Below are 66,390 nucleotides of genomic sequence, written 5' to 3'. Positions count from 1 at the left end.
GTGATGGACAGGGAGGCCTGGCGTGCTGCGATTCATGGGGCCGCAAAGAGTCAGACACGACTGAGCGACTGAACTGAACTAAACTGATGGCATATAGGATCTTAGTACCCCCACCAGTGATCAAACTCACAGCCCCTATATTGGAAGCATGGACTCAACCACTGGACCCTCAGGGAAGTCCCTGTGGGGAGTTTTTAAGTTCCAGAGTCTACTTCTCTTCTAGTGATTGGTCTGTTCAAATTATCTGTTTCTCCTTGATTCAGTTTTGGTTGAGCTGTATGTTTCTAGAAAGTTGTCCATTTCTTCTAGGTTGTCAAATTTGTTGGCATATAATTGTTCTTTTTTTGTTTGTTTGTTTCAATTACTGTAGTACCAGTTGTAATTTCTCCTTTTTCACTTCTTATTTTATTTATTTTGGTTCTCTCTCCTTTCTCCTTGTTGAGTCTGCCCAGAGGTTTGTCAGTTTTGTTTACCCTTTCAAAGAACCAGCTCTTGATTTTATTGATTTTTTTCTATTGTTTTTTTAATCTCTGTTTTATTTATTTCCTCCCTGATTTTTATTATTTCCTTCCTTCTACTGACTTTAGGTCTTGTTTTTTCTTCTTTTTGTAATTCTTTTAGGTGGTAGGTTAGGTTGTTTACTTGAGATTTTTCTTGTTTTTGTTTTTGTTTTTTTAAGGAAGGCCTGTATCACTACCAATTTCCCTCTAAGAACTGCTTTTGCTGTATCTCATATATTTTATATGCATTTTGATTGTCATTTGTCTCAAGGTATTTTTTAATTTCCTTGTTAACCCTTTGGTTTTTTTGTTTGTTTGTTTGTTTTTTACTTTTTTAATTTTAAAATCTTTAATTCTTACATGCGTTCCCAAACACGAATGGTTTTTTAGTAGCATGTTGGTTTTTTAGTAGCATGTTGTTTAGTCTTCATGTAATTGGGCTTTTTTGTCCTTTCTCTTCTTGTGGTTGATTTCTAGTTTTAGTCCACCGTGGTCAGAGAAGATGCTTGAAATAGTTTCTATACTCTTAAATTTATTGAAGTTAGTTTTGTGCCCTAGTATGTGGTCAGTCCTAGAGAATGTTCCATGTGGACTTGAGAAGAGCGTGATTTGAGGGGGGTGGGCATGGGGGTGTAATGTCCTGAAAACATCAATTAAGTCTAAATGTTCTATTGTATCATTGAGGATCTCTGTTGCCTGATTGATTTTCTGTTTAGAAAATTTGTCCCTTGATGTTAAAATCTTCTACTACTGTATTCCTATCAATTTCTCCCTTTATGTCTGTCAGTATTTGTGTATGTACTTGGGTGCTTCTATATTGATGAGTGTATTAATAAAATCTTCTTGATTGGTCCTTTTATCGTTATATATTGTCCTTCTTTATCTTTCTTTATAGCTTTTGCTTTAAAGTCTATTTTGTCTCCTGTGAGTATTATAACTACTACTTTCCTGTCATTTTCATTTGCATGAAGTATCTTTTCCCATTCCCTCACTTCATCCTATGTGTGTCCTTTGCCCAAAGGTGTGCCTCTTGTAGGCAGCATATGGTAGGTTCGTGTTTTTTTAATTTTAATCCAGTCTGCCACTCCATGTCTTTTGATTGGAGCATTCGGTCCATTGAATTTAAGAAAATTGTTGATACATATGTATTTATTGCCATTTTAAACTTTGTTTTCCAGTTGATTCTTTGTTTCTTCTTTTGGTTCTTTCTTTTTCTTTTTGTAGTTTGATAATTGCCTTTTTCTGCTTTATTGACTATGCCAAAGCCTTTGACTGTGTGGATCACAATAAACTGTGGAAAATTCTAAAAGAGATGGGAATACCAGACCACCTGACCTGCCTCTTGAGAAATCTGTATGCAGCTCAGGAAGCAACAGTTAGAACTGGACATGGAACAACAGACTGGTTCCAAATAGGAAAAGGAGTACGTCAAGGCTGTATATTGTCACCCTGCTTATTTAACTTCTATGCAGAGTACATCATGAGAAACGCTGGACTGGAAGAAACACTAGGTGGAATCAAGATTGCCGGGAGAAATATCAATAACCTCAGATATGCAAATGACACCACCCTTATGGCAGAAAGTGAAGAGGAGCTAAAAAGCCTCTTGATGAAAGTGAAAGAGGAGAGTGAAAAAGTTGGCTTAAAGCTCAACATTCAGAAAACGAAGATCATGGCATCTGGTCCCATCACTTCATGGGAAATAGATGGGGAAACAGTGGAAACAGTGTCAGACTTTATTTTCGGGGGCTCCAAAATCACTGCAGATGGTGACTCCAGCCATGAAATTAAAAGACGCTTACTCCTTGGAAGAAAAGTTATGACCAACCTCGATAGTATATTCAAAAGCAGAGACATTACTTTGCCGACTAAGGTCGGTCTAGTCAAGGCTATGGTTTTTCCTGTGGTCATGTATGGATGTGAGAGTTGGACTGTGAAGAAGGCTGAGCGCCGAAGAATTGATGCTTTTGAACTGTGGTGTTGGAGAAGACTCTTGAGAGTCCCTTGGACTGCAAGGAGATCCAACCAGTCCATTCTGAAGGAGATCAGCCCTGGGATTTCTTTGGAAGGAATGATGCTAAAGCTGAAACTCCAGTACTTTGGCCACCTCATGTGAAGAGTTGACTCATTGGAAAAGCCTCTGATGCTGGGAGGGATTGGGGGCAGGAGGAGAAGGGGACGACAGAGGATGAGATGGCTGGATGACATCACTGACTTGATGGACGTGAGTCTGAGTGAACTCCGGGAGTTGGTGATGGACAGGGAGGCCTGGCGTGCTGCGATTCATGGGGTCGCAAAGAGTCGGACACGACTTGAGCAACTGAACTGAATTTCCTTTTATTTCATGCTTGTTTTCTCTTCTTTTTGGCATTTGTGAATCTATTGTATGTTTTTTATTTGTGGCTGCTCTGTTTTTCAAGTGTGTTAACCCCTTCCTATATCTGTTTACTTTAGGCTGATACAGCCTTTAGTATTGCTGTATTTTTTAGTTTTTGCTTGTTTGAGGCTCAAACACATTCTGCAAAAGAAAAGAAGAATCTGCATGTTCTTACTCTCTTTTCCCACATTTTATGGTTTTGATGTCCTTTTTTTTTTTCACATTTTCCCTTTAATCTTTTGCTGTTCCTTTTTTTTATTATCACTTTCACAAATAGGTATTTTTTCCCTTTGATCTCTATACTGGCTAATTTAAGTGATTTACTTTCCAATTATGATTTATTTCTTCCTATATCTTCTTGCTTCTTTTCTATATAGAAAAGACCTTTCGATACGTCTTTTAGGATAAGTTTAGTATTGCTGTATTCTTTTAGTTTTTGCTCATCTGAGAAGTTACTTATTTCTCCTATTATAAATGATAATCTTACTGGGTAGTGTATTCTAGGATGTAGATTTTTCCCTCTTAAGACTTTTGAATATATTTTGCCACTCCCTTCTGCCCTGCAGTGTTTCTGTAGAGAAATCAGCTGATAGTCTTATGAGGATTATCTTGTTATTAAACCTTTTTCTTTTTCTTGCTCCCTTTAGGATCTTCTCTTTACTCTTAATTTTTGCAACTTTTATTATAATATGTCTTGGTGTAGGTCTGTTTGGGACTCTCTGCGGTGGACAATCCCCTGTGAGCGCAGGCTCACTCATCAGTGGTAGGAGTGTAAAATGGTACAACCACACTGACAAGATGTTTAGAAGTTTCTTCAAAAGTTAAATATCCCTATCATGTGACTGAACATTCCACCCCTAGATATTCACCTGAGAGAACTGGAAACATAGGCCTATACGAAGACTTGTACATGACATGTGCATTTGTAAGAGCCGAAAATTATTGTCCGTGAACAGATAAACTGATGAAGAAATTGTGGTACAACAGAATACTACTCAGCAATAAGCAGGAGTAAACTATGCATGCATGCTGTCACTTCAGTCATGCCCAGTCCTTTGTGACCCTTTGGACTGTAGCCTGCCATGCTCCTCAATCCATGGGATTCTCCAAGCAAGAAAGCTGGAGTGGGTTACCATGCCCGCCTCTAGGGGATCTTCCCAATGTAGGGATCAAACCGGCGTCTCTTATGTCTCCTGCATTGGCAGGTGAGTTCTTTACCACTAGTGCCACCTGGGAAGCCCTAACCTGTTTATACACGCAGCAACATAGGTGAATCTCAAAATAGTCACATTAAGTGAAAGAAATCAGATAAAAAAAGAACACATACTATGTGATTCCATTTATAGTAAAATAAAATAAAAAAGGCGAACCAATCTAAAGTGACAGAAAGCAGATTAGTGGTTGCCTAGAAAGGGAAAATAGCATAGAAAGGCAGAGGGAGATTAAAAGGGGGTACAGGGAAGTCTCAGATGTGATATATACGTTCACTGTCTTCACTGTGCTGATGGTTTCACTGGCACATAAGTATGTCAAAACTCATTACATTGTGCACCTTAAATATGGGCAATGTACTGAATGTCAACTCTACTTAAAGAATGCTGTTAAAATATTTAACTTAAAAAGTTGATAGGAACTTCCCTGATGGTCCAGTGGTTAAGACTCTGAGCTTCCAGTGCAGGAGTTCAATCCTTGGTCAGGAAACTAAGATCCCACATGCCACAGGATGAAGTTAAAAAAAAAAGAAAAACTGATAAACTTTTACTTGATTGATTCAAAGTCCTGCTTCCAGAATACGCTTTCAGAGGACCTCACCCATAAAAGAAAGCAGCTAAAAGAGCATCAGTTCAGTTCAGTTGCTCAGTGTCTGATTCTTTTCGACCCCATGGATGAAAGAGCATAGACCTGGTTTTTTAAAGTTTTTGTATGACCTTAGACTGGTTACTTAAACTCTCACAGCATCTCATTTTCTTCATCCATAAAATGGGGCTAATAATAATCTGCCTCACAGGTTTGTTGCTAAAATTTGAGTGAGATAACAGATGAGAAAGCTGTAGGTACATAAATACATGATTTCCCATCTCTGAAGGAGTTAGATTCATTTCTGTTCCCACTTTTGCCCTCTTTCCTTCCAGACAGGGAGGGATCCTAGACACAAAGACATCCAGAGGATAAACAATGAGGAGGAAACGTGGCAGAGGGCTTGGATTGTGTTCCCCTGAAAACACCGTCTGGGGACAGAACATGAGACGTCCGGAGGGTGGTCCCAAGGGTCAGAAGGGATGCAGCAGAAAATGTGAGTCAGGGGAGGAGACGGTGTCCCCAAAAGGCATCTGTTGAGCTGGCTACTGTTGTGGAGCTCAGTCCTGTCAGAGGCCCTCTGAAGAGTAATAGGACAGAGCTCAGAAGTGACCCTTTGAGGCTATCCTGGTGATTCAGTGGTGGAGGGTCCGCCTGCCAAAGCAGGAGACACAGGTCGATCCCTGATCCAGGAAGATCCCACATGCCACAGAGTAACTAAGCCCTGAGCCACAACTACTGGGCCCATGCTTGAGAGCCTGAAGCCTCACCTACTGCACCCTCGTCTGCCACTGCTGAACCTGTGCACCCGGAGCCCATGCTCTGCAACAAGAGAAGCCCCACATCAAGAAGCCCACAGACCGCAACTAGAGGGAAGCCGGAGCAGCAGCAAAGACCCAGCACAGTAAAAAAAAAAAATTATTTATTAATTTTTTAGACCATAAGGGCCTTTCCCAGTGGCTCCGTGGTAAAAGATTTTGCCTGCAGTGCAGGAGACACACGAGACCCGGGTTCAATCCCTGGGTCGGGAAGATCCCCTGGAGAAGGAAATGGCCACCCACTCCAGCATTCTTGCCTGGGAATTTCCATGGACAGAGGAGCCTGGCGGGCTACAGTCAATAGATCCATAAAGAGAAAAGAAAAAATAGAACTGACCCTTTGAAAGACAGGAGACTGGGGCACTGACCCATGTCCTCCACCACGAGGGTTGCCCCCAAGACATTAACTCTCCTCCCCTCTCACCACAGTTCTGTCAACTGAAGGAGAAAGACTGAGACAGGCCTTTTGGAGGGGGCGCTGGCAGGATGGAGGCAGGTTGGGGTGGGGGGAGCGGGGGGCAGAGCCACCGTGGGTGCAGCTCAAATCAAAGGGGGCCTGAGAATGTGTGGCGGGGGGCACCAAAAGCAGCTGCTTGGGGCCCAAAGCCCATCTTTGGGTCAACCACGTGACCTCCTCAACCTTAGGCAACTTGACAGTTGAGAAGCTTGCCACCCGGGGTTCAAGTCCTCCTCTAGACCACAGGCAGGGACACAACTGACTTCCTCAACTGCTCCCTCTGGACACTTGTCTGGGAGAGAAGAGTGAGAATACCTGAGGGGTGAGTCATTAAAGGGGCCCTGGGAGGAAAGGGTGGGGCTGGGAATTTACCAGAAGGAAAAGCTAGCTATTTCACTGAGCAGCCGTGAAATCATTTTTCTCTGCTCTACAAATAGTGAATTAGCAACGTTCCTCAGACTGGAAACACAATAATACTGATTGTATTAGTGTCCATTATTAAGCACACAACATGTACCTGGAAATGGGCTGTATTCTTTCCTGTGTTATTTCTTTTCATCCTCTCAGTCACCCAGTCCAGTCGGTAGTATAGTTAATTGAAGTGCAGAGAAACTGAGTAACTTGTTAAATATCAAACAGCTAGTAACTTGCAGAGGCAGAATTAAGTTCCTGGTAGCCCAACCTCAGAGCCTGTACCTTTGACCACTAGATTATAGTTAACTCCCTATGAGCGAGAGAGAGCAGAACATTCAGCTGGGAAAGCTGCCTTACTGGGATGAGAGAGGCTAGGAGAGCACAGAAATTATATCATCAACATTAACTAGACACAGAAAGAAAAGAGAGAAGGGCTCCACACTGATACTAGAAGGCGAATTACGGCTCTCTGCGTATGGACAGGCTCCCCTGGTGCCTCGGTGGTAAAGAATCCCCCTGCCAGTGCAGCAGATGCAGGTTCAAGCCCTGGGTGGGGAAGGTCCCCTGGAGAAGCACATGGCCACCCACTCCAGTCTTCTTGCCGTGGACAGAGGAGCCTAGTAGGTGGCAGTCCATGGGGTCGCAAAGAGTCACACGTGGCTTAGCAACTAAAGAACAGCATGTATGGACACTTGTCATTGATGGTTGTTCAAAATCTTTTTAGTCTCTTTATGCTAAGGTAGAACAGAAAGAAGCTACCCTTCCAATTTCCCTCGCCTTGAAGGTGCAGACAGGCAGCTTAGGTTCTGCCAAACCTGCTCTGTGAAGAGCCAATGGTGAGCAGAGATTCCATTTGCCGAGGCAGGTGGCCCTAGACAGAGCAGTTCTTTGTGAAAGCATCAGTCTCTCCACTTTGCTGAGGAAAACAAGTGAAAAGGGGCTTTTATCCTCCTTGGAACACTAAAGGAGAAGAGCATACCCCGGGCACTGAAAAGGTTTCCCTCCAAAATGAATCCAAAAGCAGAGGGAAGCAGGGGCCACCTCAGTAGGGATCCTAAAGGTTCTGGACCCAATTCCAATGTGTGTCAGGAAGGGCCAGGTGTCCCCCAGCACCAAGCAATTCTGGGACACCAGCAGGGTGTCCTACAATTCAGCTCAACCCTGACACTACCTGGAGAGAGCATCAGATCCCACAAGGTAGAGAAGGGCTCTGTCCTACAAGTCTGCCCCTCCCCCAGCTTCAGATAGTAGTCTCAATTCCAGGTTATCACCTGGGTTTCTAGCCAACAGGCAATAGACTGGAGTTTCCATCAAACCTTGCCTTGGTATCAATTAATTTACTAGAGAATGCAGAACACAAAGAAAGATTGTGCTTACTAGATCTCTGGTTTATTAGAAAAGGATTTAACTCAGGAACAGACCGATGGAAGAGATGCACATGGTGAGGTATGGGGGAAAGGGCACAGAGCCTCCATGCCCTCTCCAGGTGCCACTCTCCCAGAAAATCAATGTGTTCGCCAACCCGGAAGCTCTCCAAATTCATCCTTTCGGGGTTTGTGGAGGCTTCATTACATAGGCATGATTGATTAACTCATTGCCATTGATTCAATCTTCAGCCCCTCTCTCTGATCCAGAGTTTGAAGATGGATCAGGTACCAAAGGTTCCAGCCCTCTAATCACAAGGTTGGTCCCTCTAGCAACCAGCCCGCATCCCTTTCGTACCTAAGGGCTTCCCAAAAGTCACTTCATCAATGTAGCAACATTCCTCTCTCAACACTGGAAATTCCAAGTGTTTTAGGAGCTCTGTGCCAAGAATGGGGCCAAAGAGCAACTATTTCTTGTTAAATCACAATACCATAGATTCCTCTCCAAGCAGAACGTTTTCTCCATAACTCTTCTCTGCTCCCTGGAGTAGGGGATGCGGGTGGGTTGGTTTGTGACTTTTCTAAGTAGAATGCAGCCCAGTCTCCCAAAATGACAGTTAATTTGCCCATAGTTATACCCTTTCCCTCTCTGGGGAGGTATTTTTCAGCAGCTGGGAGCAGAGATAAGATTTCCCCTGATAAGCAGAAGCAGCCATGTGCCAGTGAGGGGAGGACCTGCCCTGCCACAGTAACAGAGGTTCTTGTTTTATGGTTGTTCTTCACATCCAGACCAAAAAAATAAATAAAAAAAGAGAGAGAGAGGGAAATAAAAAATTTCTTCATCTACAAAATTTGACGATAGATCTGACCTCTCAGAATTGTGATGACGTTCTGTGAAAGGACTTTGTAAACCACCAAGTGTAAAAAGGACTAGCTTTTTATCACTGTTGATGATAATGATGATAATAATGACTTATGGTGGGGAAAGGCAACTTAACCAGCCTGGACCCCTTGTCTTTCCCAAAGTTCACACTGTAAAGTTTACAGTTTTGCTCATGACATCCTCTCTGCTGGAATCACTTCTCCCAGGTTTTGTCTGTCAAAACCCTATTCCTCACTGGAACACCAAGGGCCAACTTCAGTCTGGTAATAAATGTGACGCCAGCAGATGGATAGCTGCAAAAGCCAAGAGGAAGCAGCAGAATGGATTTCCAGGTCAGGGTAGTGATAGGTGGGAGAGGGAAGCTGCTGCACCTCCAGTCCTGGGGGAAAGGGGAGGCTGAGATGGAGCCCTACCAAATAACTCTCATAAATTCACTTCTGTGTTGTTCAGTCGCTCAGTTTGCAACCCCATGAACTGCAGCACATCAGGCTTCCCTGTCCTTTACCAGCCCCCAGGGATTGCTCAAATTCATGCCCAATGAGTCAGTGATGTCATCCAACCATCTCGTCCTCTGTCGTCCCCTTCTCCTCCTGCCTTCATTCTTTCCCAACATCGGGGTCTTTTCTAATGAGTGGGCTCTTCACATCAGGTGGCCAAAGTATTGGAGCTTCAGTCTCAGCATCAGTCCTTCCAATGAATATTCAGGGTTGATTTCAATATTAGGATTCAATATTAGGATTGACTGGTTTGATCTCCTTGCAGTCCATCAAATTCACTTTAGGAGAGTTAGAAAATACACATAAATGGGACTTTCCTGGTAGTCCAGTGGTTAAGAATCTGCCTTGCAGTGCAAGGGATTAAGGTTCAATACCTGGTCAGGGAACTAAGATCCCACGTGTCTTGGAGCAACTAAGCCCACAGGCCACAACTACTGAGCCCACATGACTCAATGAAGATCCTGTGTGCCACCAATTAAGACCCGGGACAGCCAAATAAATGTAAAAAAATTTTAAAATACATAGAAAAATATAAATATAAAATATAAGAAAATAAAAGCACCTGAAAACCTACCATCCATCACTTTAAACATTTTTCTATTTGTACATTTAGATATTTATATATATCTAAAGTTTAATGTTTTTTCCCAGTAAAATTTAATGTGTGAATTAACTCAGATGACCATTATATCTACTACTGCAGGCAGGAATCCCTTAGAAGAAATGGAGTAGCTATCATGGTCAACAAAAGAATCTGAAATGCAGTGCTTGGATGCAGTCTCAAAAATGACAGAATGATCTCTGTTCATTTCCAAGGCAAACCATTCAATACCACAGTGATCCAAGCCTATGCCCCAACCAGAAACGCTGAAGAAGCTGAAGTTGAACGGTTCTATGAAGACCTACAAGACCTTTTAGAACTAACACCCCAAAAAGATGTCCTTTTCATTATAGGGGACTGGAACGCAAAAGTAGGAAGTCAAGAAACACCTGCAGTAACAGGCAAATTTGGCCTTGGAATACAGAATGAAGCAGGGCAAAGGCTAATAGAGTTTTTCCAAGAGAACGCACTGGTCATAGCAAACACCCTCTTCCAACAACACAAGAGAAGACTCTACACATGGACATCACCAGATGGTCAACACTGAAATCAGACTGATTACATTCTTTGCAGCCAAAGGTGGAGAAGCTCTATGCAGTCAGCAAAAATAAGACCGGGAGCTGACTATGGCTCAGATCATGAACTCCTTATTGCCAAATTCAGAATTGAAGAAAGTAGGGAAAACCGCTAGACCATTCAGGTGTGACCTAAATCAAAGCCCTTATGATTATACAGTGGAAGTGAGAAATAGATTTAAGGGACTAGATCTGATAGACAGAGTACCTGATGAACTATGGACGGAGGTTCGTGACATTGTACAGGAGCCAGGGATCAAGACCATCACCATGGAAAAGAAATGCAAAAAAGCAAAATGGCTGTCTGAGGAGGCCTTACAAATAGCTGTGAAAAGAAGAAAAGCGAAAAGCAAAGTAGAAAAGGAAAGATATAAGCATCTGAATGCAGAGTTCCAAAGAATAGCAAGGAGAGATAAGAAAGCCTTCCTCAGTGATCAATGCAAAGAAATAGAAGAAAACAATGGGAAAGACTAGAGATCTCTTCAAGAATATTAGAGATACCAAGGGAACATTTCATGCAAAGATGGGCTCGATAAAGGACAGAAATGGTATGGACCTAACAGAAGCAGAAGATATTAAGAAGAGGTGGCAAGAATACACAGAAGAACTGTACAAAAAAGATCTTCATGACCCAAATAATCACGATGGTGTGATCATTCACCTAGAGCCAGATATTCTGGAATGTGAAGTCAAGTGGGCCTTAGAAAGCATCACTACGAACAAAGCTAGTGGAGGTGATAGAATTCTAGTTGAGCTATTTCAAATCCTGAAAGATGATGCTGTGAAAGTGCTACACTCAGTATCCCAACAAATCTGGAAAACTCAGCAGTGGCCACAGGACTGGAAAAGGTCAGTTTTCATTCCAATCCCAAAGAAAGGCAATGCCAAAGAATGCTCAAACTACCGCACAATTGCACTCATCTCACACGCTAGTAAAGTAATGCTCAAAATTCTCCAAGCCAGGCGTCAGCAATACATGAACCGTGAACTTTCAGCTGTTCAAGTTCATTTTAGAAAAGGCAGAGGAATCCAAGATCAAATTGCCAACATCCTCTGGATCATCAAAAAAGCAAGAGAGTTCCAGAAAAACATTTACTTCTGCTTTATTGGCTATGCCAAAGCCTTTGACTGTATAGATCACAATAAACTGTGGAAAATTCTGAAAGAGATGGGAATACCAGACCACCTGACCTGCCTCTTGAGAAACCTATATGCAGGTCAGGAAGCAGCTGTTAGAACTGGACATGGAACAACAGACTGGTTCCAAATAGGAAAAGGAGTACGTCAAGGCTGTATATTGTCACCCTGCTTATTTAACTTCTATGGAGAGTACATCATGAGAAATGCTGGGCTGGAGGAAACACAAGCTGAAATCAAGATTTCTGGGAGAAATATCAATAACCTCAGATATGCAGATGGCACCAGCCTTATGGCAGAAAGTGAAAAGGAACTAAATTATGACCAACCTAGATAGCATATTAAAAAGCAGAGATATTACTTTGCCAACAAAGGTCTGTCTAGTCAAGGCTATGGTTTTTCCTGTGGTCATGTATGGATGTGAGAGTTGGACTGTGAAGAAGGCTGAGCGCTGAAGAATTGATGCTTTTAAACTGTGGTGTTGGAGAAGACTCTTGAAAGTCCCTTGGACTGCAAGGAGATCCAACCAGTCCATTCTGAAGGAGATCAGCCCTGGGATTTCTTTGGAAGGAATGATGCTAAAGCTGGAACTCCAGTACTTTGGCCACCTCATGCGAAGAGTGGACTCATTAGAAAAGACTCTGATGCTGGGAGGAATTGGGGGCAGGAGGAGAAGGGGACGACAGAGAATGAGATGGCTGGATGGCATCACCGACTCGATGGACATGAGTCTGAGTGAACTCTGGGAGTTGGTGATGGACAGGGAGGCCTGGCGTGCTTCGATTCATGGGGTCGCAAAGAGTCGGACACGACTGAGCGACTGAACTGAACTGAAAGTTTAATGTTTCTTCCTAGTAAAATTTAATGTTCAAACCAAATAACTAAATATTAATAGAAATCTTCATATCTCCCTAGCTAATATATGGAATCACATTTTTAGCAGGTCTTTTTGTGGTGAAACAAACATAACATAAAATCTACCACTTCAATCATTTTTAAGTGTACAGTTCAGTGGCATTAAGTACATTCACGTTGTTGTATAACCACCACCACTATCCTTCAGAAATTTTCATCTTCCTAAACTGAAACTCTGTACCACTCGAACAGTAACTCCTCATGGCCTTCTCCCCTTAGCCCCTGGCAACCACCATTCTCCTTTCTGTCTCTATGAACTGATTATTCTAGGTAGGTCATGACAGTATAATCATACAATATTTGTCTTTTTTGTGACTGGCTTATTTCACTTAGCATAATAGCTTCCAGGTTCATCCACATTATAGCATGTGTCAGAATCTTATTCCTTCCTAAGGATGAATAGTATTCCATTGTATGGCACAGACCACATTTTGTATTCATTCACTGATGAACATTTGGGTTGTTTCCACGTTTTGGCTATTACAAATAATGCTGCATTTACAAATAATATTGTAAATAATGCTTGCATTTCACCAATACATACATTGGTGTATAAATATCAGTTTGAGCCACTACTTTCAATTCCTTTGAGTGGAATTTCAGTTCCAGAAGTGGAATTGCTGGTAACAGATCCTTTTTGCTTTTTTCTTTTTTTCTTGGCCATGTGGCACGTGAGGTCTTTGTTTCCCAACCAAGGGTGGAACCCATGACCCCTAAAATGGAAACTCGGTTTTTAATCGCTGGACAGACAGGAAAGTCCCAGCAGATCCTTTATAAAATCTCATTTCTATGAGTCTGATATGATGCTAAATGATTTTGTGGTTGAACTTATGAGGAAACTGATATTCCTTCTTGCATCTTACATGTTCCATCTGGGGCAGGTTTTCTTCATATTCCTGGTACACATCCACTGGAAATTTCTTTAGGTGACACTTTAGAAATTTCTTTAGAAGACTCTGTTGGTGTTAAACTCAGTTTTCACTTATTTGAAAGTATCTTAAAAAAAAAAAAACTTTGTCTCAAAAATAACTTTACTGAGGATACAATTCAATGTTTATAGATTCCAACCCCCCCCTTTATTTTAGCACTTTGAGTCATTCCAACGTCTTCTGGTTCCCAGTGGCCGTCGAGAACTGTGCCACGGGTTTAGCTGTGTTTCTTCATAGATGGTCTGTGTTTTCTCTCTAGCCTTTAGTTTGTTGTTCTTAATTGTTCTGCAGTTTTATTGAATTGTGTCTATGGACTTCTTCAAATTTATCCTTCTTGGCATAAATCGTGCTTCCTATATTTCTGAATTCCTGTCTTTCATCAATTCTGGAAAATTTTCAGTCATTTGCTCCTCTGATATTGCCTTGCCCCATTTTTCTTTCTCTCCTCCTCATGGAGAAGCCAATTTGATGACTGAAAGATCACCTCGCTTTTTTTGCCTCAATTTTTTTTTTTATCAGCTTGTCTCTGTTGCTGCATTCTGATTAATTTTCTCAGATCCATCTTTTAGTGGACTTTCTTCGGCTATATCGTCTGTATGGCTGTTTTAATTTTAATGGTTACATAAAATTTTGTATTTCTTGATAATTTATTTTTTTCTACATCTCTCCAGGTATTATTATAATCTCTTATTCCTGGTTTATGTTCTCTATTCCATCTTCTGTTTCTTTAAACACTTCCCAATAGCTTCAGATTCTTCATCTGATTGTTCCAAATTCTGGACCCCTTAAAGATTTAAGCCTGTTGATTATCATTCCTGCTGATACTCATCTGTGGTGACTTGAATCCTTATATATTTATATTCAGTAATTTTTTGATGAGTTTATATTTGGCTGAATTTAATCCAGAAGTTTGAATTGAAGATGCTTTTCTCTAGGGAGAATTCCATTTGCTTCTGTTGGACTTCAAGGAGCATTAATAACATGGGGCCATTTAACGTTTTAAGCTTATGGTTTACTTAAAAAAAGGAAAATTTAAAATTCCAACCGCAAATCCCTATGTTAGCAGATCTCACATGGAAGCTAACCTTTTATTAATGGTAACTTCTAGTGCTGCACTCTGGATAGGTTTGCTTGTAGGTTCGCTCTGCAAGCAGGTGGACTTCTTCCTTTCTGTTAAGAATGTAACCCCTTGAGGATCCAAGCTTTGGGGGGAGTAGAGTTGTCTCACATTTAGCTCTTTACTCTCTGGTTCTGCCCCAAACTGTCTTACCCCTACTCAGTTCCCAAAGCTCTAAGTTTCTACTTAGTTGACCTCTCTGTTTACTTACTATTTCCTTTTTGCTTTGTATTATTTTGTTTGCTTCAGGGGGACGCACGTGGGAGATTATCCTTATTTCTGCGGGACCTCACCAAGTTACTTTTAAAATATGTTTGTTGTACTTTATATAGCATTTAGGTATTCTGCCATGGGAGGCTTCTATGAGCTCTGTCACACTACTGGAAGAGGATTTTTGAAGCAAACCAAAACAAATGTGATTATATGGTATATGTTGTTTTATAACCTGATTTTTTTCCTTTGATATATGATAAACCCCTGTTGTACAATAAATACAGGTCTAGAACAGCATTTTAATGGCTGCATAGTCTTCCACCGTATAATGTATTCAATCTTTGTCCTATTATTGGGTATTTAAGTTTCTATTTTTTCACTATTTTAAACAACATTTCAGTGAATATCCTGAAACTTTGGCTAAATCTTTGCATACATCATAACCCTTTTCTTTCTTTATCTGTTTATAAAAGTGATACCTGTTAATATAAAATATTCAAATACTAAGGAAAACAAAAATTCTCCATAATCTTTTTTACTGTCACCTCAATTAATACAATTTATTCTATAACTGAAATCTCTTAATCAAACAGCAGAGGAGAATTAGGGCTAGAATATGCAAGAAGAGAGACCACAATCTCTGCCCCTCACTTGCATCCCAGCAACTAGAAATAGGGAATCAGAGCAGGTACAAAGGATGGGCTGAAGGTCACTGAAGACAATCAGCTATAGAGAACTGAAGGAGTGAGAGACACCCAAATAGACTCCAAAGGCCTGGGACAACCGGGGTCAGGTGTCCCTGGCCTCAGAAAAGGCCAGAGCTTCAAAATCCAGGAATCAACTCTGCCTTGCCAGTTCCCCACTGCTGGAAGAAGAAAGCAGAGGTCTTCTCAGGCTCTCACTCCAGGCTCCTCTTCCTACCCCTCCTTCTCTTAAAGATGCTTGGCTTGTTTTTTATATTTTTTTGAAATTTCTTGATGATGTGCCTGAGTATGGACTTTTTTCTTCATACATTTGCTGGAAACTCAGCGGGCACTTTTATTTATTTTTGGCTGAGCTAGGTCTTTGTAGCTGTGTGGGCTTTTACTCTAGTGGCGGCGAGCAGGGAAGACTCTAGCTGTGATGCGAGGGCTTCTCACTGCAGTGGCATTTCTTATTGTGAAGCATGGGCTCAAATGCGCATAAGCTCCAGCAGCTGCAGCTCAGGGGCTCTAGAGCACAGCCCCAGTAGTTGTGGCACACGGGCTTGGTTGACCCACAGCATGTGGGATCTTCCTGGACGAAAAATCGAATCTGTGTCTTCTATATGGACAGGCAGATTCTTTACCACTGAGCCATCAGGGAAGCCCAAGTTGGTTTATTTTGAGTCAAAAACTATTATAGGTTCTGACACCATCCCCAGTCTTACACTTTACAGTAACTTCTTCCAGTTCTCAGGTTCGTATGTCAGTCTAAAGAAATCTAGCTGTAAAAGGTTTTTAAATGTAGCTCTAACTCCTTTCTGACTACTCTCCTCAAACGGAGGCCAGGTGTTGAGACCATGAGCTCAGAAAGAATCATGGAAGGAATGACTGTCCTCTCTGATGGTTCTTAGGTCCTGAACTAGACGTTTTTGAGGAACTTCCAGACTTGCCTTTATATTCCCTGAGATACCACCGTATCACCATAAGACTTCAGATGAATTCTGTCGACTGCGCAGGTACGTGGAGACCACAAACCAGCAATAAACCCAACCTCCTAGCTCCTCTCGGTTGAGTATGGAGCACCACCTGGGATGGTTAGCATCTCAGTGAAGCCTCAAAAAGTTTGGGTTGTTCATTTATTAATCCAATTCAACAAATATTTATTGGATACCTACCTTGTACCAGCTTTTAAAGAGACTACAATTTAAGAAATCCCTAAATAGGTCAAAAATAGCATGCACTGACTCCATCAGAATTCAAGATGTGTATCCTGGAGTTCCAGTTTCTGGAGGAACCACAGTTAACTGCTGGCCACTTTTGCTCCAGCTAGAGGAGTCCATGGACCACTGGACAGGATGGAAAGTTCCACAAGGTGAGCACCTTTCAGGGAGTCTTGCCCCATGACCCACAGGGTTGAGTCTCCCCATGAAGGACTGAGTGCCTAAGGCTGGTTGTATCTAATTCCATAACCTTCAGCTATGGTCAGGCCTTAGGCAGGTAAAATATGAACACCTTTTGTCAACCCTGAATCCTTAAGTCTCCCCAAGCTCCTGAGTTCTCCAAGACCCTTGTCCAGAGCATGTTTGTCAGGAAGATTTATGAATATTAACCAGAGAATTTGCAATGGAGGAGTGGCCGTGGGGAGAGAGGGCAGAGAGGCTCTGCGGTGTCTCCACTGCCGTGTACACCACAGTATCAGCAACTCTCTGGTGGGCCAATTCACCTAGCTGACCACAGCACCCTGGGAGAGGTCTGTATTCGGAAGGAATAGAGCCCAGTGGACAAGCCACACCTTCCCCAGTCACCTTCCCCACCAGCTGACGTCTTTGTGAAAACGGCAAAGCTTCACGGTTCAGAGCCAGGCTCTGACGTCAGTTCCATGTCAGCTTGGGCCAGGTGCTTATAGGCTCAGTGGTTTCTCACCTATAAAGAAGTAACAAAAGCAGTACCTATCCCCTTGGGTTGATGTGAGGATTAAATGAACTAATGGCATGTGGTGCGCTTTAGAGAAGTGTTAACTATGATCTTAGGGTAGCTGTGGGAGAACAGAGTCCTAGGACCATGACATCCTACTCAGCGCCACCGCCCGCACTCCCCCCGCCCCCCCGCCCCCCCCCCCCCCCCGCCAACCCTCCGCTCCCCCGAACCCCGCCGCGGTATCCCAAGCTTGGCGCTGGAGCTGGGAATCCTGTGGAAGAAGGGAGAGAGGCCAGCGGCAGGAGGTGGTTGTGGGTTCCTGGAGGGTGAGGATACCCAGCGACAGCCAGACCTGACCTGACACCTTAGGAGCAGCGCTAGTTTCTGTTCCGCACCCTGCCCTGTGCCCTTGCCCGCCCCCGGGGCGGGACTGTAGAGGCATCAATTAAAGAAGGAAGTGGTTCGGGCAGAGAGCACAACCCCGCGAAGCGGGAAGCGGAACCGTGAAGGAGCCTGGAGGTCGACTCCTCTCCCAGCCCCCAACCCCTCTTTCATCCGTGGGGGCTCGCAACTTCCAGAAGCTTCTCTCATCTTCCAGCCTGATGTCTGGCTCTGCGTTATGGTGAGTGGAGACTGAGATATATGGATGCACCTCGTGCCAAGACCAGGGCACAGTGGGTCTCACGGGAGGGGCTGGGGCTCGAACTAACAGCGCTGAGCCGAGTCACGGAGGTGGGCGCGGGGGGCGGTTAGAGGGGTGGGCCTGGGAGGGGAGCGGGGAGGCCTTGGGCCCGCGGCCGGCTGGTTACGTGGCCCCCCTCTCTCAGGCCCAGCGGTGCCTCAGCCCCGCTGGTGCCCATCGAGGAACTGGAGAACCCGGAGTTAATAGGCAAGGGCGGATTTGGCTCTGTCTTCCGGGCACATCACAGGAGTTGGGGCGTAGAAGTGGCGGTCAAGATCGTGAACTCGTGAGTGACCCGAGGTGGGGTCTGGTCCAGGAGGCTGGGCCGGGGAGGAGGGGCCGCTGTGCGGGGCGGGGCCTGGGCGGCGGGGAGGATCTCTCAGGCGCAGAGCTGACGGCACCTCTCTCCTGAGAGCAGGAGGGCCATATCCAGGGAGGTGAAGGCCATGTCCAGTCTGCATAACAAGCATGTGCTGCTCCTGCTGGGGGTCACCGAGAAGCTGGAGTGGGAGTACGTGTCTGGGCCGGCTCTGGTGACTCCATTCATGGAGAACGGCTCCCTGGCGGAGCTGCTACAGCCCCATTGCCCTCGGCCCTGGCCGCTCCTCTGCCGCCTGCTGCAGGAGCTGGTGCTCGGGATGTGCTACCTGCACAGCCAGAACCCAGTGCTTCTCCACCGGGACCTCAAGCCCTCCAACGTCCTACTAGACTCAGAGCTGCACGCCAAGGTCAGCCCACCCTCACCCAGCCCATCTTCTGGACCAAGTCCTGCCCCAGAGCTGCTCCAACCCCATCCACGGGACATAGGACCCGAATCTGCTGCAGCCCTGTCTCCTGAATACCCTCAGCATGTCCCTCTGGACACAGGGCTGCCCAAGTGTCAAGGCCTAGCCTGGAGCTCTGGCCCCTGCCACACCAGGTGATGGAGGCTTTGACCAACATGGTCAGTTCCACAGGCCCACCCCACGGGCCTCCAAAGACCCGTGGCTGATCTAGCCCAGGAGACTCAGACCTCAACCTGGTGCCATGGAGAGGGGACCCAGGCCTCCAGCCAGGGGCCCCACTGGTCCTACCCTTCCCCTAACCCTCCATACAGTCTTTGCAAGGCTGGGCCTGCACTTTTGGGGGGAGGGGAGTAAGGAAAGGGTTCTGGGAGTTTCTTGGACCTGCCCATTCCCTATCTCCTTCTTATCTCCCTTTTGTTCCATCCCCTATCTCCTCGTTCTTATCTCCCTTTTGCAGGTGGCAGATTTTGGCCTGTCCACATTTCAGGGAGGCTCACAGTCAGGGGCAGGATCTTGGGAGTCAGGGTGCACCCCAGCCTACCTGGCCCCAGAACTGTTGGCTAATATAAACCAGAAGGCCTCCAGGGCCAGTGATGTCTACAGGTAAGGCACCCACTCCAAACATATATCCAAACATATATCCCCAATTTCTACACCTGCCTGGGTCCTTCAAAGGGATGCTGTATGGAAAGGAATCTTGCCAGCAGTTGAGTCAGGCCTCAGCTTTGTGTCTACTGCAGCTTTGGGATCCTAACATGGGCAGTACTAGCCGGAAGAGAAGCTGAGAGTAAGACAGACTCTGGGATCCTTCACCTCAGGTGCCCCCCTCCTCTAAGCCCCCAGTCTCCCAACCCCAAGCCCTCCTCCTCCTGTTTACCTGCTCAGACTGCCCCACTCCCTCCTCACATCTCCTACACTCCCCAGCCCTTTCCGTGATGGGGTAGCCTTCATACTCTGAATGCCTTCTCTTCACACCCCCACCCCCACCCTAGTAGTGCCCCAGACGTTGTTGGTGCGGGAAGCAGTGTGTGAGAGGCGGATCCGGCCCCCGCTGACTGACCTGCCCCCGTCTGGGCCTGAGACTCCTGGCTTGGAAGAGCTGGCAGATCTGATGCAGAGGTGCTGGAGCCATGAGCCCCAGAAGAGGCCTTCCTTCCAAGGTGTGCTGGCCACCCGGCTGGCAGCCGAGACAGGCCTGAATTTGTCAGCAGGGGCTTCTCCCCCAGAAAAGAAATTTTGTTGACCTGCCACCCACTCTGCCTTCTCTCTAGAATGCCGAATAAACACCCAGAAAGCCCTTGATCTGGTAAATAAAGGAGATGCGCCTGGTAGAAAGATGAATGCCGCAGTCTACATGGTGAGTGCTCAACACCCCCACCCAGGAGCTGGGCAGGATGGCAAACGTGGCCCCCTTGGCCACTCAGTGACCCTCCACTGACCACCCTTCTCTAAGCTTTGACCATGGTCCCCTCTCTCCTCACCCCATCCCTGAGTTCCCAGGCAACAGATATGGACCCAACTCCCTTGGGTTTACTCCGGCTCTCCCACCTCCATGCCCAGCCAGCTCCCCATCCCTACAGGTGAAGGAGTTCCTTTCTGAGTACAGGGGCAGCAACAGCCCAGGCCTGGAAAGGACAGAAATAGACAGTCCTAAGGAAACCACAGGAAGCCATGATTCCCTGGTCTCTGAAATGATGAAGCTGAATCTGGAGGGGCGCCCCAGCTCTGTTCCTGAAAAATGTACAAACCTTCTTGAGAACATCAGGGTCCAGAGAGAGCAGGTTCCGCCTGCCTGGACAGCAGAGACATCTTCAGATTCAACAGCCCGACCTCCTCAGACTCCAGAGACTTTACCTTTCAGAACCCAGAATCCCAGGCCCAACTCTGCTTGGATCCCAGGTCCTGGACCCCAAGGGAGTCAGGTGAGACATTGGCAGTATTACAGGATGCGCTAGGACTCCTGTGAATCCTGTCCCCTTGCCAGGGGACACTTGGGGCTGAGGGTGTCTGCCATAAGGGATCAGGCCCCAGGACAGGGAGCCTGAGAGCCCTGTGTTGTTTGCAGGGGGCTGAGAGACGTGACACCAACTGCCCTCCCAGAGGGCCGGCACCAAATCTAGTACCAGGTACCCATTCCCCACTCCTGCCTTTCCCTGCTCAATTCTACTAGCTTCTTCCTCAAGACCAAATACAGATCCAGGGTACTTGGGGAGGGGGAATGAGAAAGCGCTAGAGCCCACCTACCCCAGCCTTCTCATTTTGTAAATGAAGAAACTGACAGCCACTGAGGTCACACAGCAAAGCCAACTTGGCTCCTGAGCATTTGGACTTGCCCCAGCACCAGCACTGTGAACCTCTAAATTCCATTCCACTGTCACTGTGTCGGTTCAGAGGGTCGCCCATCAGAAAAGACCCAGATATCATCGATTCAATGGACTTGAGTTTGAGCAGACTCCCGGAGATAGTGAAAGACAGGGAAGCCTGGCATAATGCAGTTCATTGGGTCACAAAGAGTCTGGCACGACTGAGTGATTGAACAACATCAAAGTCTCAGATGTTAGTTGCCACTCCTCTTTAGTTTCTGCAAACCAAATTCTGAAGGTGTAGCCCGAAGGGAAAGGCTGAAGGCAGGCTGAGACCCCACACTTGCATTTCCCCAGGGTGAACACGAGGTGTCGCTGCCCCTCCATCCTGATGTTCCTCCTTGCTATAAATCTCCAGCCACTTAATCCTCCCAACAGCCTCACTCTTTCTCTTAAAGGGCCATGGCTTCCTACCATCTTTAACTGCCAAGGAGTACAGATTGGAAACAACAACCGCATAATTATGCAAGGAAGAACAGCCTTCTCCACAAAGGGTGTGGCACCTGGGGCCGTGGATAGGGTCCCTCAGTGCACCCCTCAAAGAAAAAGTTCAAAAGAACGACCGAAAGAACCTGAAGCCTAATAGCAAGAATTGAAGCAGCTTCTCAACTGCCTCCTGGACTTGAGGCTGCTAGCCTAGACTTTCTCTGAGGGCCATCAGGCCTTCACCTGAACTGTCTTTGTGGCCCCAGGAGACAATAAATGTGGCCTTTTAACCAAAGCACCATGAAGGAGGCTAAAGCTTCAGCCAGGGGCGGGAAGAGACATGGATGAGAGATGGGGGAGCTGACATCGAGGGGATGGGAGGCACTGTGGCTTCTCTGTGTGGCCAGAAGTGGGATGCTGAGGGCTGTGGGTGGGCAATGTTGTGGCACACAAGGTCAGGGCCCTGCTGGCGGTGGGGGCTGGAAGGAATCATGGCTCCTGGGGCAGCTCTAATCTCAGGGCAGAGCACTTCCTGTAGAGCAGGCAAGACCCCACCCTAAACCAAACCCTGAGGATACAGGCTGGTCCTGCCACCACCTTGTCTTCTGGGCTGTAGACACTTGGCAGTGGAGTCCTGGGGAGGGGCTCTCCCTGGGAATTCTCAGACCCCAGCACATCTTTGCCCTGCATGATGCCCCTAGTCTCTCTCGTAGGTCAGCCCCCATACTACCACCTCCCTCCCCCACGTATATTCACGCACACATTGCTTCCATGGACACACTGGAAACCTTTGATTCTCAGCTGGTATTTGCGAGTGGACAGCAATGGCTCCATGAAGCTAAACGCAGATGTGCCCCTCCCATGGAGCTGGACACCACTGGAGTATAGACCGCTCAGACGTGGCTACAGCACTGCCATCCAGGCTGGAGGGGCAGGGAAGGATCGCCTCTCATCTGGACCTAGACCCTGGTCCCCATACGCCACCATGCTCCTCTTCCCCACGTCCCTGCCAGCTTTTGCTCTAGCCCACCGTCAGTCTCCCCACACCCAAGGTTTGGGGCCCATTTTGACATTTGACACTTGGTGCAGCCCACACCACCCCTTGCATCTCTCCTGTGGTCTGCATTCCCCTTCCTTGAGGGGAACAGATGTGGGGAGGCTGTGGTGTCAGGAGAGACAATCAGAGTGGGGGAGGGGGTGGGAGTGCCGGGCCTGGCTAGGGCACAGGAAGGGCCGGGCTATCCCATCGGGGAAGTGGGAGGGGGCCGAGGCGCCTGGAGGGAAGTGCCTGTTGCCCTGGGCTTAGAGCTACTAGCCTAGCAGCACGCTGACTCCATAACCTGCCCCAGAGTTACTTGGTTCAGCTGCAGCAGCATCGCGGCCGTGAGTTGGGGGGAAAGGGGAGGGCTGGGGTTCCTTTGCTTTAACCCTAAATCCTGTGCCCCTGGCTTTTGCCTGAGCACCTCTGCAGTCTGGGTTTGAGGGGCGACATCAAACGAGTGGGGAGTCCCCTCACCGCCAGCTGGAAGAAGGCTGGGAGGCCCAGAGAGTACCTGGAAGGAGACGGGATTGCCGTGAGCTTGGGAGGTCTGGGAGCTAGTGGCTTGGTCCTGGTGAGAAGGGCACAGTTGGGGCTGGTCGGGGCATCAGACAGTAACTCACCCTGGCCCTCCTCAGCCCCAGGGGTCCAACCCCAGGCGGTGTGGCACAGGGCCCTGCGAGACCATGGCCCGCCTCTTCAGTCCCCGGCAGCCCCCCAGCGAAGACCTCTTCTACGAGACCTACTACAGCCTGAGCCAGCAGTACCCACTGCTGCTGCTGCTGCTGCTGATCGTGCTCTTGGGGCTCCTGGCGCTGTTCCCTGTGGCCTGGGCAAGTGGCAGGGTGAGCAGGGGAGCGAAGAGGGGCTCTGGTGCAGGCGTCCTTGAGGACTGCGGGACAGGCACTGCCTCCAGGGCATTTTCAGGATTGGGATTCGTGGGTCTTCTTTTCAATGTGTTTTCTTTGCTGGGACCTGGGAAACAAGTGCTAGACCTTGCTAGGAGCAGCAGTGACCCTGCACAAGTCACTGCCTCTCAGGGCACAGTCCTGGGTCTATGCAAGGAGACAGCTGGGCCCTCGATGCTTCTCATTTCACTGTGGGGCTGACCAGTCTCACCAGCGCCTGTGATCTGCTGGTCCTAGGATTAATCCGACGCCAGGTTTTCCGATTTTCCAGGGGGGAAATTACACTGGGCCCCATGGGAATCTGTTTCCTGGTTTTCTTTCCCTCTTCGGGGGCTGTGCCGCAGTTGTACCCACAGACTCCCAGAAAGCACTTTCCATCCTGCTCTCATTTAGACCGCAGATAACCTATTTCTAGTTTCTTTTGTGGGGGAAAAGGGCTCTTCAATTCCATTTCTGGAAATATCCTGCTCCATGTTTTCTTTCCACATTTCGGAGGCAAGGTGGGAACCCCACTGGATGAGACCAATGGTCCTCCTCCAAGTCCAGGAAGAGGTGGGGACAAACGGTGGAGACTGGGAATGGGGTGGTGCTTCTATGCCTTGAGGAATGGGGAGATCCAGCTCCTAGGCAGGCAAAGGAGTTTCTCAGTGTCCCCCTGCCAAAGCACAGGGAGGTGGGGACAGGGCCTGAAACTCCAAGCCTCGAATTTCCCAAGCCAGTTGACCAAATTGGATACACTCATGCTAAGTCCCTCTGTGAGCTAGAATTTTTTACTTCCTTTGGGATTGCAGGGGTGGGGTAGGGATGGGAGGGGTGCTACAGTTCCTATCTGACAGGTGAAAAACCTGAGGCTCAGAAAGGTCCTAGATTCACAAGCGGCCAATATGAGGTTGGAGCAAGGTCTTCTGGGTCAGTTGCCCTTCAGTATGCAAGTGAGATAGTGAGTTGAATCATAGGAGACTGCTGGCTCTGTTGATTAAAAACAGATTATTAGCATTTTCATGTATTTCAATCTAATGTGAAAGACAAGTGGAGGTGCTTTGCTCACTGCTGTCTGCTCCTCCTCTTCTTGGATAAGCTCCCCAAACCCCACATTGCCATCTTGCCTCATGTTTCCCCTCCCCACCAGGAGCTGGCCGCAGACCCAGCCTTCCTGACCACTGTGCTCTGCGCTCTGGGCGGCTTCTCACTGCTGCTGGTCCTGGCTTCCCGGGAGCAGCGACTGCAGCGCTGGACGCGTCCCCTGTCAGGCCTCGTGTGGGCAGCACTGCTCGCACTGGGCCACAGCTTCCTGTTCACTGGGGGCGTGGTGAGCGCCTGGGACCAGGTGAGGCAGGTGGGGCGGGGGAATGGGGATTCCTAGGCCTCAAGCATGCACCCAGGCTGGAGGAACAGCGTAAGCTTGCAACTTCCAGTGCCCCTCTGCCCTAGGTGTCCTTTTTCCTTTTTGTCATCTTCACTGTGTATGCCATGTTGCCCTTGGACATGAGGGACGCCATCACCGCGGGGGTCACCACCTCATTCTTGCACCTGCTGGTCCTTGGGCTGTATCTTGGGCCTCAGCCCGACTCTCGGCCGGCGCTGCTGCCACAGGTGAGCACGCAGGAAGCACAGGCTTCGTCCGGGCTGGCTCTGTTGGGCGCTGCTTGCTTTCTCTGGGGATTCACCAGCTGTTTTGTTGAGCTGACTCCTTGGCAGGGCTCAGGGTTCAAACACAGACCTGGTGGAGCTGGTCCACAGTGCCAGCTGATGCCTGCAAACGCCAGAGGAGGGCTCTGGCCCCCAGGGAAGGGAGTTCGCCAGGGGACCAGGATGATGGGGACAGATGTGGATAACAGAACCTTCACAGAGAACGTAAAAATTAGAGCTTGAGTAGTTTCCTACTGCCGCGTGGGCGGGGATGGTGGAGAGGTATTCCGGCAGGTTTCTCGACCTAAGAGGCTATGTTGGTGCAGCAACCAAAGGTCTGGATGGGGTGATGGGATGAGGGAGAAGAGCCCCCTACAGACTCCACAATGCGGCACCCGTTGCCTCGAAATACTCTTGACTGTAGAGTCCTCCCTGTCATCTCGGTTAGCCCCCCGCCACCACCCCGGGGTGCAGCGTCCCCTGAGACTGACGCTCCCCGCAGCTGGCTGCAAACGCGGTGCTGTTCCTGTGCGGGAACGCGGCCGGAGCCTATCACAAGGCGCTGATGGAGCGCGCGCTGCGCGCCACGTTCCGGGAGGCGCTTAGCTCCCTGCACTCGCGGCGGAGACTGGACACCGAGAAGAAGCATCAGGTCCTCCGGGCCAGGAGGCCCAGCGGGGCTGGGGCTCGGAGAGGGGAGTTGTTTGGGTCACACCACCGGGCTCCGGAGACTGAATGACTTTAGGCGGGTCACTTGACCTGTTTCCTCCTTTATAAAATATAGCTATTGCCCACCTTGGAAGGCTGCTGTGAGGTTCCAAAAAACCTGAATCTTGTGAAAGCACTTCAGAGCCTTATGATACTAAACGAAGGGCTCTAATTCCTGTGTCGGTGCTGGAAGTTTAATCCCTAACATCGATCAGGGCAGAGCTGGAGCTGGGCTGTGGGCGGTGGGAAGGACCTGGACCATCTCTCTGGTGAACAGCTCTGGGGCTGGGGGAGTCTGTGGGCTCCTAGGGGTTTGAGGGTGGGGCTTCTGGCTTTAGGGAGTGGGGGTGAGGGTTGGTGCTCATAGTTGCCTCCCTCAGGAACACCTTCTCTTGTCCATCCTTCCTGCCTACCTGGCCCGAGAGATGAAGGAGGAGATCATGGCCCGACTGCAGGCTGGACAGGGGTCACGGCCAGAGAGCACCAACAACTTCCACAGCCTCTATGTCAAGAGGCACCAGGGAGTCAGGTATGAAGGATGGGCAGAGGGGAGGGAGTGTGGGCTGAGACCCCAGCCCCACTGATGCCCTCTGCCCTGTCCAGCGTGCTGTATGCTGACATCGTGGGCTTCACGCGACTGGCCAGTGAGTGCTCCCCTAAGGAGTTGGTGCTTATGCTCAACGAGCTCTTTGGCAAGTTCGACCAAATCGCCAAGGTCAGAGGGGGCTTCCTTCCCCACCTTCAAACTCCCCACCCTGGAGAGATCCTGCCAGGGAAAGTCCTGCCTTATAAGATCCCTGTCCCACTTCCAAGCTCATGGGGGCTCCCAGATACTCCATTGCCGTAGGAAACTCTCTCAAACATCCCCAGGTATGGAACTGCTCACTGCACACCTCAGACTTGGAGGGATCTTTTCAACATCCTCACAGATGCCCTAACTACAACACCCCTGAATAGGCTCTGAGTCCCAGCACAGGTGTCTCTGGACACCACAACCAAATCTAGATGGATTTTTCTGATGCACTAATGTTAGGAGGCCCTTCCAAGGGAAATCTCTGCCCTCTGCATCCTCAGCTTAGCTACCTTCTTAGTCCCCAGGGATGCCCCCAAGAAATTTAATCTTGGGTATCCTCCAAAAAGAACCCCTCAATCCTGAGATGACTTTCATATGCTCAAATCTGGATACACCCTACATGTGCCAAAGCTGGAGAGATTCACAAACATCCCAACCCTTCAGATGATCTTCTGAGAAAGACACCCACATAGAAAACCTCAGCCAGCCCCATATCAAGTTGAGGGAGGCCCTAGATCTGATCTCGACACTCCCAACCTCAGAAGTTCTTCAGGGATACCACATTTGCTCCCACTTGTCCCAGCCCCTTCCTGCTTCCTCTGGCTGCTCACCAGGTGCCCCTGCCCCCTGCACACCCTTCCCTAGGAGCACGAATGCATGCGGATCAAGATCCTGGGAGACTGTTACTACTGTGTCTCTGGGCTGCCGCTCTCCCTGCCAGACCACGCCATCAATTGTGTGCGCATGGGGCTGGACATGTGCCGGGCCATCAGGTCAGCTGGGGTGGGCAGGACGGATGTGCGGAGGAGCAGGCAGGATGGTGGAAGTCCTCCTGGAAAGAGGGCGGGGTACAGCACAGCATGGGTAGGGCTGAAGTCAGCACTCAGATTGTTCTCTACACATCTTGCTCAGGAAACTTCGGGCAGCCACGGGCGTGGATATCAACATGCGTGTGGGCGTGCACTCAGGCAGCGTGCTCTGCGGGGTTATCGGGCTACAGAAATGGCAGTATGATGTCTGGTCCCATGACGTCACTCTAGCCAACCACATGGAGGCGAGTGGAGTGCCAGGGTGAGAGCTGGGGCTCCAGGAGGCTATAGCAAAAGACCCATCAGGCCTCCCACATGCCTGGGTTTCATAGTTCTTTAAAATGAGCATGTTCTCAAGTGGGTCTCAGGGAGATCCTAGGGATGGCGGGGGAGAGCTGGGAGACACCTCCTGTAGCACAGGCTCTTGCTGGAAGTCAGACCTCCAGGAATCAGCCTCGAAAGAAATGCGAGGTGTGGAATCCCTACCTCCTGACTCCCCCTGCCCTCTTCTTCCAGGCGAGTACATATCACAGGGGCCACGCTGGCCCTGCTGGCCGGGGCTTATGCTGTGGAGGATGCAGCCATGGAGCACCGGGACCCATACCTTCGGGAGCTAGGGGAGCCGACCTACCTGGTCATCGACCCCTGGGTGAGAACCCAGCCTGGACCCCGTGACCTGGCCCACCCCGACATCCACAGCCAATGAGCCTGATCTCGTCCATGCCAGAGATTGAACTCCTGGGTCCTGATGTGTAAATCATGAGGGAGGGGACACAGCCTTAAAGGAGTGTGGGGAGAATGGGGAAGTCAAGTCAACGTGATCTTGACTCTCAGCCCTCATATGGCCCAGGCTGCAGAGGAGGACGAGAAGGGCACTGCAGGAGGGTTGCTGTCCTCTCTGGAGGGCCCCAAGATGCGTCCGTCCCTGCTGATGACCCGCTACCTGGAGTCCTGGGGTGCAGCCAAGCCTTTCGCCCACCTGAGCCATGTAGAGAGCCCTGTGTCCACGTCTACCCCTCTCCCGGTATGTGCACCTCCTTCATGAGCCCAGCACTTAACGTCAACCCACCCCCGTGGCCCACTGCCAGCCCTTCCTGCCCCTCCACCAGTGAGTCACCTGATGGCATCCCAAGGTCCTGAACTGTCTGGTCACCCCAGTCACTGGTTCAGGACCTTTCTTGCCCTTCTTTCCAGAGAAAGGACGAAGATGAGTTCCCTCTGAGCTCAGTTCAGAGAAGACTCAAGACCTTATAGACACTGTGTCCATTGCTCCCCAGCCTCCATTCAGGAAGCCCCTTCCCCCGGAACCATACTCCCTCCTAACTCTGAGGCCAGTGCTGCATAGCCATTCCCACCAGGAAATGGGTCTGTTTAGCTCAGACCGCACGCTCTCTTTTTCAGTCCCTACTGGGACCAGGACAGTGGGGGCCAATCACTTGTTGCCCCCACTCTCCAGCACTTGTACACAGATAAGATGAAGTGAAAGTGAAAATCTCTCGTGACTTTGAAGAAGAAAGTAACCATGAGTGGGCAGTCGGGGAGAGGGCAGGGAGGCCGGCTAGCCCCTTGTCTGGGAAAAGCTAGGGCAGGATGTTACTAGCTGATCTATGCAAAGCACTTCGAAGTAATGAGTGATTCATCACCTGCCGGGAAAGCCTGCATCTCCCCCACAGGCTCTTGGTACTTGATGACAAGTGGCCTGAACCCCCTCATGCAGGGACCCAGGCCATGTCCCTAAAGGCTTGCCCTGGGATTTGATTCCTCAGCCTGTTCTCCTCCATTGTACCCCATCTTCCCCAAAACTGTTCAGCATTCCTAGCCACTTGTCCACAGATCTTCCCAGAATCTTCTCAGCCAGGTAAACCTGCTTGGATTTATGGGACAACTCCAGAATACCCTTTCTGTGTCCCATCCCCCCTCCTCTCCCATCCAGCAGGAAAGCAGGCCAGAGATCAGTGAGCACTGGGGTGCGGGGAGGGGTGGAGGACCTTGGCAGCAGTGGCTCAGTGGCTGAGTGCCTCAGCGTGGGGAAGGAGAGAGGTCAGAATGCTATGCTGGCAGGATGGAGAGGAAGGAAGGACCCAAGACCCAGTGACTAGTGCAGGATGAGGCCGCCCGGTGTGGGTAGGGGAGAAGGGGGCTTGCCCAGGGGCTGTAGGACAGTGTTGAGTGCAGTCCTCATCCATCATGGTGGGGATGCCTCCTCAGAACCCTGCCAGACCTCGCTAAATCCTTCACTGTCATGCAGGCTAATAAGTGTCAGGGCAGAGTGGGAACCCCTTGTTCTAAGGTATCTTTCAATGCGGGACCACACCAGCCCAGAAACTCCCTTCTCAGTCCCTGACGTTCCAGGGTCTCATTTAAATGTTAGGGATCCTGGGAATCACACTTGGATTATTATTAAACAATGTGGAACCACGGGGTGACTGGGCAGTGTTTGTGTGGTGGCTACCATCCATCCATCCATATTTATCCCTTCTGCAGCCTTTCAGTACCTACTGTGTGGCATGCACTAGGGTAGTGCTTGAAAAGACAGAAATGAATGAGACAGCTCCCTGCCTTTAAATAATTTATAGCCATAGGGGAGGGCAGGAGGTAGTTTGATAAAAGTTAGACTCAGGTGTAGATGTATAGATGGTTCCATGCCTGAAACATACCTCTCAATCACTCTGTCTCTCCCTCTCTGCTCCTCTCACGTACACAGGGTTTTGGTTTGTGGGCCAAACCCACAGGGTGGCCCCCCTGTGACCTGTTTTCTTCACGTGAGCCAGGGGAGTGGGGAAGGATGGTCACCCTACATCTTGCCCTAGGTAGTGGCTGCGGCACTTCACTTCCTTCCTTGGCGCTCATCCTCAGTTGCATGCTCCTTCTCACATCTCTGCACGCATTGCATATTCCTTTTGGTGCAGAAGAGAATGACTCCAACCAGGTTTCTCTTCCTCTTCCCCCTTCTTCTCCACTTTGGGTTCTCTCCCCTACCACCTCCCAGCTCAGCCTGATCATCATGAAAAGGCAGAGGAGATTCAAAGTGTTCTGCATTGCCATTCCAGTTTCAACCAACAGGGGTTTTTTTGGCATGGGGTGACGGGCAAGTCACTGCCTTTGGAATCTGTTGCAGCCCTTAGGGAAGATGAGACACAAGAAATCACAGCCATCAAGCCTAAAGAAGATCCAGGGTTGCCTCTTAAGTGATAGAAACTATGAGGAAATCAGAGGGCATAGAGATTCTTGGAGTCTGAAAGGTCAGAAAGAAGCTTGAAGAAATAAATGTGGTTTGTGGGCAGGTGGAATTTGGTAAAGAGGGAAATGGAGATAGAAATGGCGATGTGTATATAGAGAGATAGAGATAAAGATAGAACGGGAGAGAGAGAGAGGTGGGTCAGATGCTCAAGTCAAGGCCCGTGCAAATTTGAAATGCCTCGCTGCAGAGAGGCTCCACCATGGTGGAGGATGCTCACCATCCTTCATCTTCCTCCATCCCTGTGTTCTCCTTGCAGGAGAAGTCCCTGTCTTCCTTCAGCCCCCAGTGGAGCCTGGACCGGTGAGGTGGCCTGAGCAAATTTGAGTGGGGTTGTCCCTGTGACCCACCTCCATCCTTCCTGGGGGGGCTGCTTTGCGCTCCTGCTTTGCTCAGATGCTTTTGAGGGTCTTCCTGGTGACAGGCTGGGCTCTCACTGTACAGGAGCCGTACCATGCGGGCACTTGACGAGGAACTAGACACTGGGGATGCCAAGTTCTTCCAGGTCATCGAACAGCTCAATTCTCAGAAGTACGGAGATCTGAAGAGGGCTGGGAGGGCTGGAGGCCAGGGCTCGGGTGGTAGAGGAAGGACAGTGCTTCCTCTGCCCAGAAAGGAAGGGAAAACCTTCCCAGCTCTAGCCTTTCCGCTCACCTGACCACACCTCCCCTCCCTGCCCCTTCCTCTTCTGGACTTACTGCCCCCCACCTCCCATCAGACAGTGGAAACAGTCAAAGGACTTCAATCCACTGACACTGTACTTCAGAGAGAAGGAGATGGAGAAAGAGGTAGGCTGGGGAGATGGCACCAGAGGGTTTCCCAACCTCAGTTTCTCTGCCTTGGGGAGGCACAGGCCCTGTGGTCCCACCTCCCTTTCCCAGTTCTGGTCAGTTTGTGACCTTGGAGGGTTTGAAGGGCTCGTACTAGTCCTTTGAATTACTGGGTGGTGATGAGAGGAAGGAGGACAGCTCCTTGGAGAACCGGGAGGGGCTTCCTGGGTCAGAACTGGAGGGTAGGACAGTGAGGCTGGGGGCCACTTCTTGCTTGGGATTGACACCTTCAAGGTGATGGGCAGCACTGGTGCCGACCCCACCCCAACCCTTGCAGTATCGGCTCTCTGCACTCCCCGCCTTCAAATACTATGCAGCCTGCACCTTCCTGGTTTTTCTCTCCAACTTCATTATCCAGATGCTGGTGACCAACAGGTGAGAGACCCCTAGAAAAAGAAAGCCCTGATTCTCCAAAAGAGATCCCCTGGCTCTTCCAGACCCCTAACCCACACTTTCTTCCCTTACTCACTTCCCCTCGGCTCAGGGCACTGAACCACAGAGGAAATGGAAATACTTGTTCTGGGGAACCAGTAATGTAGCCCTCATCTCACTGTCTTCCACCCTGTGCACTTTCTGCATACCCCCCGAGCATTTTCACGTGCCTATCTCCCTGTTCTAACAACAGTCCCGTGAGATTTGGATTTCTTTTGTTTCCATTAAGAAATCCAAATCTCACAGCAAATGAGCTTAGAGAGTAGGTCCTCACTCCTAGTTCACTGCTAGGAAGGGTGAGGACTCATTCAGAACTCAGCCAGGTGAAAGAACTTTGGCCCAAAAGCCCGGAGACCAGTCTGATGCAGCCTCGGCCATTCTCATGAGCCCCCATCCCTTCAGAAATTGTCCCTGCGTTATCCCAGTACTGTCCAAGACCCTGCAGCTTTCCCAGGTCAGCAGTATGTGATGTCTTTCATCTTCAGCAGCAGCCAGTTCAGATCCCCAGGACCACTTTTCCCTGTGTCTCCCACCCAGACTGCAGGATGTCTTCCCAGCGCACAGAAAGCCTCTTCTGGCTCCTCAAGGCCTCATTCTTGTCTCTCTGTAGGCCTCCAGCTCTGACCATCACCTATAGCATCACCTTCCTCCTCTTCTTCCTCCTCCTCTTCGTCTGCTTCTCAGAGCACCTGATGGTGAGGTGGGCTTAGGGGCAGAGTGGTGAGCTGGGGCCCTGACCACGACCTGGCCCCTCGTGGGTGCTCCGGCTGCAGGGCTAAGACTCCCGTGCTCCTTCCACAGAAGTGTGTCTTGAAAGGCCCCAAGATGCTGCACTGGCTACCCACCCTGTCTGTCCTGGTGGCCACACGGCCAGGACTGCGAGTGGCTCTGGGCACCGCTACCATCCTGCTCGTCTTCGTCATGGCCATTACCAGTCTGGTGAGAGAGAAGGGGCCCTATGCATCCCCATCAGGCCAAGCTGGACCTTCCAGAGGCTGAAAGAGGACCCTTGGATTTGGGAGAACAGCTGGACTAAGGCCAGGGGATACTGGAAATGTTCCTGCTGCTGCTGCTAAGTCGCTTCAGTCGTGTCTGACTCTGTGCGACCCCACAGACGGCAGCCCACCAGGCTCCCCCGCGAGTATAAATGAAAATTACAGTCATGCACAGCCTACCACCTGGGCATAATCATCATTAATAACACTTTGGTGGACAGCCTTCCTATCGTTTTTTCTATGTAGGCAGCTTTTCCTTACTTACCTCGAAAATGAAGGTAGTATTAGTCGCTCAGTTGTATCTGACTCTCTGTGACCCCACGGACTATAGCCTGCTAGGCTCCTCTGTCCAGGCAAGAATACTGAAGTGGGTTGCCATTCCCTTCTCTAGGGGATCTTCCCAACCCAGGGATTGAACCTGGGTCTCCCAAATTGCAGGCAATTTCTTTACTGTCTGAGCTACCGGGGAAGCCCTGCCTTACACAATTATGATTTTGAAAGCTGAGTTTGGCAGGTTGTTTAGAACTTAGAATCATTCCTAGAATTCTATCCCTGAAAAACACTTTAGGAATCATCCCCCAACCAAGTTACAAAAGCGGAAGCTGAGGCCCAGAGAGATTACGTGGTTGGCAAAAGATCACACAGTGATCTTGGATCATGGATCTTTTGATCCATGACAGACTAGTGCTCATGACACCCACTCCCCCAATCCCTGCTCACTCCCAGCAAGGACCCCAGCACCGAGACTCCCTCACCAACCAGGGAGGACAGCAGGGTCCGCCATTTTGGCAGAGTCTGGCCCTGACTCACCCTGGGTCAACTGATACCCAGCTAAAGTCACCATCGTGCCCAAGCAGCTGCCTGCCGCCTCAGCTCCTTGTCTCCCACAGGTCTTCTTACCAGCAGCATCAGCCTGCCCTTTCCAGGCTCCCAATGTATCCTCCATGGCTTCCAACCTCTCCTGGGAGATCCCTGGGTCCCTGCCTCTCATCAGCGTGCCCGTGAGTGTCCCCCACAGCCCTGACTGTCCCTCCCCCACTCCATCCTGCGGACAGGGACAGACACAAGTCCCAGTCGGTATGAGTTTGTGTGGCTGTCACCTCTGCCCCCCCCCAATGGGACGGGAGCCCTGGGGTGTCCCCTGCCCCTGCCCGCGGGACAGGCCCCACCTCCTGACTGCCCTGCCTGGCCCTCAGTACTCCATGCATTGCTGCGTGTTGGGGTTCCTCTCCTGCTCCCTCTTCCTGCACATGAGCTTTGAGCTGAAGCTGCTGCTGCTTCTGCTGTGGCTGACGGCCTCCTGCTCCATCTTCCTGCACTCCCATGCCTGGTTGTCCGACTGCCTCATCGCCCGCCTCTACCTGGGCACCTTGGACTCCAGGTGCGCACGGCCGCTGCACAGATGGGCCCAGGCTGGGATGGGACAGAGCAGAACTGTCCGCATCTCTCTGCCTGAACCACCCACAGGGCAAAGAGAGAGGGAGGCAGAGGGCTATATGGGTCCCGGTGCGGGAAGTGATGGGGAGGCCATGGGACAACGCTGATCTGTGGCCTCCTCAGGCCAGGGGTGCTGAAGGAGCCCAAACTGATGGGAGCAGCCTCCTTCTTCATCTTCTTCTTCACCCTCCTAGTCCTGGCTCGGCAGGTAAGTCTCCCAGCTCACCACTCCAGGGCCACCCTAGAAAGGGTGAGGCGGGGTCCCCATATATGTAACTTAGTCCCTCTCATCCTTTCCCTTAATCTCACATTTCCAGGGGTGAACCCAAATGGTCTGTCCATTGGCAGCTTCTAAGTGAAATTTCCTGCTCCCTTTCTTCTTCTTTGCTCCCCAAGGGGTGTGCCCCTAAATCCTCCCCTCCGCCCCTCCCTCCCACACCAATCTAGGAAAATCATGTTTAAGAAAAAAATCTTCTGCCCCCACTGCCCTCCCTCATTTGAATCTAGATTCGAGGCAGTCTCCCTGGGCAGAGTTGCACCTTAAGCTTTTCTCTAAACTGGGGGAATAGTGTGTTTTAAGCATCACGGAGTGAGGGGTGAATGCTCAGAAGCCGGGCCCCCCTGTACCGTATCTCCCCACGGCCCCCTGTGACCCTCCACAGAACGAATATTACTGCCGCCTGGACTTTCTGTGGAAGAAGAAGCTGAGGCAAGAGCAGGAGGAGACAGAGACGATGGAGAACCTGACTCGGCTGCTCTTGGAGAACGTGCTCCCTGCCCACGTGGCCCCCCAGTTTATTGGTCAGAATCGGCGCAATGAGGTGACTCCCCAGCCCCAACTCCTCAGCCCCAGATTACGGAAGCCTTGGCTTGGCCCATCTTGTCTGCACTCCTGCCTGACGGGCTGGGCAGCCGCCCAAGCCCCCACGCCTGTCAGGGGCCTCCATCTTCACAAGTCCTTAGGCTCTCTTTGGTGGGCACAGTCTCTGCCTCCCAAGGTCTTCCTGAGAAGGAGTGTCCTCTCCGATGGCTGCTCCCTACCCTTCAAAAGCCTCGTGGAGTGTCAATGGGAACTGTGTGAAGGACACAGTCCTCCCATCTCTCTACCCCTTCACTGTCCAGTTCGGTAGCCATTAGCCCCAGTGTGGCCATTAATTAAAATAGAAGATTCAGTTCCTCGGTCACGCTGGCCCCATTTCAAGTGTTCCACCGCTGCTTTGGCTAGTGGCCACCGTATGTAACAGTGCAGCCAACAGAACATTTCCATCACCGCAGAAACTTCTGCTGGATGCTGCTGCTCTAGACTCTTCTTTTCCCTACTATTGCTTTTTTTTTTTTTTTTTTTTTCAGTTTGAATAGCAAAATTTATTTCTCAGAGTTCTGGAGGCTATTACTGCTTCATTTTATCTTCCAAAATGTAGCTATCTTTGTAAGCTGACTTAACACTTTTCAGCAATAAGATATAAAGATAATTCCCATGGATATGATCCCAGTTCCAAAAGAGACTCCCTTCACGCTGCTGTGAGGTGATCTTGACTCCGAACCTCTCTCTTTCCTGGAATCACAGTGACACCCAATCTTTAACTCCTGGAGTAAGCTGACCCTACCCCTCTCCTTCCTTCCTGATCTTTCTTAAACTGAGGGGGAGGAGTGTGGACACAGGGAGGAGGACCCATACAGACCCAGAGAGGGAAGAACATGGCATGACCCCTCACCCTGGCCCTCTGCCCTCCCAGGACCTCTACCACCAGTCCTATGAGTGTGTGTGTGTCCTCTTCGCCTCGGTCCCAGACTTTAAGGAGTTCTACTCTGAGTCCAGCATCAACCATGAGGGGCTAGAGTGTCTGCGGCTGCTCAATGAAATAATCGCTGATTTTGATGAGGTGACAGCTCCAAGGATCACCCCCAGACCCTATGTCCTGGATTCTAGAATTTCCCACCAGGCCCTCCTTCCATTGCACTCTCCTGGCCAGGAGGACCATCCTCCCCTCCCCAGTCCTCCTGCTCCTCCTCTGATCCCCACAGCTCTGCCTTCCCCAGCAACTCTGCTCACTGCTGACGGGCCCTGCCACCACCCCTGACCCCACAACTGGTCCTTTAGCTTCCAAAAGCCTGGGGCTGGGCTTCTGGGAGAGAGCCAGAGAGACTGGGGACACAGCCTCCTTTCTGTACAGCTGCTCTCCAAGCCCAAGTTCAGTGGGGTGGAGAAGATCAAAACCATCTGCAGCACCTACATGGCAGCTACCGGCTTGAACGCCGCCTCGGGACAGGATGCACAGCAGGTGCCGCATGTCCCTTCCTTACCTACTGACCCTCTTCTGGGCTCTCCTTGGTGGGCCCATAAGTGGGCCTTATCCCTGTGCCTTCATTGACCCGTCCTGGTGGGCTGGCCCTTTGCCAGGATGCTGAGCAGAGCTGCGGCCACCTTGGCACCATGGTAGAGTTTGCTGTGGCCCTTGGGTCTAAGCTGGATGTCATCAACAAGCACTCATTCAACAACTTCCGCCTGCGTGTAGGTGAGGACCCTCCCTTCCTGGGGCAGTTTGGGACCTCCTTCTCAGCTTCCCAAGCTCTCCTCCCCCAAGTCCTTTGTTAGCTGCTCCCCAACTCATCCCGGAAAACCCCTGCAGATTCACCCCTTGGGATGGAGCATGGAGCTAGGAGGCCCATCCACTTCCTTCCCTAAGCAGCGCTCCTCTGGCCCGTCCTTTCCTCCAAGGCCCCCAGCCCCTTCAGTCTAGTTCCCTGAGCATTCTTCCCCCCTCTCCTTCTTCAAAATTCCCCCTCAGGGCCCCTCTTTACCACACTTCTTGCCAGGGTTAAACCACGGACCTGTAGTGGCTGGAGTGATTGGGGCCCAGAAACCACAATATGATATCTGGGGCAACACGGTGAACGTGGCCAGCCGCATGGAGAGCACAGGCGTCCTGGGAAAAATTCAGGTGAGGGAGCCACTCAGAAGCATGGGGGCAGGGGGATAGTGTTAAGGACACCCCCGCATTCCTTCACCCCTTTCCAATCGCAGGTAACAGAAGAGACAGCCCGGGCCCTGCAGTCCTTAGGCTACACCTGCTACAGCCGGGGCATCATCAAGGTCAAAGGCAAAGGGCAGCTCTGCACCTACTTCTTGAACACAGACTTAACACGAACTGGACCTCCCTCAGCCACCCTAGGCTGAGAACCCAACCCTGTCCTCTTCATCTGTAAGATCCTCAGTAAAGAGACTCTGGTATGTCTGGGTTAGAATTGATGTCAGAAGCTGCTAGTTTAGCTGAGGAGCATCTTCTCCTTGCCTCTCAGTAGGACTGCTTCTTCCCAGGCCACACTGAATGTGTGTGTGCAAGTGTGCACATGAGTATGTTAAAAAGGAGTGATTTTTTTCTCACAAGCTCAGCAAAAGAACTGCCTCTGCCTCTCTGCCTGCATGTCAACCTGATTCCAGTATTGGGCACCTTTGGAAGTAGGAAGAATTTTATCCACGTGACTCAAAACAAAGACTTGTCCTCTCCTGCTTCCCACCCACAGATACTGGAAAGAGTCTCCAGGAAAACGTCATTTGATTTTTATTTACACAACAAACACTAAATAAGCACCTGTTATGTGCTCGCTATGTAGCATGGGTGGGAGGCCTGGGGTATAATCTGTTAGGTCCCTCCTCATTTCCGCTGCTGTTCTCAAGCTGACCCACCATGCTTTCTAGCAAGGACATGTATACAGTTGGGGGTCTCCAATTCTCAGGTCTCTCAGATTTTCCATTGCTTCCTTTTGCCTCCTGCCCAGATGCTGATATTACATAGGTCCTAAAGCATCCATGGCTCATTCCTGCTCACGTTTTGGGTTCCATGAGAGGTATCTTGATGTGCAGATGTTACACGAAGATTTTTGACTTTTCTCATAGTTGTCTTTCTCTTTTTATGCAAGAGATTCCAAAAAGCAAACTGCCGCTACCATCTTCTTAAAATGCTATCAGAACAGAGCCAGTCCAAGGCTCTCCAAGACAACAGTCTTTCCAAGTAAAGAATGACCCAACCCTCTTGCTTTTGCAAATCTTCATTTCCTAAGGGTGATCACATCACAGAGGGCCTTCAGCTCCAGCCTGTGCCACAGCATTTTACGGGCTGGCAAGATGCTGATGTGCAGAGTTCTAAGGAATAAGATCTGATGACTTGGCTCGCTGGTGAGACTGCCTCGGAAGAGAGAGGAAAAAGAGGCCATCCCCTAAGATATCTCCCATTGACAGGACAAAGAGTACTGGCAGGAGGTTGGAGTCCCGCTAACAAAGATCCCCACCCCAGCCTTCTGGGCAGACACCTCTTAGCAGGTCTAAAGGTTCTTCCTGTGCTGAGTCAGGGAGTCTGGAGTGATGGGCACACCTGGATGGTCTTCTTTGGCCAGCTCCTTCAGGGGTCTGCAGACCTGTGTTGTTCCAAGTATGATCTGCAGATTACCTTCCTCAGAATCGGGGTGGGAAGGTCTGATTTCTCTGTCTCTGTGTCCCAAAACTGAAAAGCACAGGAAACCAAAGGATGTGCCACTCTGCTATTGAGGAGCAACCAGGAGCACCCCAGTCCGCCATCATGAACACATCACACACACCCGGGTTGACCCAGTTTCAGACTTCAGTTTTAATTGTAAAGCTGCCTGTGGGACCCGGTTCCCATTCAGCCCTGAGTTGTGCTCCTCCCCGCCTTCCGCTCCACTCTCCCACCAGCGTTCTCTTCCTGGGGGAAGGAGAGGGCTGGTCAAACACTGGGTCAGGCCAGCGGGGAGGGCACTCCCCCTGGAGGAAAGCTCCTGTCCTTGCACTGCGGCCACGCAGCAGGCCTAGTTGAGTTTGCTTCACTCGAGAGGGTTGGTGGAGGCAGTGAGGCTCTCGGCAGGGTCAGGCTCGGGAGAGGCGGGGATGCCCCTCACCGTCTGGGCCAGGGTGCCCCCGCGACGGCTGCTGGACGCCTCGGAGCCGGTGCCCTCCAACAGCTTGGCGATGAAGCCCACGCCGGCCGAGCGCAACAGGCCGCCCCCGGCGCACGCGTACAGCAGGGGGTTCACGCTGCTGCTCAGGAAGGCCAGCGTGATGAGCACGTGGCGGGCCAGGAGCAGCCGCTTACCCGCAGATCCGGAACCCAGCGCCTTGCCCGCTGCCGCGCGGAACCCCTCGACCAGGTTCACCATGTGGTAGGGCAGCCAAAAGGCGGCGAAGGCCAGGATGATGAGCGCCACCAGGCGGCCGGTGCGGCGGCTGCGGCGGAAGCGCCGGGCCCGCAGCCTGCGCCCAATGTCGCAGTAGCTGGCCACCACGACCAGGAAGGGCAGAAGGAAGCCGGTGATCACCTCGAAGAACAGATGGAAGGCCCGATGTCTTTCGCTGGGGTACTTCGGGAAGCAGGTCAGGCTTCTATTGTTCAATTCCAAGTGCACCGTGCGGTACAAGACCACGGGAGTGGCCAGCAGAACAGACACCACCCAGATGCCGGCCAGCACCCGCCAGGCGACTGCCTTGGTGCGCAGCTTCTGGGACACAAAGGGGAGGGCCACTGCCAGGGAGCGGTCCAGACTCATGGTCATGATAAGTAGGACGCTGGCATACATGCTGACTCCACAGACATAGTGGAACAGGCGGCAGCCGGACAATCCAAAAGTCCAGGTGCCTTGGGCCACAGAGTGGAGGAAAAAGGGGGCAGTGAGCAACACGGCCAAGTCGGCCAGAGCCAAGTGCAGCACCATCAGGGCAGTGACAGAGCGCTTCTGCAGCTTTGCCAGGATGCTCCACACCACAAAGCTGTTGCCAGGAAGCCCTACAGCCAGTGCCACTGACAGTATGATGATGACCAGCAGAGAGATGAAACTGACTCCTGATGAGGAGGCCGCTGCAGGGGATGTGGTGTTCATGGCTATTGCAAGGACCTGGAGAGTGAGGGCGACACGCGCATGAAGGAAGGGTCTCCTGACACTCCAGACACACCTAGTCTGGGCACTCGCATCCGTATCCAAACGTCAGCACCATCAGACGCTGCTCACCAGGGAATACTACCCTCATCACCACCCACTGACCTGTCTTAAGGGGATCTGGCTGAGTAGAAAGATTAATTTCCGAACTGGGCCACAGAGCCCCTTCCTACCCATAGACCCAATTGCAAGATATACGGCAACAGCAGAAGCAGTATTTCCAGACCCGTCAGCCTCCATCCCTCAGGAGACCCTAAAACCCAGAACCAAAGTGGAGGCTTTTCTTAACAATGCTGCACCTCTCAAAAGGCTAGCTCCTTTCCCCGACCACCACTCCACCCGTGCCAGACCCTCAGCCCACTCAAGTGCCACTGCCCTCTTCCAATCACCTACCTACTCACCCCAGAGGTGCCCAGGGTCCAACAAGAATAACAGGGATGGGGAAGATTTCATGGACAGGAGACAAGACCAAGTCCTCTGAAGTTCCTTTACCACTGGTCAGCCTTCTTTGGAAGTCCTTTGGACCTTACAGCTGTGCTCCCTCCCCCCACCTCCCCTACTCCCAGGGTACTTACTTAAGGCTTTGCTGGACACTGGTTGGAAGCTGGTGCCAATCCCAGGGTGAGGGCAGAATGGTGTAGCCTATCCCGAGATCTGTGCCGGTGCCAGGGGCCTGGCCTGGGGTCTGGGTGCTATCAGTTAAGTCAGCTAGAGAGGAAGTACCACAGAACAGGGGAGGGAAGATGCATCTTCCTGAGGGTGGGGCGGAAACTCCTACCCGCTCCCTTCACTAGGGGTGGAATAGTCTTTGTGTTCCAGAGTCCAGTGGGGAGGAGGACTCCTCAGGGGTGGGGCCAGAAGAGAAGCACCCTAAAGGGGTAGTGAGAGAGGAAAGAGGAGGGAGGGGTGGGTAGGCTGAAGTGTGGCCTCAGATGCAGGTCTAGACTGAAGAATCGAACAGAATGATGAATTGTGTCATGCAGGAGGAGGGAAGGAAGCCAGAGAGGGGAAATGGACTCAGACTGAGAGGTCAGAATGTTGAGTATCTTTATATCTTCTGTGAACGATGTAGATTTTCAGATTAATAGGAAATGTGGGCTGGGGCTGTGGCTCAGTTCTGGGTTCAGGTCAGGTGACGTCATGACTTAAAGAGGACAGCACTCTGCCTTTGGCTTGGTTTCAAGCCGTGACTGGGATTTGGTGGAGAGGACCCCCTTCTAGCACCCTCCATCCCTCCCCTCATTTAAAAGAACTAGTTCCATTCTAGGTCCATCTCCCTTTTCTTTCGTAGAAGCCAAATGGTCTCTCTAGTATCACTGCTACTGCTATTGCTAAGTCGCTTCAGTCGTGTCCGACTCTGTGTGACCCCATAGACGGCAACCCACCAGGCTCCCCTGTCCCTGGGATTCTCCAGGCAAGAACACTGGAGTGGGTTGCCATTTCCTTCTCCAGTGCATGAAAGTGAAAAGTGAAAGTGAAGTCGCTCAGTCGTGTCCGACTCTTCGCGACCCCATGGCCTGCAGCCTACCAGGCTCCACCGTCCATGGGATTTTCCAGGCGAGAGTGCTGGAGTGGGGCGCCACTGCAGAGAGCGACAATTTCTTCCCCTTCCTGAACCACTTGCCTTGCACTTGCCAGTGTGGCTATGCTGCCACATGAATTGACTTAAGATGTGGGCGCTGGGCAAGTAAGTCAGTACCACCTCTTTCCTACCTTCCCACAGCTGACTTCTGTCCCACCTTAAACACAGAGGGAAAGCAGAGATGAGCACCAGAAGCAGGTGTGAGAGAGGGGGAAAACCAGGAATGTGGAAAGCGAAACATCCCCCAAAAGGACCACTCTTCCCCCTCCCTGGAAAGAGGGCACGCTCCTCTTCTTGACTCTCCCGCAGAAGCTAGGAACCAAGAAGTCTAATCTTCAATCCAATCACTAGCCTTCTTGCTTCCCTTCCAACTCCCCTTCTTGGGAAATATGTGTAATGGTGGTAATGGGTAAGAGTGGAATGGTGGTCATTGAGGTCGCTTAATCTTTGTAGTGGCCCCAGCTTTCCTGCTTTGAGAAAAGCCAGAGCAGGACTTCCCTGTGGTTAAGAATCTGCCTGCCAGAGGACATGGATTCAATCCCTGCTCCAGGAAGATTCCACATGCCAAGAGGCAACTAAGCCTGTGTGCCACGATTCCTGAACCCGAGCTCTAGAGCCTTTGAGCCACAATGAGAGAAGCCCCCGCAGTGAGAAACTCACACACCACAACTAGAGAGTAGCCCCCACTCACCATGACTTGAGAAAGCCCGTGCACAGCTACGAAGACCCAGCACAGCAAAAAATAAGTAAATTAAATTTTTTTAAGAAATAAAAAAAGAGACGAGCCAGAGCAGAGTTGACCCAGCAGCTATCAGCTAGAGGATATGATGAAAAGAAATGGGCTGAAACCGCAGCAGGAACTGGAGGCAGAGTTGAGGAAGAGCTTTCTGACCACAGACGGCCTGTGGGATGGGGAATGTGTAACAGAAGTTAGGAAGCCTCTGCTCTGGTGCGCGAGGACAGGAAGAAAGCCATGAAGTCAGTGTTTGGGGATAGAAGCTTCTGGCTCAGAGCTCTGGGGTCACCCAGAGGCCCCTTCTGACAGGAACTACGTTGTCTTTGCCTCCTCTTCCACATCGCTCCCCACCTCCATCTCTATGATCTTTCTCCCTTTGCCCCAGACTAGATGCTCTAACCATACTTTCTGCCCCACCCCCAAGTCCAGAGCTCTGTCCAACCCCAGTTTTGGTGGCCCTGGCCTGACCCTGAGGACTGGATTTCCTCTAACTTGACTTCTGCCTGGGTGGTGTGAACAGTCACAAAAGCAGAACCTAGGGTGATGGTCGGTGGGACCACTCAGGTAATCAAGCATCTAAGTTTGTTAGAGACTCAGGGGGCTGGGACAAGAGACTTGCAGTGCTAAAACTGAGAAAGCCCTAAGCAAATGGAGATGAGCTGGTTACCCTAGTGACCACACGTGCGTGTACATGGACATCCCCTAAAAAGTACCCCATCCTACATTCCCAAACTCAAAATTGTCAGGATCCAGAACAGTTTTGAGACCTAGAGAGATTCCAAAAGATGGGAACCGAGAAGTACTGGGGGAGGTGAGGAACAGCTAGCAGTCTTGGGAGAAGCCAAGACTTGGCAGAGAGGAAAAAGAGAGAAAGGAGAAGTGGCATCTCCCTGAAAAATTCTTTTTGTCTTCCAGATATCCACACCGTTCCTCATACCCCTCAACTCCAACCCCCAGAAGCCTCCTGGGTGAATGAGTGTCTGCTCCTGAGCTCCTTTTTTGAGTCAGGTTACCTTTTCAGGGAGAGTTACATTCAGAGAAGGCAAGTCTCCAACTTCAAGGTCCCTCCCTCACTGTTCCAACCACAAGACAGACAAGAAAACTTTCCTTTCAAACCCTACAGACTGACTTTCCCTTCCCAGGGCCAGTTTCACACCCACTTAGCTCTAACAGACCTGGAGAATAGATCTTATCACCATCCCTCTGCCAATCACTCACACCTTGCCTTCCTCTTTCTCCTTCTATTTCCAGAGCGATTCTATGGGTTGGCTTGGGGGAACCAGGCCATCTGGGCTGGGGAGGACAGGTTAAGATGCCACCGAGGGCTTGCATGGCCCAGCCTTGGCCTGACCCAGCAGTGAGCTAGGTGAACACGGTGTAGTTTCATTCAAGTAGGATGAACCACTGGAGGGAGCACTCTTAAGCCATTCTGTAATGTATTTCACACAGTTTCACAGTGTCTTTCACAACAGCTATTGGCAACAAGTTAGCAGCTCTGGCACACGGGCACAAGCCAGCCTGCAGGTACATGATATTCTTTAATACGGGCCATCACCACTCCCAGTCCTGGGAGGAACCTGGACCTGCCCCAGATGTATAATAATTCTGCCCAGAGAGATCTCAGCGCTGGCGGGAGAAGGATCCCCAAACCATCCAGAGTGGTTCCCTGAGTTCCAAGGGGGCGCTGGAAGGGAACAGGGAAGAGCAGGCCTGGTGGTAGGGTTTGACGTCAAGGGTCCCAACCCTGACTATCCTTCTGCGCTCCGCCCCCAGGGTCTCCATTGCCGCCGCCCCGCCCCACCACTTTGAGCCGAGGGGTAGCTCGGAGCTCCAAGGTCCCGTCCCTAGAGCGGCCGCCCCCTCGGGCTTCTCCGGAGCCCTCAAAGAGCCGCAGGAGGAAGCGGGGACCCGCCCGGGGCAGGAGATCCCCGGCGCTGAAGAGGTAGAGCACCGGGTTGACGCTGGAGCTGAAGAAGGCCAGAGCCGTGGTTCCGGCTCGCGCCGCCTGGCCCGCCCCGCCAAGCCTGGCGAAGGCCCCTTCGGGCGGAGCCAGCGCGGCGAGCGCCTGCAGCACGTTGACGGCATGGTAGGGGGCCCAGAGCAGGCCGAAGGCTAGCACGATGGCGCCCACCAGCCGGCCCACCCGCGTCACGCGCCGCCCGGCGCCCCAGCGGACGCCCCGCAGCCGCGCCAGCGTCACGCCGTAGCAACCGAGCACCAGCCCGAAGGGCAGCACGAAGGCGGTCAGGGTCTCCAGGCTCAGGTGGGCGGCGGCGTGGGCGGGCGACGGGTGGCACAGCTGGCACACACGGTCCGCCCCGAGGTGACGGTAGACGGCCGCCGGGGTGGCGAGCACCAGGGCGGCCAGCCAGACGGCCAGCAGCAGGCGGCGGGCCAGGGCCGGGCTGCGTAGCCGGGGCGCCAGGAAGGGGCGCGTGACGGCGAGGCAGCGCTGCAGGCTGAGCAGCCCGGTGAGCAGCACGCTGGCGTACATGCTGAGCGCGCACACGTAGTACACGGCCTTGCAGCCCGCCTGGCCCAGGGGCCAGGCCTGCCGGGTCAGGAAGGCCACGAAGAGCGGCGTGAGCAGCAGCACCGCGCCGTCGGCCAGCGCCAGGTGCAGCACGAGCGTGGCCGCCAGGGGGCGCCCTCGCGCGGACCGCCAGCCGGCCAGGCTCCACACCACAAAGCCATTGCCCGGCAGCCCCAGCAGCGCCGCCAGCAGCAGGAAGGCCGTACCCGTGGCCCGCGAGGTCTTCCAGCTCAGCAGCGTCTCGTTTCCCGGAGGACGGTAGCAGACCGACATTCCTCTGTCCTTCCGGGAGGCTGGAAAGAGTTGTGGGGTGCATTCAGGTGGGGCAGAAGCCCACGTTCCGCCTGATGGCCAGTGAGAAGGGACTGAGCATCCCTTACTCCTCTGCAGCCTGCCTCTGTTCTGTCTGGGGGTCTCTGTCTCTTCCCCCGCAAGACCCCAGCCCCAGCTCAAACACTACTTCTTGGAACCCATATCCCCTGCTGTCAGGCCACCTCCCCGGTCCTGACTCCCAGGCTGTCCCTGCCTCCACCTCCACCCTTCTCACCTAGCCTCTCCTTCTTGGTCCAGCCCCATTCCCTATATGTATATACTGCAGGGCAAAAGTGAGTGGAGGGGAGTAAGGTCTAGTGGGCAGATCTACTTACCCAGCTGGGCGGGACCAGGGTTGGGGGCTCTTCAGGGCCCTGGGGAAGCCCAAAGGCAAAGCGTCAGTGGGCAAGTTGTCTAAGTCTGTCCTGTGCCTGTCAGGTTGGCAGAGGGTGAGGCAGAAACAGGGAGGGACAAGGTGGGGCTCCTCTTGGGCCTTTCCAGGAGCCCTCCCTCACCCTGCTGCTTCCCATCACTAACTCGTCCAGGCATGTGAGAGCCCGCCTCCCCAAGAAACAGGATAGGCTGAGGGGGTGCAGATGAGGTTCCCTGGGTGTGTGGGTGAGTAGGGACCCTGCCGGATCCTGGCCCTGGGTCCTGCCTCTGCACTCATTTCCCCCCTGCAACACACACACCCCCCCAGTTCTCAGCCCTCCCACCCTGCAGCTCTTACACTGTCAGGCGTCCCTTGCCAGCTCTCAGCAGAGAAGGCAACCCAACTCCTCACTCCCATAGCTGCTGTATCTTTGCCTGTTTTCGGACTCCTGACACGGCTAAGCCCCTCTTCCTCAGCTTCCTACCTACCCCCTCTCACCTCCTGCCTTGGGCCCTACTTGTCACTCTAGCCTCACGGCTCTCAGAGGGCTATCAGTGACAACTTTCAGTGTAAAGCATGGGGCTAAGTGCCCGGGGGGAGTGGGAGATGCACGGAGGTGTGACGGGCTTATAGGCTGCGTGCGGAGTTGTGACACACAGCCATGAAGAGGCCACACTGCTGGGCTGCACCGGGATATGAGGTGAGGAAAAAGGAGAGGCTGCGGTGAGAGACACACTGGAAGGAAGCCGTCTCTGGGTGGTGAGGTCAGGCAAAACTTAGGAATGAAATTTGGCAGATTGATAACAGTGAGGGAAGAAGGAAAAAGGCTTCTGCCTGTTAACAGCCAGAAAGGGGCTCCTTGGGAGCCAGGACACCAGTATTAGTTTGGTTTCCCTCCCAGCAGAGCCTGAGTCGAGGGTGTGGATTCAGGTAATCCTGTCTCTAGGCGGTCAGCTCGGGAAGCCAGAGTGAGAGCAAGGGAAGGGGAAGAGGGGAGCCAGCAAGAGTGTGTTATTGCGTTCCTTCAGTGGGCTCAGGAACCTCTGAGCACACGGAATACCTTCCTGAAAGACGGAAGGCAGATGTTTATGTCCAGCTCACCTTCCCCATTGTTTGAGGGTTGTCCTAGAGGCTATAATGCCCTGACACACACTTGCAGCCTGTCCTGTACAGCTTCAGACAAGGCTCCTGGACAGTGTTTGGGTGATGTGTTCACTGACAGTGAGAGTCTGAGCTTCCACACAACTGTTATCACAACCACAGCTGAAGTGAGAGATGGGACACGGGATACCTAAAGTCCATTAAAGGAGGCATTTTCTCTGCCCCCAACCATGACTGTGCGTGCTGTCACTCAGTCATGTCTGACTCTTTTCGACCCCATGGACTAGTCCACCAGGCTCCTCTGTCCATAGGGACCTCCTCCAGGGGATCTTCCTGACCCAGGGACTGGACCCACATCTGTCTCCTGCATTGGTAGGCGGGTTCTTTACCATTAGTGCCACCTGGGAAGCCCCCATCCATGACTCCTTCATGCTAATTATTGGCCAGTGGGAGGGAAAAGTGAGTCACTAATCCACTGTGACTGAAGCAGGCAGTTCTAGAGACGGAAGTCAGAGAAATGTTAAGCCAGCCCCTCCCCTGGACCACAGAAGGAAGAGCAGGGAAGCAGGAAGGCCAAGGTCCCAGACAAGATCCTGATGATCCTAGATCCATGGGTTACACCCCGTGGGTGCATACTGCCTCCTATCCTGTTTTCTCCAAGCCCTGCAGATCCTCAGCACAGCCTCCCTTTTCCTAAAACTGCAGTAAATGTTTTTTTCAGTAGGTGGCAGCACATACAAAGCAAAGCACACAACGCAGCTTTGCACAGATTGGCAGCTAAAAATTCCCTCCATATAAAGAAAAACACCAGAGATTACATTCCAATTACATAGTTCCTGTTTACTCTCACATCACACACTGCCACCAGAGACACTCTCACAAAACCTCCATGGCTTTTGCCTGGCATCTGGGGACACAGTCCTTCCACCACCACGCCACGCCCCCACCCCCACCTTGGACTTTGCCCTGTGTACTGGCCAGGCAGAGGGGGCCAGAGTCCAGGCTTGACTCATCCCCCTACTCACTGGGGCTGAGATCCCAGCTCTGTAACAGAAAACACCACCACTTCAGCTCCAGCCCAGCAGAGAAGCACCCAGCCTAGGACTCCAGGGAGAGGCTCCTCTCCGGGTCCCTCCCTCCACCATGGAGTACCTCTCTAACCTGGACCCCAGCGGCCTGCTCAGGTGACTCCTAACCCTCCACTCCACTCTCCAGCTCTGGGTGTATGGGCAGAGCCACAACACTCCATTCAGCCTCTAGCTTCCTAGACTCTCCAATTTGTGCCCCTCCCCCTCCCTGCCACCACTTTTCACAGTGGGCTTGTCTAGACTCTGCCCCGCACCCAGCCCCCCACGTCCTCCATCCCCGCTCGGTAGTCTTTTCCTCTCCCTGGGCTACTCTAATCTGCAAACCTAGAGCCTCTCTCCCAACTCTCCTAACGCTGCAGCTACCCCACCCACGCCCATCACCCCCAGTGCACTCAGCAGGCCTCTCACCCCTTCTTGACCCTCCTTCCCACCTACCAGGTCAGTATCCAACATGAGCGCCGATTTGGGCCGAAAGGTCTGGACCTCGGCTCCACCACCCCAGCGACCTTTCCGAGTCTGTGATCACAAGCGGACCACCCGGAAAGGCCTGACAGCCGCTACCCGTCAGGAACTGCTAGACAAGGCGAGTGAGTCAAGTCCCTGGGTGCCAAGAGTAGGGGCAGCCAAGGGGCTAGTCAAGAGAGAGAGTTTGGAATGATGAGCAGAAAGAGCTGTGGTTATTACATGGCTGCCCCTCCCTCTGAGGGCTGAAAGCAGGGAGGTCAGCCCGATGGCTTCTACTGCATTTGAGGCGATTTATTTTTTTTCTAAGGAGCAAGCTTCTGTTTGGGGGTGGGGAAGGAGTGTATAGGGTTGGAGCAATACATTTCAGAACTCCAATGTATGGAACGGCAGTGTCTGACAGATCAAATTCAAATCCTGATTCTGCCGCTTCCTACTGTCAAACCTTGGGTAGGTATTCAGCCCATCAAAACTTCAGTTTCTTCATTTGTAAAAAGGAAACGATACAGCTGCCTCCTTGGGCTGTGGAAAGGTGTAGCAGATAAGGTATGAAAGTGCTACAACAGATACTTGACCCTTGTGAAGACTCAAAAAGGGGAAAAGTCACCATTACTGCAAACAGCTCTGGAGAACTCTGTGAGGGTTGGGGAGAGTGAGCTGGGGTGCTGGAGATGAGACCCCATCATGGCAGGCCTTGTCAGCATAATACCTTTACCCCAGAGAACTTGGCTAGCTTTTCAGTTCCAAACCGGCAGGTGTGGCTTGGAAGCTGGGAGAGGTGACAGTGCCTGGCAGAAGCAAAACAGGACAAATGGGAAAACAAGGGGCCCTAATGAGGGTTTCCCAACAACCAAACAACACTGTGAGCTGGAGCCTTCTGCAGGGACGCCAGAGAGCTGCGGAGAGCTAGGGTCAGCACCCAGCACCCAGGGCCCACCGCTGGGTGCTGGGTGCTGGGCAGGGACAGGGCACAGGATAAGCTCTGCCCCTCCCCTCCTGCTTCTTGCCACTGGGCAGGCTCTGGAGGCCCTGGCGCTGAGTGGAGCGCTCACACTGGTGCTGGAGGAAGACGGGACCACCGTGGAGAGCGAGGACTTCTTCCAGCTGTTGGAGGATGACACGTGCCTGATGGTGCTGGAGTTGGGACAGCGCTGGAGCCCCCGCAGGGTGAGAGGCCCATACTGGGGCTGCAGTAGACCACTGATCCCTTCTGTCTCTCCCAAGCCTCTTGTCTCGCCTAGCCCTGATCTTGAGGGCAGAGGCAATGAGAGAGGTGAGGAGTTGTCAGACTCCTCATAGAGGACAAACAATCCAGGCAAGGGGCGGGGGGTCAGTGTCTGTCCCAGGGCTGATAGGGTTTAGTGGTGAAGCTTCAGTACACTGATGAGGGGGGTGCCCTGCAGAGTGGGGTGCTGTCGTATGGCCTGGGCCAGGAGAAGCCCAAGCACAGCAAGGACATCGCCCGCATCACCTTCGACGTATACAAGCAGAGCCCTCGAGATCTCTTCGGCAGCCTGAATATCAAAGCCACGTTTTACGGGCTCTACTCCATGAGCTGTGACATTCAAGGACTCGGCCCAAAGAAAATACTCAGGTCAGAGGCCACACGTCACACTTTTCCACCCCTACAGTTGCAGCTCCAACAATTCCTTCTCATGCCCCCCCGCCCCCCAACCCTGTTAGCTCTCCCTTGCGGAAAACCCCCAGCCTCCAGCCTGTGGCCGCCTCCCAGGCTCCCCCCACCTCTGACTTCCTCTTATCTCCACCCTGCAGGGAGCTCCTCCGATGGGCCTCCTCACTGCTGCAAGGCCTGGGCCATATGCTGCTGGGGATTTCCTCCACCCTTCGTCGTGCAGTAGAAGGGACTGAGCGGTGGCAGCGGCAGGGTCGCCTTAAACCCTACTGAGAAGGGGGTCTGAGCTTCTGCCCCAGCCTCATTCCAAGAGACAGACTGTAAAGGACTGTGACAGCATCGAGCTTGGGGGCCTGCACAGGGCAGGCTGGCTAACTCACCTGATCTCCCCACTGTCCTCTGATGTGGTAACAAGAGCCCTGTCAGCATGATTCTTCCATTCCCAGCCTACACCTGTTCCTGAAGAACACTATCCCTTCCTGACCATTGTTCCAGCCTCCCACTTACCCTGAATGGCCACAGCCTGTTCCCAGGTATCTGGATCCCATCCTGATTGCCACTACATCTAGAAGTCATTACCACTCCCCTGCTGTTCCTAGGCTCCTCCGTGCCCTGAACAGAGGCCTCTCTAACCTCACCTTGAGATCTCTATTTCTCTGTACCCTTCCCCCTGCAACATAACAAAAGTGTTTCCAATAAAAATATAAAAATGTTTATCGGTAAGACATTTGACTCCAATTTAAACTAGAACAGGGCAGGATAGATACTTCCTCTCCCCACCCCCCCATCAACATCCAGTCCCAGATCTGAAGCCCTCAGTCTTCAAGTATGGAGTTCAAGGCCCGCCTCCGCTTGGCCACCGCCCCCTGCTCCTGTTCCCAAGCCTCTTGACGCTTCAGGAAGGTAGTCAGGGCCACGTTTCGAGCCACATGGTGGCCAAAAGGGTCTCTTATCAGCTCCTGGTTCCGCTCCCCTGCAAAGGGAACCATTCATGTTCAGTATCACCATGCAGTCATCCCCCTAGGCTTGAAGAGACTCTACTTGGGGAGAAGGTCCCTCCGTTTTTCTGGAACCCTGGGTCTACCCCAGGATAGAGTTAACACCTCACTGTCCAAATAACGGAAATGGGAGCGGAGGGCTATACAGAGGGGCAGACTACATGGAGGGGCGGGGAGAGCAGACTGCTCGGAACCCACAGCCAAAAACTACCCTTTTGAACTGAAGTCTGCTGAATTTAGGTCCACTCCCAGCCATTCAGCTTTTCAGAATAAGTAAAGAGAATGTTTGGAAAGGTCAAAACAAGGCACTCACCCAGCTCAGCAGCAATTTCCTTCCGGGCCCCCAAGGCTGCTCCGCTCCAGATAGCATCTAGCACACGGCTGCCATGGCGACTACAGGCCAGCGCCACATAATGTCCCTGCATTGAGATAAGTAAGGTAGTGCCATCTAGGGCAGTCCATAAAAGGGTGTTGTTGGTGGGGATAGGGTGGGGAGGTGAAGTTAAGAGGCCAAGTTGAAGCAGTCTAGGAATTACGCATCCTGTCTGTGACTGAAGGCCAGTCCCGGGGAAAGCACACACTCTCCAAATGGAGGGATAGCAGAGGAATTAAAACAGGAGCCAAAAATCTAACCTTTAGGAGCTTTAGCACCCGGCGGCGCTGCTTGCGTGTCACGGAGGGGCTGGTGAGGACGGCATCGAGCACGTGGGAGCCGGCAGGGCTTTGGGCCAGAGTCAGAAGCTGCGGTCCTGTCAAGGCACTGAGACTTTGGAGTATGAGACAGGGCCTGGAGAAGTGCAGCAGATGCTGCAGCAGGAGAGACCCAAGAACTGTCGCTTCCCCCAGGTCCCTGGCGGCGGCCATTTCCACCTGAGAGGACAAAGACAGGCAGTTAGGAGGCAGCCACCAAAACGCCACCTCACTTGGATGAAGCCAAGAGATCCCAGCGCCCTCACCTCGGTGGCGAGGGGCTTCCTCAGCTCTGGGAGGCCTGGTTCCCAACTAGTCACAGGCTTGGCCTCTCCCCTACCTCACCCACCTGGTGCTCCATGGGCACTGCCCCCTCCTCCTCCGCCAGTCCATAGTACACCTCATAAGCCATCAAAGTGGCAAAGAGGGGCACACAGGCCACTTGCCGGGAAGAGGGCTCTGCACAGTGGAATGCCTAGAAGGGAAGACAAAACGTGATGAAGCTGAGAACTACCTTATCCGACACCTCGGCTTTCCAGCCAGGACAGGTGCCTGACTCCACAAGAACATAAGCTGCATGAGGAGAGGATCTTATTTTCCTTGCTGTATTCACAGCCTCCATATATACAATAGGGGCTGAATAAATATTTTTTCCTTAAAACTTCTTTCTTTGTCCGGGGAGACACTTTTCACTCCAGGGCCATGAGATGGCTCTGGCTTCATTTCCCCCATACCTGTGAACTCGCTGGGTATCAGATCCCATGGGTCCAGAAATACAACAACTGAAGATTAGCTAAATCCTAGCAGATAGAACTTGAACTCAGGGTACAAATGGGTTGCAGGTCCCCACTCACCTCCAACAACAGCTGCAGGACCTGGGCTTGGTGGGTCCCAACTCTGCGGCAGGCGCCAACCAGGGCAATGACTACCCCTGGGTGACCCTGGGCCAGCACAGCTTCCAGGGCGGGGCTCAGCTCCTCAAACACAGGGGACAGCTGAGGGAAGACATGGGATAAATAATTTGACATTCTGGTAATGGTGGGCTAAGTTATTCGATGAAATCTTCCTGCCAAAAGCAACTAAAAATGTTAGGTAAAACATAAAAGCATTGGCAATAGCAAGACTTTGGTTTGGATGGATAAGGAAGGTCCAGGACAAAAGGCTCTGTCTTAGAGGTGAGGCCTCACATGGAGAGGGGAAGGATAAGGGAGGACTAGAATTAAACCTGCCCTTCCACCCTAGCTCTCAGCCCAGGGGGTCCTGGGAAAGCATGCCTCGGCGCTAAACAGCAAGGAGAAAGAGAAGCTACGAAAGCAGCTCTGCTGCTCGTGTGGATTTGCAGCCAAGCACCCAGAGACTAAGCAAGCCACGGCAGCTCAGGCTGAGAACTTTGATTAAGCCAATCTTCTACTGACACTGGCACCTGAGAAAAGCTAAAGCACATCCTTTCTGGGAAGAAGGCACCTTCACCCTAAGCTCTGGGAAGCCTCCAGGAGTGACTTCTCAAGGGGAATGGCCAGCACGCTGTTGGAAATACAGAGGCATGTACACAATAAACCAAAGCCCAGTGAACAAGAACTAACAGAAAGAGACTTGGCCAAGTTCTCAACTCACCAGCTCAGGGGTGGTGATAGCATCCAAGAAACGCTGCAAAGGGAAGTTGGCAATAGAATGTGCAGCCAAGGCCTGCAGCTGTCCTTGGAGGTGATCTTCAAAGAGGCTCTGGAGCCTTGGGGGCTCTGACACTAGCAGCACCTGCTCCAGGAGCCTGGAGCTTGTCTGATCTCGCAGAAACAGCAATAGAGGGCTGAGGACAAGGAGAAGACGATCAGGTAGTCTTCACTTTGTTCAAAATACTCACATCACTGGACTTACACGGTGATCATTTTGAAGCGTACTGAAATAGCAAATCACTACATTGTGTAACAGGAACTAACATAATGTTGTAGGTCAATTATACTTCAAGAACAAACAAACGAGGAAAAGAGATCAGATTTGTGGTTACCAGAGACAGGGGTCGGGGTGGGGGGGGAGGGGGAATTGGCTGGAGACAATCAAAAGTTACAAAATTCCATTTATAAGGTACATATATACTAAGGATGTAATGCATAACATAATAAATATAACAACACTACCATATGTTATATACGAAAGTTGTTAAGAAATTAAATCCTAAGAATTCCCATCACTAGGAAAAAAAATTTTTTTTTCTCATTTCTTTAATTTTGTATAAAAATGAGATGATGGATGTTCACTAAACTTATTGTGGTAACTGTTTCGCGAGGTAAACCAGTCAAATCATGCTGTATACCTTAAAATTATATAGTGCTGTATGTCAATTATATCTCAATAAAACTAAACAAAAAAAGTAAAATAAAAAAATAAACACACACATACAGAGAATCGAAACAAACAAAATACCCACATCGTGTCATTCATTTCACATGGCCCACCACCTTGATCAATCCTGAGGCCCTGTCCATACCTGCCATCTGCTGAGGAATTCCGGCTACTCAGATAGCCAATCACAGCACTGCAGAGGTGGGCACAAAACTGGGGCAGCTTGCGGTGTAAGATCTGTAAGGCCACTTGAAGGCAGAAGCTGGATATCTTGTCAGTGATAAACACTGTGGGGGAGGGCAGAAATAATAAAAGTGGCTTTCCCCCAATCCAGACAACCTACACAACCTCAAACCTCAGGCAACAGGGTACAAGGGATTATGGAGACAAAGGGTCTAAATAGAGCCTTTACAACATCAAACCAGGCAAGATTTGAAAAAGAGACAAATAAGACCAATGGAAATAAGGGCCTTGTTTGATGATAATCCTCTCCAAAAAAGAAGGTCCGAGATCTTCCTCTATTTCCCTCCTTACCAGCAATGTCCTTTAGAAAGCAGGAGCTCAGGTTCTGAAGGCAATTCAAGAAGGTTTCAGGGACCTCAAAATCAGTTGGCTTACATTCCCGAGATGGGGCCTTTTGTGCTTCTGAAGGAAGATCAAGAACATATACAGTGGTGAGACCACAGACTGCCATCCTGAAGGGAGAAGAATCGCACAGCTGAATAAGGATGTGGCCTGAGATGCAGAATGCATATGGTACAACTCAACGTCTCGTCTCACCTCCATGACTGAACTGAGACTCCATTTCCCTTTTAATTTTTCTAAGGAACTTCAACGCATGGTCCATAGGAGACAGTCCAAACTCCTCAGTCAGGAATTCAAGGTGTTCCAAAATCAGGCCTCACCTAAACTCACTATCCTATTTCCCAGTGTTTTTCAAAATGTAGGTCCGCTGCCTGTAAGTGTATTATAGAATCAATCTAGTGCGTCTCAACAAGCACTTTTTAATGTAACACACAGAATAAAATGAAAAAGAAGGAAATTCCCTGGTGGTCCAGTGGTTAGGGCTCTGCACTCTCAGTGCAAGGGGAAAGGGTTTGATCCCTGGTTGGGTAATTAAGATCTTGCAAGCCACACATGGCACAGGAAAAAAAAGTGGGGGGGGGGGAATATCAGTGGGTTGTATGTAGAAGGGTCTTGCTTCCTGACCTTTGGCTTGAATCCAATATGTGTATATACACACACATGTATATTGAATGATGCTTGAAAATTGTTTTCTTACTGTGAGCTGTAGTTAAAAAAAATTTGAGAGGCAATGCTCAAGTGAATAACCTCTTCCACTTACCCCCATTCTTCTAACAGCTGTCCCCTAAACACACATAGGCATCCTCACCTCTGGGCCTCCATGCCCACTAATCTTTGGCCTGCTATATCCTTGTCCTAATTTCACTGCTAATTCTTCAAGGACATGAAGAAATCTTCTGCTTACTCTCTCCTTCTGAACTTCCTAAACTCTCCTTCCCTGGAGGTCCACACCCCTTTCTTGTAATACTTACCAGGTGACTGGGAGCCACGGTGCCTGGCTCTCTCAGACTCCAGAAGAGTCCCTCCCAATACCTGCAGCAAAGTTCTGACCACGAAGCTGCCATGTGTGTCTCCACAATAGAAAAGAAAATCATCACAGACCTCAGCAGCTAGTCCCAGGACCAGCTCCTCCAGGGTCTCCACATGACCATCCTTCCCATCCTCCTCCTCCTCCTCTTCCTCCTCTGCAGGGCTCCCTAGCAATCGAGGCAGCTGCAGCAAAGCGCTTTGCAAAACGTGGACCCCACATCGATGACAGGCCACAAAGCGCAAATTGGAGTGCAGAGCGGCCCATACTCGACACAACGGCTTCCGGGGGCTGAACCCCAACAGTTCCTGCAGCATCTCACTGCCAGTCCGGTTTGTGGCCAAGGCTAGGGCCTGAGCTTCCACTTCCTTCAAAACATTGTGCACCATCAGCTCTGAAAAAAACAAGAAATACATTAAAGAGAATGAGAGGATAAGGTTATGCCTTAGGGGAGATGAAACTAAGTCCTCACACCCTGGGGACCCACGAAATCGTCCTTAACTGTCTTGAATTTTATGCCCAACCAGTTCCTCCCTTGATCCCTCTCCCCAAGTTGCTCCCTACCTCGTTCTTCTCCCGTCTCTGGGGCCTCTTTCAGCGCGGACAGAGCCCGGCGGAAATACCCCAGAGCTTCTGGGCTCAGGTGAAGGTGCGCATCTGGGGCCGGCTCAGAGCGCCCATCCGGAGGCGGGCAGGGATGTCGCTGGCGGCCTGGTGGGGGGCGCCCCGAGCCCTTGGCCCCGCGCCCTCGTTTTCCGCCAGCTGGGAACCGGCGCCCCTGTTTGTGGGGGGAACGCGGACCCAAGCCCATGGGTGCGTCGGGGCCGCTCCGCCCGGAAAAGCTGCCTTAGCCGCTGAGGGAACCTCAGTCAGCAGGGTGCGGGCCTGGGCCCAGCAGAGTTTAGACACGCCGCCGCGCTTAAGGCGCAGCATTATACGTCATAGCCTCGCGACGGCCTCTCTGGTGAAGGCGTGGCTGAGTCTCTGGATCGCCCCGCCCGGCTGGTGGGTCCTGGCCTCCGCCCCTTGTCCAGGCTCCTGCGTGTCGTACTCTTTGACCCGATCCTCCGAGTCTCCTGCGGAAACTGGACCGGAATGTGAACTTCCACTCGACCGTCGTCCTCTTGACTTCTTGTCCCGTCCCTGCGACCAGAATTAAAACTCCTCGACTTCGAGAACTTTGTGAGCCAGACGGCGCGAGGACTCCAGCGGCAGCACAGGTGGCAGGTATGGAGTTCGAGCTCCGTACACATCGGGCTCAGGGCCCCTGGGCCTCGCTGCAACCCTCCACGCGGAAGCCGCACCTCTGGGCAAGGGGCCTGAACTCCGTAGCTCAGGACTCTGCAAGACGTGCCGAGAGGGACTGCCCCGCCACAGTCCCACTCAGAGTCCCAGTAGGTGGCCGGCCTGAACAGCCCCACGCAGACCCCTTCTTCCCTCCTTGGTCTCCCAAAAGGGACAGCTAACCTTGTCCCGGGCCTGCGCTAGTTATTCCTCTCAGAAACTTCTCTCCCCATCAAAGGATCTCAACCTTGGCTCCCCTTCCTACCTCTATAGGATCGCCCCCCCTCCGAATAACGCAGTCTGCAGGCTTCCCTCAGAGCAAGTCCTTGGTTCCACAGATTTAACCCGTTTGCTTGCTGAGTCATGCCAGCTACCATGAAGGGCCAGGTGTGCGTGGTGACTGGTGCCTCCAGGGGTATTGGCAGGGGCATCGCTTTGCAGCTCTGCCAAGCAGGCGCTACAGTTTACATCACTGGCCGCCACCTGGACACGCTGCAGGCCACTGCTCAGGAGGTGAGTGCTTCCTCTGGAGTCCCTGGGGGCAGAAACCACCTGAGGGAGCTCTTTCCATTAACTACTCCTCTTAATCCCTTACCTGAAACCAAAATATTCCTCAATAAACATGAACATTTATTCTAAGTGGGATAAGTAAACCCCATAAGTAACTTCAGATCAGGGCACATTTTGCCATTAAGTGAATTTTATGAAAAAAAACAACAACAACTTTATTTGAGAGCTTTAGGGATTTTGGAATTGCATTTCAAGAGTTGTGGACCTGTGCTCTTTCTCTTTTCTTGTTAAGATTTTATTGAATTGTATGTTTTCTGAATTTCAGTTAAATAAATTTGGGGGTGCCTTTTATTTGCTAGGCACTGGGTGAAACAGTGGAGTTACCAAATTTAGTTAGACATAACTTTTGCTCTGAAGTCTAAGGCAGAAATGGATCATTTCAATGTAATGTGAATACAGGCAGTGATGAGATGAAAGTAATGAATATGAACATGATAAGCAATAAGTGAGTCCAGAATGTACTAGAAAGGTGAGTGAGCAGTTAGGCAGGGAGGTCAGAGGGTGGGGCCCAGAGCATGAATCTTCAGGATATGAAGATTGTTCTTGAATAAACTCTTCTTCTTTCTCTGACGTGAGAGGAGGGGACACATTTGTAGAAGGTGAGGCAGAATAGGAAGTAGAGATAGTTCATGTCTGAGAGCTTTGTTTTTTCATTTACCGGGCAGCAGTGTTGGTGGAGAGAGGGTAAGAAGGCTGGGATTGAGTTGAGATTCCAGATGAGTGGTGAAGGGTGGGAGCTAAGAGCACAAGAGATGGACATGACTAAGAATGAAGGAAAAGAACTCCTTTCTCAAGGAACCTCCAAGCCTGTTTGTCCCTCGGCCTCCACATGCAGAGTGATACAGTGCCTTGAACATAGTAGCCCTCAGAAAATGTCTGCAAATTTTAAACCCGGGATTCCCTATCCCGCTTGCCCTACGACAGTACCTAGCATCACTGAAACTCCTCAAACAGACACCAGAGGGCAGTATTGCCCACCATGTTGCCTCAGCTCCTGCCTCAGGCTCCTGCCTGAGTCCTAGAACTGCCTTAGCTCCCACCTTGGGGCTGACGGGAGCTGAGTTCTGTCTCACGTTGTGCAGCTCGGAGCTCATATCCCTTCTGTCCCTCTCCAGGCGCAATCCCGGGGAGGCCGGTGTGTGCCCGTGGTATGTGATTCAAGCCAGGAGAGTGAAGTGCGAAACCTGTTTGAGCAGGTGGATCGAGAACAGCAAGGACGTCTGGATGTGCTGGTCAACAATGCCTATGCTGGGGTCCAGGTGCTTTTCGAACTTTGACCCCAGCTTCACACTTCGGACCTACCCCTCTGAGCTCTGAGTCCTCATCCCCACTGGTTGTCCCTTCCATTATCCAGCCCCTTCTTGCCTCCAGAGCATACTATTCATCTCTCTCCCTGTGCCTTCCAGTCGATCCTGAACAACTCCAATAAGTCATTCTGGGAAAGCCCCGCCTCCATTTGGGATGACATCAACAACGTTGGACTCAGGTAGGTGCTTCCCCGGCCACCCACCTAAGAGCCTGGGCTCCCCTCAGTCACTCAGCCAAACATTAACAAGTGTCCTCTCCTTTTCCTTCTGATCTCCTCGTCTCCTTCTTCTCCCATCTGTTCTATTTGTCCACTGACCTCTGAAGAAGTTTCAACCAGGTGAATCTGGACCCAGGAACGTCAACTTCTGCCTTGTTTCTGTCAGTAGTTTTCATCTGAACTTGCCCTTGCCGGCTCTCCTGTCTCACTCTCTGCTTGTCCAAATGCATGATCCATAAGGAAGCCTCTTTCCTTCGGTAAAGCATGCCACCTATAGTCGGTATGTCCAAACATGACTAGAGGAAAGAATTGTTTTGTTTTAGATCAGCAGAAGGTCAGTGAGGAAGACTGAGTGCCAGCCATCTTAGCCTTCCCCTCCTCTCTCCAGGCCTACAGGCAAGAGTGTTCCAGGTGTGAGTAGAGAGGGCAGGGGTTTCACCTACATCTGGAAAAGGAATGAGATGAAACAGCATTTACAGTTCACCCAGCATGACATACATCCTTCATGTCTGTGTTTATTGTTGGGAAGAGGGCACCTCTCAGAAACTATCCTGCATGGATGTGATCAGCCACCTGTGGGAGTCACCCAGAGATTATATGCAAATCTACATCTAAAGCATCTAAGGAACCCTCAGCTTCTAGTGGCAATCCCAGGGAAGCAGGATTACAATCCACTTGTCATTTCCAAAGTGGAATAAATGTTGTGAGGAGAGGGAGATGGTCAACCAAGAGTCAAGAAAACCCAAAGAGCTAGAAATTGGCAACACCCATGTCCTTAGCTCTCTAAAGAGAGGGGCCTTCCACACTCTCATCTCTTTTGGTCAGGGTTTTGAGCCTGCAAAGCAAAGGCCCAGACCCTGGCGCCAGAGCCCTGATGAATTCTCCAAAGCGAAGGTTACTCTGGGACCCTGCTGGAAGCGCACCAACACCTCCTCTCACCTCTCACACACATACTTGTGCCTTTCCTCTGCATTGCCTGAGGCTGGCCTTCTTTTTGATACCATAACTCACTGTACTTGTTTTCATTTGAAGTGTCCTGTCTCCTGTGCAAAAGAAATGTTTTTCTGGTTATCAAGTATGTGTGTGTTATTTTTTTAAAATACACCATGTAGACCAGTGTAATCATATTCCCCTAGTCACCACCCCTCTCTTTTGCCCGAGATATGTTGTTGTTGTTTAGTCACTAAGTCATGTCTGACTCTTTTGTGACCTCATGGACTATAGCCTGCTAGTCTCCTCTGTCTGTGGGATTCCCAGGCAAGAATACTGGAGTGGGTTGCCATTTCCTTCTCCAGGGGATCTTCCCGACCCAGGGATCGAACTGAAATCTCCTGCGTTGGCAGGTGGATTCTTTACCACTGAGCCACCAGGGAAGCCCCCAAATATACTGGGTAGATTAGTATAATCTTATTCCATAATCACCAACCCTTCCTCTTTTGCCTGAGATATAGCTACTGTTAATAGCCTACTATATATTCTACCATTCATTTAAATATTCCATCGGGAAGAGATACCATAATTTATCTAACCCCTTATCTGTTGCAATAGTGGGAAAAAATTAGGCTAAAAAATATGTACCTCAGAGATTTTAGTAAACATTATCAAACTGTCCTCTAAAAAGACCCCACCAATTTATAATCTCAGAACGATGAAGGAGAGTATCTGTTTCCGCATGTCCTCTATCATACTAGACAATAACGGGCCACAAAGTCAGGCAAGTTTGGCCATTCTAATAAGCCAAAGATATCTGAAGGTGTTTTTTAAATTCACATTTCTCTATTATTTGTGAAGTTGAGCTTTTGTTTTTTACATTTGTATCGGTTCTTTATTCTTTCGTGAGTTGTGTTACTAAATTATTCTTTTCACATCAACTTATAAGACGCCTTTGTAGAATAGATCCCTTTAATGTGTATTTTACAAATATCTTTCCCAATTTATTACTTGTTACTTGCCTGCATGCTTTCCTCAGCTCTCCAAACGTACTTAAATGTGTATACACGTATGTATTTGTATATCTACGTATATACATGTCTTAATGTATAAGTCGTTTATATCTTGGTGTGGTACTGAGACAAGCTTCCCCATGGTAAAGCGTCTGCCTACAATGCGGGACACCTGGGTTCAATCCCTGGGTCGGGAAGATCTCCTGGAGAAGGGAATGGCAACCTGCTCCAGTATTCTTGCCTCCCCCTCCAAAAAAGGGGCTCAAAGAGATATTGGAGAAGGAAATGGCAGCCCACTCCAGTATTCTTGCCTGGAGAATCCCATGGAGGAGCCTGGTATGCTACAATCCACAGGGTCACAGAGTCAGACACAACTGAGCAAATTCATTTATTTAATTTATTTATTTATACTTTCTTTTATTGCTTTTAGGCACTTATTTTTTTATACCCAGGTATTTTGGGACTGCATTTTAAAGCAATAAATGAGGTAGAGAACCCATCCCACCCACTAAATAACTGACCGTGCATACATGCTAAGTCACTTCATTCATGTCCAACTCTGAAGTGGGCTGTAGCCCGCCAGGCTCCTCTGTCCTTGGATTCTCCAGGCAAGAACATTGGAGTGGGTTGCCACGCCCTCCTCCAGAGGATCTTCCTGACCCAGGGATCAAACCCGCGTCTCTCCTGTCTCCCGCACCGGCGTGCGGGTTCTGTGCACCGGTGCCCCTGGGGAAGCCCAAATTATGTGTTGGCCAGATGTTTGTTGTTCGGCCTCTCAGTCGTGTCTCCAAGGGTCCTCTCAGCAACTGTCTCTCCCTGTGAGTTTGAAATGTCCCCTTACTAACTGCTGGATTCTTCTCTACACTTGGATTACCTATTGAGTATTTTGTTTCATTGACGTATTTAGGTATTATAATGCCAGTCCTGAATTCTCTTTTAAAAAAATATCTACTTATTTGGCTGAGCCAGGTCTTAGGTGTAGCAGGCGTGATCTTCGACCTTTGTTGCGGCATGTGGGATCTCTGTGGGGTCTAGTTCCCTGACCAGAGATTGAACCTTCTACATTGGAAGCTCAGAATCTTAGCCAGTGGACCACCAGGGAAGCCCTCTGCATTCTTTTACGTATTATGTCATTGTACATTTTAGGGCAGCATATCCCCCTCACCCACAAGATATTAATCTTCCTTCTTCAGAATTTTCCCCGCTATTTTCACACATTTATTCTCCTTGACCTTTAGATTATGATCAATTTCTCCAGAAGTCTTGAGATATAACTCAAGTTGAGTCTGCGGATTAATTTAGGCAGAACTCAAGCTTTACGTGTTGGTTCTCCTGAACAGATTCTGTCTGTACTTGCTCTTTTTTTTACATATTTAAGTAAGAAGTGGATTATTCAGAGAGAAACACAATCCACACATAGAGTGTGGGCCATCTCAGAGGGAGAGAGCGGCCTGTATTCTTTTATGTTAAATAGAACTTCATAGTTTTTCCTTGTAGATCCTATGTGTTTATTATATTCTATCCCCCCAAGCTCTTTTAGCTTTGTCATCACTGACATGGCAGAGCACTTTTCTTCTGCTACAGTCTTCTAAAATTGCCACTTCTCTTTCGGTGGTTACTTTTACCTGTGGGTTTCTTAGAATGTGGCCTCAGGCCCTTGGTTCACCAGGTTGGCGGCCCTGTTGATGAAGGAAATGGCAACCCACTCTAGTATTCTCGCCTGGAGAATCCCATGGGCAGAGGAGCCTGGCTAGCTACAGTCCATGGGGTCGCAAGAGACGGACACGACTTAGTGACTAAAGCACCACCACCACCTGGCTCAGACGCCACTAGGGGGCAGAAGAAGCTTCTTGAGACAGCCCTGACGTGGTTCATTTTTTCTCTGCCCCACCTTCTAGAGGCCATTACTTGTGTTCAGTGTATGGGGCTCGGCTGATGGTACCAGCTGGCCGGGGGCTCATCGTGATCATCTCCTCCATTGGGGGGCTGCAGTATCTCTTCAGCGTTCCCTATGGCGTGGGCAAAGCTGCGGTGAGGACCCACTGGCGCAGGGATTGGGGTAGACAGTCACGGTTCCCAGAGCTCAGGAGAAATGGTCCTTGGTGGTCCAGGCGGTGAGGCTGATTGGCCCTCCCCTCTTCCTCTGCCCCTATATAGACAGTTCCTTAGCCTGGGCTCCTCTCAGCTGGCCGGCCAGTGTGCTGGGGAAGGTGGATAGCTAAGACTGGGCTCCTGGGAAGGCCAGGGGTTGGGGGCATCCTCGGTGGAAGCAGGCAAGGCAGGAGAGGGAGGTCACACGACCAGGTGCCTTGACTCCCACCCGGCTTTCTGTCCCTCTGCAGTGCGACAGGATGGCTGCGGACTGTGCTCAGGAGCTGCGGCGCCACGGGGTCAGCTACGTGTCTCTGTGGCCGGGGATGGTGCAGACAGAGCTGCTGAAGGAGCACATGATGAAGGAGGAGAATGCTTCAGATCCCCTGATTAAGCAGGTGGCCAAGGGGAGGGCGAGGGTGGCAGGGAATACAAGGAACCAGTCTTTCCCTCCCCAAAGACAAGACAGTAACAGCAACAAAGAGTAGATACCAGGGCTCAAGGGGCAGGCGCAGGGCTGAGCACTGACGCGCATTCTGTCCTTCACTCCATAAGGGAGATGGTAGCTCCATTTTACAGATTGGGAGACTGAAACTCAGGGAGGTTAAGAAACGTGCTACAAGTCACATATCCTGTAAGTGGAAAGACTATCCACCTCCAGAGCCCATAGTCTTGACCTCCACTCTGAACTAATCTAGAAGGCCCAGATACAGGTGGCATCCCCATATTCTTCCACTTAGGAAAGGCAGAAAGGCAGTGGGTACCAGTACGCGGTTACAGGACTCACGGATGTGGGAAGGAGTGATTCCCATACCTTCCCAGATGCCGAGTCCTGCAGGTTCAGTGACAAGGGCCTCCCTCTCCTGGAACAAAAGCTGAAAGCAGGAAAGGGACTTGGGCAGTGCTCTTGGAAATTAACCCTTCACTCTCTGCCCCTGTATTTCAGTTCAAATTTCGTTTCTCATCCGCGGAGACCACAGAAATGAGTGGCAAGTGTGTGGTGGCGTTGGCAACAGGTGAAAAGGTTGGGGGCAGCTGGTAACAAGGAAGGGCATGGAGGATCTGCAGGGTGGTAGCCACTGGTTCTGGGTCCTGAGCCAGGAATACGCCCTTCTTTTCTATGGCTTCTGGACACCCAAAGGGTCCGATGCCCAGTTTGAGGTGTGGGAGCCTCAAAACGGATCCTGGAAACGGTGGCCAGGAGCCAGAGGCCCAGAAACCTTCCTGGGAACAGAAAGAAACAAATATGGGCTCTTAAGTCTGCCTTGGTGATGCCCTGTGCCATTGGGCCCAAGCCTTGTCACCCTGGGCCATTCGCAGGCTGTCTCAGCTGTCTTTGTGCCCACAGATCCCAATATCCTGAGCCTGAGCGGGAAGGTGCTGCCGTCCTGTGACCTCGCGCGGCGCTACGGCCTGCAGGATGTTGATGGTAAGAGCTCTGGCCCAGCAGCCAGCCTGAACCTCTCTTCCTTCTGTTTCTAGCTCACTCCTCCCCATCTCCCTTCCTTCCTCACATTCCACTCGGTCTCTGCAGCCACATGGGGGTGTCTGAGGAATGGGAAACAAGGATCTAATCCTTCTCCTTTTCCCGTGGTCCACAGGCCGCCCTGTCCAGGATTATTTGTCTTTGAGCTCCGCCCTCTCCCATGTCTCCAGCCTGGGCTGGCTGGCCTCCTACTTGCCTGGGTTTCTCCGGGTGCCCAAGTGGGTCATGACCCTCTATGCTAGCAAGTTCTAACCCTGCTGGCCTCACACAATTCTTCTTCCCTTTGGACTGAGTGGTTGGTCTATCTCATTTGGAACACAGCCGCCTTCCCCGCCTACCTACTGCACACCATTGATCTGAAGAGAAGCCTCTGCTGTGCCCTGGTTGAGCCCTGGGGGCCTTTATAGGTCCTTCTTCAGGCCTTCCTTAACCCTGCATTTTACTTTTTGTCTGAACACTGAAAAATGTTCTAGGGGCTAATAATAAAGCTCTCATTTCTCCTTCAACTCATTTTCGAGTGCTTATCCTTTGCTCAGCAAGGTGGTAGGCACTTTAGAGGAAGACCTAACAATATGCAACATGTTGAGGCTCTCAAGGAGCTGCATCCACAGGACAAGGCCCCTTTCCTCCACATCTGCTCCTGCCCTTCCCTACAGAGCTGCCCATCCCATGCCCCAGCCAGAAGCAGGCACACCCCCTTTCCTCACTGCTTTCCCATGCCCTCATTCCGCTGTCTCTTCAGGGATGCCCACTGCCTTCTAGCTGGGCCTGATCCCAGGGTGAGGCCCAATCCAGGGAGGGCAGAGTCCATGATGTTCAGGACTTCCTTGAATTGGGGAGGAAAATCCCAAGGGAGAGGCAGAGGACTAGTTGAAGGCACCGACACACTTGCATTCTCCCTCTTGGGATGACACCCCAGGAACTGTCTCCTGAAGAACTGGTCACAAGAGCCTTTCAGGGCTGCCTTCCCCGCTTGGGGGTCTGTCCCAGCCTGAGGCAAGGCAACAGCAGGTGTGTTCCAAGGAGGAGCCAAAGGCCGCTTTGAGGCCACCTTCCCTCCAGCAGCTTCACGGTCATCAAGCTAATGGGAGAGCTACTATAAATCAGAGTGGCAGAGGCCATTTCTAATCTTCCAAAAAGGCAGGGGGAGAGCCGAGGCTTCCCGCAGCTGCCCACAGAGCCTATGGGAGCTGCAGTCTTCCCGTGGCTTTCTGGGAACAGCCCCAGTTACTGCTCCAGTGACTGCTGGGGTCACTCTCTGACCCATGAGAGCTGATATGTGCATCTCCTCCAGTCCTGCAGCCAGCGACTTCACAGTGGTTGCTTGAGTTCAGCCATGATGAAAATATACATGCTACAGGAATCAACAACTGCTGTCAACCAGGGTTGTTTGCTTTTTTTTTTTTTTTTTCCAAAAGCGCCAGCCAGCTTACAAGCATGTGACTGAAACTGTACCTAAACTCCACCATTTGCTGAGGCACCCTGTTTAAATCACAGCAATCAGATTTCCTCAACACCCTCTCACCCCCTTCCACTCACCACCTTAATTCCCCTGAGATTGGTCAGGGGCAGCAGCAATTGCCTATATGCTTTAAGAAGGACAAGGGCCTCAGGATCTCCTCCAGCCTTGCACAGGCATCTTGAAAAGACATCATTGGGACAAATCCTTTCATGAGGGCCTTGGCCCCTAAAGGTCAGAAGGCATGATGGGAAGAAAATGGGCTTCAAAGGTGTACAAATCTGCATACAAACCCTGACTCCACCCCTTTGAAAATTAAGTGAAATAACAGATATGGGCCAAGCAATATGGAGCCAGT

General features: G+C 51.0%; 7 protein-coding genes across 16 annotated transcripts; 4 read left to right on the top strand and 3 right to left on the bottom strand.

Annotated features, from left to right (window-relative positions):
- RIPK3 (receptor interacting serine/threonine kinase 3) lies at positions 17,525–21,748 on the top strand. Of its 4 annotated transcripts, none has more exons than XM_018054645.1 (10): positions 17,525–17,816; positions 18,022–18,176; positions 18,295–18,604; positions 19,119–19,264; positions 19,402–19,448; positions 19,654–19,821; positions 19,933–20,018; positions 20,242–20,583; positions 20,727–20,787; positions 21,423–21,748. In XM_018054645.1, the coding sequence occupies exons 1-10, from the start codon at positions 17,814–17,816 to the stop codon at positions 21,605–21,607; spliced, it is 1,503 nt and encodes a 500-aa protein (XP_017910134.1). In that variant the 5' UTR covers positions 17,525–17,813; the 3' UTR covers positions 21,608–21,748. The 4 variants fall into 4 exon arrangements, with proteins under 4 accessions (XP_017910134.1, XP_013822278.2, XP_005685260.2 ...); XM_013966824.2 differs by having other exon boundaries at positions 17,526–17,816; positions 18,022–18,162; positions 19,657–19,821; XM_005685203.3 differs by having other exon boundaries at positions 17,526–17,816; positions 18,022–18,162.
- Positions 22,720–38,297, top strand: ADCY4 (adenylate cyclase 4). Of its 2 annotated transcripts, XM_018054634.1 has the most exons (26): positions 22,720–22,833; positions 23,128–23,334; positions 24,527–24,724; positions 24,829–24,990; positions 25,529–25,678; positions 26,115–26,263; positions 26,338–26,449; positions 27,173–27,300; positions 27,440–27,598; positions 27,853–27,985; positions 28,187–28,360; positions 30,834–30,877; positions 31,019–31,105; positions 31,293–31,362; positions 31,682–31,779; positions 32,447–32,531; positions 32,638–32,775; positions 33,722–33,832; positions 34,028–34,212; positions 34,392–34,476; positions 34,931–35,089; positions 36,005–36,151; positions 36,443–36,550; positions 36,670–36,784; positions 37,086–37,210; positions 37,294–38,297. In XM_018054634.1, the coding sequence occupies exons 2-26, from the start codon at positions 23,176–23,178 to the stop codon at positions 37,444–37,446; spliced, it is 3,234 nt and encodes a 1,077-aa protein (XP_017910123.1). In that variant the 5' UTR covers positions 22,720–22,833; positions 23,128–23,175; the 3' UTR covers positions 37,447–38,297. The 2 variants fall into 2 exon arrangements, with proteins under 2 accessions (XP_017910123.1, XP_017910124.1); XM_018054635.1 differs by lacking the exon at positions 23,128–23,334 and having other exon boundaries at positions 22,733–22,833.
- LTB4R (leukotriene B4 receptor) lies at positions 37,814–45,358 on the bottom strand. 2 transcript variants are annotated; one of them, XM_018054642.1, is made up of 3 exons: positions 45,272–45,358; positions 40,790–40,922; positions 37,816–40,172 (listed from the first exon to the last, which is right to left on the bottom strand). In XM_018054642.1, the coding sequence occupies exon 3, from the start codon at positions 40,155–40,157 to the stop codon at positions 39,108–39,110; it is 1,050 nt and encodes a 349-aa protein (XP_017910131.1). In that variant the 5' UTR covers positions 40,158–40,172; positions 40,790–40,922; positions 45,272–45,358; the 3' UTR covers positions 37,816–39,107. The 2 variants fall into 2 exon arrangements, with proteins under 2 accessions (XP_017910130.1, XP_017910131.1); XM_018054641.1 differs by having other exon boundaries at positions 37,814–40,922.
- Positions 41,736–48,527, bottom strand: LTB4R2 (leukotriene B4 receptor 2). Of its 2 annotated transcripts, XM_018054639.1 has the most exons (3): positions 48,375–48,465; positions 45,713–45,751; positions 41,736–45,358 (listed from the first exon to the last, which is right to left on the bottom strand). In XM_018054639.1, exon 3 carries the CDS (start codon positions 45,336–45,338, stop codon positions 44,262–44,264), a length of 1,077 nt encoding a protein of 358 aa, XP_017910128.1. In that variant the 5' UTR covers positions 45,339–45,358; positions 45,713–45,751; positions 48,375–48,465; the 3' UTR covers positions 41,736–44,261. The 2 variants fall into 2 exon arrangements, with proteins under 2 accessions (XP_017910128.1, XP_017910129.1); XM_018054640.1 differs by lacking the exon at positions 45,713–45,751 and having other exon boundaries at positions 48,375–48,527.
- On the top strand, positions 44,683–50,750 carry CIDEB (cell death-inducing DFFA-like effector b). 3 transcript variants are annotated; one of them, XM_018054643.1, is made up of 5 exons: positions 44,683–44,795; positions 48,378–48,522; positions 49,419–49,568; positions 49,805–49,995; positions 50,175–50,748. In XM_018054643.1, exons 2-5 carry the CDS (start codon positions 48,391–48,393, stop codon positions 50,305–50,307), a joined length of 606 nt encoding a protein of 201 aa, XP_017910132.1. In that variant the 5' UTR covers positions 44,683–44,795; positions 48,378–48,390; the 3' UTR covers positions 50,308–50,748. The 3 variants fall into 3 exon arrangements, with proteins under 3 accessions (XP_017910132.1, XP_017910133.1, XP_005685264.1); XM_018054644.1 differs by lacking the exon at positions 44,683–44,795 and adding an exon at positions 45,283–45,385; XM_005685207.3 differs by lacking the exon at positions 44,683–44,795 and adding an exon at positions 47,230–48,035 and having other exon boundaries at positions 50,175–50,750.
- NOP9 (NOP9 nucleolar protein) lies at positions 50,724–56,598 on the bottom strand. Its single transcript, XM_013966828.2, has 10 exons — positions 56,239–56,598; positions 55,619–56,068; positions 54,597–54,707; positions 54,208–54,349; positions 53,337–53,529; positions 52,577–52,717; positions 52,072–52,197; positions 51,666–51,902; positions 51,346–51,451; positions 50,724–51,007 (listed from the first exon to the last, which is right to left on the bottom strand). Exons 1-10 carry the CDS (start codon positions 56,483–56,485, stop codon positions 50,850–50,852), a joined length of 1,911 nt encoding a protein of 636 aa, XP_013822282.2. The 5' UTR covers positions 56,486–56,598; the 3' UTR covers positions 50,724–50,849.
- DHRS1 (dehydrogenase/reductase 1) lies at positions 56,691–65,083 on the top strand. 2 transcript variants are annotated; one of them, XM_005685209.3, is made up of 9 exons: positions 56,691–56,901; positions 57,232–57,471; positions 58,644–58,787; positions 58,935–59,014; positions 62,895–63,027; positions 63,339–63,485; positions 64,034–64,103; positions 64,436–64,516; positions 64,689–65,079. In XM_005685209.3, the coding sequence occupies exons 2-9, from the start codon at positions 57,322–57,324 to the stop codon at positions 64,823–64,825; spliced, it is 942 nt and encodes a 313-aa protein (XP_005685266.1). In that variant the 5' UTR covers positions 56,691–56,901; positions 57,232–57,321; the 3' UTR covers positions 64,826–65,079. The 2 variants fall into 2 exon arrangements, with proteins under 2 accessions (XP_005685266.1, XP_005685265.1); XM_005685208.2 differs by having other exon boundaries at positions 56,744–56,901; positions 57,297–57,471; positions 64,689–65,083.

This window comes from Capra hircus, chromosome 10 (assembly GCF_001704415.2).
Source record: "Capra hircus breed San Clemente chromosome 10, ASM170441v1, whole genome shotgun sequence".
NCBI lineage: Eukaryota > Metazoa > Chordata > Mammalia > Artiodactyla > Bovidae > Capra > Capra hircus.
Note: the sequence above shows the minus strand (reverse complement) of the source record. Positions and strands in the feature narration are given on the sequence as shown.

Excerpts from the sequence above, each read along its gene's own strand:
- RIPK3 (XM_005685203.3), top strand. The coding sequence starts at position 17,797 with ATGTCTGGCTCTGCGTTATG. Across the intron at positions 18,605-19,118 it reads ACTCAGAGCTGCACGCCAAG|GTGGCAGATTTTGGCCTGTC; the intron begins GTCAGCCCACCC and ends TCCCTTTTGCAG. Across the intron at positions 19,449-19,653 it reads AGCCGGAAGAGAAGCTGAGA|TAGTGCCCCAGACGTTGTTG; the intron begins GTAAGACAGACT and ends CCCCCACCCTAG.
- ADCY4 (XM_018054634.1), top strand. The coding sequence starts at position 23,176 with ATGGCCCGCCTCTTCAGTCCCCGGCAGCCCCCCAGCGAAGACCTCTTC. Across the intron at positions 28,361-30,833 it reads CCACGTCTACCCCTCTCCCG|GAGAAGTCCCTGTCTTCCTT; the intron begins GTATGTGCACCT and ends TTCTCCTTGCAG. Across the intron at positions 36,551-36,669 it reads CGGGACAGGATGCACAGCAG|GATGCTGAGCAGAGCTGCGG; the intron begins GTGCCGCATGTC and ends GCCCTTTGCCAG.
- LTB4R (XM_018054641.1), bottom strand. The coding sequence starts at position 40,157 with ATGAACACCACATCCCCTGCAGCGGCCTCCTCATCAGGAGTCAGTTTC.
- LTB4R2 (XM_018054640.1), bottom strand. The coding sequence starts at position 45,338 with ATGTCGGTCTGCTACCGTCCTCCGGGAAACGAGACGCTGCTGAGCTGG.
- CIDEB (XM_005685207.3), top strand. The coding sequence starts at position 47,995 with ATGGAGTACCTCTCTAACCTGGACCCCAGCGGCCTGCTCAG. Across the intron at positions 48,523-49,418 it reads GTCAGGAACTGCTAGACAAG|GCTCTGGAGGCCCTGGCGCT; the intron begins GCGAGTGAGTCA and ends GCCACTGGGCAG. Across the intron at positions 49,996-50,174 it reads GGCCCAAAGAAAATACTCAG|GGAGCTCCTCCGATGGGCCT; the intron begins GTCAGAGGCCAC and ends TCCACCCTGCAG.
- NOP9 (XM_013966828.2), bottom strand. The coding sequence starts at position 56,485 with ATGGGCTTGGGTCCGCGTTCCCCCCACAAACAGGGGCGCCGGTTCCCA. Across the intron at positions 52,718-53,336 it reads CTATCACCACCCCTGAGCTG|CTGTCCCCTGTGTTTGAGGA; the intron begins GTGAGTTGAGAA and ends GTCTTCCCTCAG. Across the intron at positions 51,452-51,665 it reads GGGTGCTAAAGCTCCTAAAG|GGACATTATGTGGCGCTGGC; the intron begins GTTAGATTTTTG and ends ATCTCAATGCAG.
- DHRS1 (XM_005685208.2), top strand. The coding sequence starts at position 57,322 with ATGCCAGCTACCATGAAGGGCCAGGTGTGCGTGGTGACTGGTGCCTCC. Across the intron at positions 63,028-63,338 it reads ATGGCGTGGGCAAAGCTGCG|TGCGACAGGATGGCTGCGGA; the intron begins GTGAGGACCCAC and ends GTCCCTCTGCAG. Across the intron at positions 64,104-64,435 it reads TGTGGTGGCGTTGGCAACAG|ATCCCAATATCCTGAGCCTG; the intron begins GTGAAAAGGTTG and ends TTGTGCCCACAG.